Source organism: Culex pipiens, chromosome 2 (assembly GCF_016801865.2).
Source record: "Culex pipiens pallens isolate TS chromosome 2, TS_CPP_V2, whole genome shotgun sequence".
Taxonomy (NCBI): domain Eukaryota; kingdom Metazoa; phylum Arthropoda; class Insecta; order Diptera; family Culicidae; genus Culex; species Culex pipiens.
In genome coordinates, this window is record NC_068938.1 from 32,626,715 (window position 1) to 32,697,187 (window position 70,473).

Here is a 70,473-nt window from a genome sequence, read left to right on the forward strand (position 1 = left end):
CGATCCAGTATAACCTGAGTTTATCTATTTACCTGGAAACTAAAAAATATCTTCGGAACGCAAATAGCTTTCCTTCTCCTACTTCCAAGTTAAACGCGGTGTGCCTGTTTTGTTCCGACCGACGTGGTTTTTATTGCTCTTTATTGGCGAAAAAAGTTAATCACACTCACAGCAACGGGCAAACGATTGGAAACACGACATGCCTGCTGCTGGACCAAATCGGTTATTTTTAAGTTTACAGTCATCCACAAAAAAAAAAAAAGATAATGAGAGAGTTGAAGAATTGATATTCATCTCGTGCGATAAAATTTCGCATAAATTAAACGAACCTTACAAGACGATTCTATCTTTTCTTAGATGTGTTCCCTTTTTGTTAAATTTTTAAACAAGAGCTGGTACAAAACATAAATTTGCAAATTTTATTACGCAATTCACATTTATAACATTTGAATCCATGCATCTTTTCTGAGATTTAAATGAGCTGTCTGCACCTTATCAATTTCAAACGATATTGCAGTTTGTATTTTTATGATTTACTTAATGCTTATATGTATTTTATTCCTTTTAAAAAAATGTCTTTTTACAATGATATATTTTTTCAATTTCATATGAAAGTCAAAGCAAAACATAAAGTGCTTCGATTTGGCTCAAAATTTAAGTTTGGCTCAAACAATTAGTATTTTTTTGTTGGGGTGACCTACGCTGTGTAAGGGTGGCCCAAAAAATTACCTTTTTCATCTAACGTCATGATTCGAATTCCCGGACGCTTCGAATCCCGGACACCTCACCTTTTTTTTTTAATAAAATTATTTTTATTAGGTCCTTTTCGGTGCTGGGACCTGGTTAGGACCGAGTCGGCTTTTGTAATTACATTTTACTTAAAGCTAAGAGTAATTACAGAGGATCTTGTGTGTAAATGTTAGTGGGAGGGGAGCCGATTACCCGCGGCCTACTCGGGGTTAGTAAGGAAGTGATTGATGTTAAAAGACAAGGCGTGGGAAGGGAAGGGGGATAACACCTCACCTTGTTTTATCAATTATTTGGATATGAGTTTGCATAATTATTGTCAAAACTGTGTTGTTTGATGAATTCTAACATCAACTTTCATGTCAAATATGTTTGGACGCTGTAGCCAATGCCAAAACAATAAAATAAAAAAAAAATATGAGTTTACCAAAACTGTGAAACATTTCGATGAAACATTTCATAGGCGTCCGAAGCACCGGGAAGGCAACGCGAAATGTATGGTTCTGATTTCCTTAAATTCTAGCATTTTTTTTTATACAAAATATCAATTGTTTTGATGTGAACAGCTTATTTAAGACCTAAAGAATGCCATTCACTAAAATGTCAGTCCAACTTTGTGCGATTTATAAGCAAAATCGAGTGTCCGGAATTCGAATCAAAAGTGTCCGGATTTCGAATCAGCTTTTATCAGTGTCCGGGATTCGAAACACAACAAGTCAATTTAATTTTGAAATTCTGATAAAAAATGGTTAGAAAAGACATATTTTGCATGCATTCTCTTAAAATTTACTGTTTATACTACATCCTGATGATATTTCTACATATCCAACATATTCCATGATTTTTTGCCAGTTATAACAAAATTGATATACTACTAAGTGTCCGGATTTCAAATCATTACGTTATTTTGCAAAAACCAAATTTTTCAAAATATCATAACTTTGCTCTGTTTCAACCGATTTCAGCCACCACATCTTGGACGCAAGAGAAAGGTTGGCACGTTGACCCCAGATTTTATTTCCAAAAAATCATGTCTCAGACACCGTCAAAACGGCATTTGAAGTTTTTATATGACTTTTTGAAATGTTAGGCTTGATTTTTGAAACTCCAAACTATTTTTTCCATACAGAAAAAAAATCCCAAAGATCCCAAAAATCCCCCTTTTTCAAGTATTGTTTCGAAATGCATATAACAAACATACTAAAGTAATTCAAATCTGATAGTCTGGGGCTTCAAGTTATAAATGAATGTGCCTTGAACAAATTCCTGTACAGACACAGTCCATAAAAGCTTGTGTTTGGGCGTTTTTGGGAGAAATGCAACTTGTATGAAATTTTACGGAAAATATTTTTCTTTTCATAACATTCAACGCAAAAATATTTGCAGTGAACAAAAAGTGATGAATTTTCATATATTTTTTTGTGTATTAGCGTTTTTAGCATAAAACATTCGCTATGATTTCAAACCCGAAGCATATATTTTTTATACCTATTTCTATTTTGTTCGCTCAAAAACGAGATTTTTCACAATGTAACGTAAACAACAATGGCAATGCATTATACTTCTCCTTAATAATAAGTTCCGAGTACATTTTGTGGAGACGCTTCAAAATCATTCAAAAAAGTTGTATTTATGGCAATTTTTTGACAAATGCATCTATTAAAAAATTATGTTTTTTTTTAAATATAATTTCCGAGTGCTGTAAACAATATTTGGAAAGAAATTTTATAAATTATATTTAATAAATAATATTTTTTAGCAACACATTTTTCCAACTATTGATCATTTTAACTCATTTCTACCAAACATTTTTGCAATCAACCATTTCACGTGTGAAAATAAGCGCGCTCGAAACAAGTTTGCTTCCAGACTATTCTTCTAGTGGCGCAAGTCCACGCGCAAGCGACTAGCAATCGCCGGCCGGTTCGAACCAAAAACTTGCTGTTCGGAACCGATCTCGCTAGAACTGGATAGGTTGGTGTTGGTGCACACTCAAAAATGATCACGATCACAGTTTGTTGTGGTTCATTGGCTGCTTGTTTCCAAAGTCATTCAAGTGAAGTTTTGAGTGAGTAAAATTATCTAGCGAGCTACAAGTTTAAAAGTTCAAAGCATCAATAAATTTTCACAAAAAATATTCGATAAGTTTAAACAGATTGGATAACATTATCATATAACTTTGAAACCATCAAATTAACAATTGCGCCACTGTTTTGTTAAGTTATTCAATGCACAATTTAGATTGAATTAAATTTTCCACTCCAATAAACATCACTCAACAACAAAACACACAGTTCTTATGCAAATCACTCTCACTATCTCACACGCCGCGTGATTCACACTAGCTCATAACACTTAGTATCTAACTAAAACATACCCAGAGCCAAGATCAGCGCCGAACAAACGACGACCACCTTCTTCGTGGTACCCATGTTGCACTGCACTAATTGTTTTCGTTTTTTTGGGAGTGAAATCACTACAATTTACGAAATTTCTCCCAAAAAAGCAAACCGCTCGTTCATCACCAACGCGGAAACACCTCGCGCGCTGTTCGAATCTCAAACCGAACTGGAATCTCCGGTCATCGTGTCCGCGAAGAGCTGATTTTTGGATCGTGAACCGCTGAACTGATGGCTCGCGCCAATGTACAACGAGAGCACACAAAAACAAGACTCTTACTGTTATCACTTATATAATGAGCTCGAAAAAAAAGAGATTAAAGAACGTCTAGAAGTGAGTGTCTTACAATGATTGTTTTTTAGCGAATTTCCTATTTTGTGTATACAAATTTACTTGTACAATATTTCAAGATTATTCTAACATAAACATTAAACTCTTTAATTGATACTGATCTCATCAAAAATTTAATTAAAAAAAAAACATTTAACACTATGTAAATTTAATCGCACATTCTGTCAACGACTTCACTCGTGTGCAGAAAGCAGAACATTGAAATTTAAACTAGTTTAAATCACAACCCATACCAACCGGTCCTGTCAGCGACGACGGTGCCACGGAAGCAGGGCGAAGGGTTCAAAGTTGCAAACCGTGACGTCGCAAAAATCGAGCGCGTGTGGTGTGGAATACGAGACACACACACTTAGTGGCGGCTTTAAACCGGCTAAAATGTACGCCTTATGTACAAAGGTAGACTGTTTTTTTTTTGGTTTTATTTGCACATTTAAAGTTTTTGTTTATCAAGGTGGATCAGTTTTGTCACCTTTTTTGATTCGTTATGATAGGTCAGTGAACGAGGTGTTAGACGTTGAAAATGTTTAAGTTTTGTTTTATCCTTTATGCTGTTGATTAAGACAACTAAATAATTATATTTTTTAATACAATGCTTTTAAAATTTGCATTCAAACCGGCCAATTTCAGGACATTTTTTTTTGTTTTTTTTTATTTGACTAAAAACATTCCTTGGGGCTTCTCTATAACCAAAGATGCCATTTTGTATACAATTTTGTATTATTATTTTGTCCGTACATTTACATCACGAGATATCAATTGCAATATACAGTCCAGACTCGATTATCCGAAGGCCTTGGAAAAAAAATCACTTCGGATAATCGAAACACTAATTTCTTTTTTTCGATGTCTATTTTTTATTGTCGAGCTTAAACATGACGCCTAAACTACTCTAAAGTGATTTAAAATTTTTGAATGAAATTTTGATAAAATGCATTTTTTTTATTTAATAGTCAATGAACCACTCAAATTTGACTTAAATGGGTTCACAGAACTCGAATTTGATGTTAAATGTTTGTTTTGTTCATGATTCGATTATCCAAAGTCCCATAAAAACCTTCGGATAATCGAAATTCGAATAATCGAGTCTGGACTTTAGGTATCAAACGGCGTAAAATTTTGTATAGATTTTCAGTACATTTGAGCTTCGTCAGATATAATAATTTTCACAAAATACGTATTTTTAAAACACTCAAATATAGTATTTAGTAAAAAAGACTCAAAATATCTTATTTTTAGAAAAAAAATGTCAAATTCTCATTATTTCACAAAAAAACTGTTAAAATTTCATTTGTTATATAAAATTTTTTAGTGCAAAATACTAAAAAATATGGGTGTCGCGAAGACGCGAAATTTTGTTTAGATTTTCAGTAGAGGAGATTAGGGAGACTTGATCTTTTATTTGGAACGCGCATCCCGAGCAGACGGAAATAACGTGGGAATAACATTTTTTGATATTTGAAAATACTAGGTCAATAACATTTTATGTTATTTATAACAAGATTTGTTATTCGTCGCCATGAATTTTTTGTTATTGGATTGTTATTGTAATAACAGGTTAATAACACTTTTAGTTATTCTTCGAACAAATCTTTGTTATTATTTTTTGTTATCCAATAAAAGTTGGTGGTATTCTTCCATAACAAAACATGTTATTCCAAAGTTGTTTTGGCTTTCAACCAATATCAGACCAATAACAAATTTTGTTATGATAACATAAACTGTTATTAAACCCTTATGCAAAAATGGGGTTTTCAAGAAGATTCCATAACACTTTCTGTTATTTTAACAATATTTGTTATTGAAATGGCATGAATTTTGTTATTACCGTCTGGCCGGGATAGCCTTCTGAATTTATCAAAAAAAAGTATGAATCTTTCGCATAAGTTGAAAGCTTAAACATTCAGGTATGATTTTCTGACAAGGGTATTTGATCGAAAGAGTCCTATGAGTCATTCAAAGCGTTTTAAACCGGCATTTTTAAAATATTAAGTAAATCTTTCCCTGTTCTTGAGGGGAACACCCGTGAAGATTATCGGGGCCGGCTTTTACAAAGCGGATTCAGTGACAGTTTATTAACATGTTTAGGTTAATGTTAACATTCCATAGGTTGTCTTCCTAAGGTGTCTTGATAAGGTCCAGTTTGTGACGATACACTACCTTTCCTAAGCAATCGAATCCAGAAGGGAAAAGATCACCAGTTGTGTTGGTTGGTGTTTTAGCTATCGCAGTTTTGGTGAAAACTTGTTTTTTCGTCGTTTTCGCCTTAGTCTGCGGAAGGGAATTGCTGATAGAAAATTGATTTGCAAATCACTAAGTTTAAATAAATTTACAAAAACAATCGTTTTGTAACACTGTTCATGGAAAATATGTTTAAACGAAGCCAAACATGGTATAACTGATAAATCTAACCAACAAAATTTGACATGTGCACCTTGAATTTGTCAAAAATATTTAGATAGGGTTTAACGAACTAAATAGTTGGTACAAATGAATAATTAGGGGGGTTCGTGGTTCTTGAATACAACCAAGAAATTGCATGCACAGCAACTTTGTTTCATTTCAAAAATTTACTGAAATCTGCACTACTGAATCTTCAGCATGTTTTTCAGTAAATAGTAAATTGCTGAAACTTCAGTTTCCTGAAACCAATCAGGATGACAGATGGTAACTGGATTTTCAGTAAGTTTGAAAATGTCAAAAAACGTAAGAAAAGCTGAACTGAAATTTCAGTAAATGAATACTTGTCAATTAAAACTGAATTTTCAGTAATTGATAAGCTGTCAAAGTGAACTGAATTTTCAGTAAGCACAAATTGTCAAACAATACTGAAGACTGATTGATGAAACATTTGTCTTAAAAACTTTATCTGAGGAAAAATATGGAGATATTTGAGGATAGTGTTTAAAACCAAAAAAAAATATATTGACACTTAGATTATACAACACACATAAAAGCCATTTATTTTTTGGCGAATTTAAACCCAATAAACATTTTCACGCACGACCATGCAACTTGCCGAAAACAACACAGGAACAGGAGTCCACTTCCGACCATTTCAGTAATTTTCAGTAATTTCAAAAGACGAATGCTGAATTTCAATAAAAATAGGATTGCTGAAAATTTTCAGTAATCTTATTTACTGAAAACGAACATCAGAATTTGGTATGTGCAATAAGTAGAACTTGGATACGAATTCCGACCAAATAAAACGCATCGCCCTTTACTCCTGAATTGGACTTTTATTGGTTTGTTAAATTATCTCCTTACGTTTAGTGTATTCATCATTAATAGTAAACTTAGTTTAATGTAATTGGATATACTTGCAGTTGCGTTCATAATTTCCACCATTGTTTTTTTGTTTTGTTTAGATTACTTTCACTGTGTCTGAATGTGTGTGTGTGTGTATTTTGCTTCACAATTCTCCGCCGAAATAAAAAAAAACTCTGATAACTGATGATTCGTCAACACACATCAAGCCATGAAAACAAAAGAAAATGCGAAAATGAGTTGGTGTGAGTGTCTAGATGTCCTACCGCGCGATTCGGCTGCCGTTTCTATTTCCGGTTAAAATGTACCAATAAACCCGCATTTGCGTACGTTCTGTTTCTTATTTTTTGAGTGTGTATTTTGTAAGTATAAAAAAGTAGCCATAATTTGCACAATTATCAACAATTAAGAACTTTAATCAACTACCATTTTGTTTTGTTTTTTTTTTCATTTCTAAACACGATTTTTCCACTACATGCGGTGTGTGTGTAAAGCAGGACTGGTTTCTTTTTCTTTGTTGGGCCAAAACGGGAATCTCGGAAACTTAATTTGTCGCGAAGGCGAAGAAACGTTCGTCACAGGTGAAAAGAGATTGAACGACCTCCTCTTCCGCTTCCTCGCTTGTGTGTTCAGTTAGATAAGTAATGTGTGTGTGTTGTTGTTTTTTTCCTTTAAATAGCAATGGGCTTTATTTTCTTCCTTTCTTACTTAACAATGCATACAAAACTCTGTCCTGGATGATTTTAGGCGGCTGCAAATGAGAAAACCGTTGAATTAGTTTAAATTTCGCGTGATTTCACAACTCAGTCAACAAACTCACCGGCAATTCCGACCATCGCTTCCGAGGCGAAATACTTGACGTCCACGTCGGTGTCGGTGTTTAGCTTTTCCAGGATGGGCTTCACGTGCTCGTCGATCGCCGCCTGGTCCAGGAAGGGCGACAGCTTCTGCAGCGTTTTGGCGACGTTGAAGCGCACGTTTGCGACCGGATCCGTCGACAGCACCTTGATCGTGGGCAGGAACAGCCGCTTGATGATGTCGGCGCCGACCACGTCAGCTAGGGCGTTGATACAGAACAGACAGGTCATTCCTGGGGGTGGGGTGGAGAAGTTGGTTAAGAGGGTGTAACCGGGCAAGACATTGAAGCACTACTCACTGTGCAGATAGTTGCTGTTCTTGTACATGACCAAAATCTGATTAATAATGTTCGTTTCGGCCCACTGCGTGCCGAATGTCTGTACAATCTTCTTCATGTTGAGGGTGGCCGCTTCGCGGATCGCGTACACGTGGTCGTTCAGCCAGTTGAAGCACAGATCGCGCAGCTTCTGGTTGAAGTACTCCTGGCCGAGCTGGCCGGCGAGCAGGGGCATGTACTCGATGATGGCCAGCCGGACACGCCACTTGGAGTCCTCGGCGAGCTCGACGATGGCCGGCAGCAGCGACTGCGACAGCTGCTGGATTCCGATGACGTCGTTGATGCAGTCCAGGGTGGAGATGATGTTCAGCCGGACCTCGGGCCATTCGTCCTTCAGCTGCAGCAGGAACAGCTGAAGCAAATGCTCGATTGTGTTGTTCCGGCCGAGGATCGGACTCAGTCCCATGATGACGGAGGCCAGCGCAGACTTGACGTGCTGGTTCGGGTCGGCCACCAGTTCCTTGACGTACGGCAGGATCGAGGTCATGATGATCTGTTCCTGGCTGCCCTTGTCCAGATTCGAGCAGAAGTCGGTCACCTTGGTAGCGGCCGAGGCACGAACCTCCGCCTCGGTGTCCTTCAGCAGATACTGGAACGCCGGAACCAAATCGGTCTTGGTGATTTCCGGACCAACGGCCTTCTGCAGATCGGTAAACTTCTCCGCAACCATGTAACGCACGCGCCAGGACGAATCGTTGACGCACTGACGCAGAGTTGGCATAACGTTCTACAAAACAAGAATCACCATCAAATCAGCATCAAACCCCGTGTCCCCACCCGAACTCACATGCTCCACGTCGTCCTGCTGCAGCAGCTGGGCGATGCTGACGCAAGCCTCGACGGCCAACAGTCGGACCGAATCCTGATCGTCCTGCGCCATCTGCACAAACATCGGAATCAGGTCCGACTTGAGGTACTCCACCTCGACGACCTTGGCGAACTCGCCCAGCTTGCCGGCCGCAGCCCGGCGCACCATCGGCGTCTCGTCCTGGCACAGCTGCCGGAAGTTGTTGCGCAGCTCGGCCTTCACGGCGGCCGACACCCGCGGGTAGCACACCGAAAACAACCCACACGCCGACGTACGGCTGGTGAACCAATCCCCGGAGACCAACCGCTGCAGCGTCGGCACCACGTGCACCTCCAAATCTTGCGCGCTGTGCTGGGCCGCCACGATCCGGAGCGACTCGACCGCCTTGTCCCGCACCACCGTCTCCTCGACGGTGGCGAGCGACTCGAGCGGCGGAATCAAGTACATCGCAAAGTCCGGCCCGCCGACGAGGGCGGTAAAGTTGCCCAGCTGCTCGGCCAGCGCCAGCAGCACCTCATCCTCGTCGTAGATCGTCTCCGTCAGGAACGGGATCAGCTCGGTGCGGGTGCGTTCCTCGCCGAGCGCGAGCGCGATCGTGGACAGCTTTTTGATCGAGTTTAGGCGAAGCTGTTGTTGGGGGGTAAGGAGGGAGGGAAGAAACGTTCGGTTAGGTAAGGAAATAAAGTTGATAGTTTTCAATAAAGGGTCGTTTTTTACCCCAAATAAAGAAAATTTAATGGTACATTGAGTTACTTGAACAAAGTTAAAATTATTTAAATAAAGTTTAATTTTTAGGGTTAAAAACCATTCAATTTTTGCATAAGTTTTATTTTTAGGTGCAATTTTAGCAGAAATACTATTGTTCAGTGGTTTTGAATCAATATTATCAGACAGTGGCGCCGACTAGTCCAAAATGTTGGGAGGCACGGTTGTTTTCCGAAATCAATAGGTAAGAGTGGCGATTAGATGTTTAAGTTTTTTGTGTATCACGATTTTTACTAATTTGAATATTACGCTGTGATACGAATTTAATAATTTAAGAATTTAAGAATTTAAGAATTTGAGAATTTAGGAATTGAGGAAATTAAAAATTTAAGAATTTAAGAATATAAGAATTTAAGAATTTAAGAACTAAATTTCAAATTTTAGGAATAATCAAAAAGATACACAAACGGTATTCAATAAAATAAAAAAAAGCATCATGACAATTTGATACGACCAAAAATTTGCAATTTTTTAAATTGAAAAAAAAATCCTGGGGTTGCACATCTGTATCCGCTACTGTAGTTTAAAATTTGATCATTTAATTATAATTGCAAAAAAAAAACGTTGTTAAATGCATTCCCAATACTCGATAATGCTGATTTCCTGAAAAAAATTCTATTATTAGTATTATTTTCTACCTCCTGATTTTTTGGCACATTTTTGGAGGGTGCAGTAAAATTTCCAGTGCCTTATTTTTTTTTTAAATCGATATCGATGAAAATAATCGATAAATTGCACAATACACTTGTGTTTTGACATAGGACTATGTCTCTACTTACTATATTGGGGGGCCAGTTCAGAAATTCGATCCAAAGCGTCACTTTTAAGCGTTCAAAAAAAGGGGACATTTCGAACGCTTATATCTTTTTTCCCTGTGAATTAATCCAGACGGTTGAACCACCAATCGAAAGGGGAAGCCTTCAGCTATCGTTTTACTACATAGAAAGTTTGACTAAACATAGTTAAAGCACTTAAAACATGCAATCAAAATGAGTAATTTTTCAGTACAAATCGGACAGATGACCAATCAGAGCGAGCGTATGCATTCGAGGCCGCGCCCCTTTTGTGCCGTTCTCCGGCTGTGCCGCTATTTAAGCAGAAAATTTCGCAAAAGCAAGTCACTTTGGAACGAGCACTCGAACTGTGCACGTCGGGCCGGCGCGGAGCAGCAGCAGCAGCCAATAGAAGAAGAGGACCAGCAACCAGAAGGAAGAACCACCAGCAGCAGAAGGAGGAAATTCGAGCGAAGCGGACCGGTGGAAGTCGCTATGATGCTACGGTTCTCATGAAAAATGGCCATTTCGACAGTGGTGGCCAAAACCTGGAGTGGCCGCTGCCCTCAAAGAAGGTTCCCCCGGGGCCTGGGGGGACATTTATAGAACCATACGAGTTTTGGCAATATGGGTATCAAAATTCATGGTTTACGATACTGTACATGAAAATTGACATTTCGACAGTGGTGGCCACAACCTGGAGTGGCCGGTGCCCTTAAAGCAGGTACCCCCGGGGCCCGGAGGGCCTTTTACAGAACCATACGAGTTGTGGCAATATGGGTATCAAAATTCATGGTTTTTGATACTGAACATGATAATGGCCATTTCGACAGTGGTGGCCAAAACCTGGAGTGGCCGCTGCCCTCAAAGAAGGTTCCCCCGGGGCCTGGGGGACATTTACAGAACCATACGAGTTGTTGCAATATGGGTATCAAAATTCATGGTTTTTGATATTGAACCTGCAAATGGCCATTTCGACAGTAGTGGCCACAACCTGGAGATGCCGGTGCCCTCATGGAAGGTTCACCTTGGGGGAACATTTATGACAATTTTGCCGACAAATCTATGAAACAAAATAAAATAATCTTATTCCAGATTTCACTAGCAATCCAAAAACTCATTCAAATTGTTTGGTCCTATGTCTTTCGGTTATGTCTCTGACATACCATCTTGAACTTTTTTAAGATTATAATGTGGAATTGTCTCAGATTTTGTTTTAATTTGTCGGTTCCTCAGTAAAGCGGTGCGCTAGTCTTCACAAATTTACTTTTTTTTTTGACAATTGGGTACTAAAGCCCTATGTAAATTTTTATGTACAACGGTAAAAAAACACGATTATAAACCATTTCTGATCACTTTTTTTCATTTTAATGCAAAAAAAATTGACAAGACAAATTTTTTTCGATGGATTAACTATGGTGCCCTTGGAACGAGCTGTCAAGTAGGAGCTTTTCTGTCAAGAAGGACCACGAGGTTAATTTTTCAAAATTGATTTAAAACCCATTTTAGTTTAAAGGGTCATTGTACTCAGAAAAATAAGCATTATTGCTGTAAACAATAATATCAGCAATCTTAGCTTCATTTTAGGACCCAATTGTATTTTTCGGCTAAAATTGGTTTTCCTACCTAGTTAGCATAAGAGAGCACAGTGGTATAGATAAAACGTTATCGATTTTGAAAAAAAAAATGCATCTAGGGGAAATATACCCTTTCTAATCAAACACCTATCTTCGTCATATGGAGAGTTGATGCTCGATTAAAGCTCCAAAAATACTATTTAGGCTGTAAACTTACCAGCAATAGCACCGCCTTGAGTAAGCACGCAACTGGCCAAAAAGATCAAATTTAATGCACTTTTGATCATAATTTCTATTTTGCGAAACCATTTCTCATCATTTGGTGGCACACACACCCACACGCACACGTTTCAATTTCGACCATCCATTCTAATCGAAGGCTGAAGAAAACCGAGCTAGAAGCGAAGGCAAATAAAGAACAAAGGGTGGCCACCAACACCACCAGCAGCGCTTGTGGTGTTGCCAGGAAACTTTCTCTATAAATGCTACTTTTTGTGAGTGTTCGCTCAAAATTTCATCAATTTTGGCAGCACGAAGCAGACCCAAACGAGCGTTGGAAGAAAAAAAGAACTAAGCTGAAAATACAAAAAATGGGCGTGGCCCAATGCACACGACTGATTAGAATGCGTTTTTGAAATATTTTTTTTTAAATGCTTGTAAAAGGAATAGCATAACTTTTAATAAAAGTGAAAATAAACAGAAATGTTCACAAAAGTTGCTCTACTCGTTGGTGTACTTGGTTTTACTTAATTTCAAGTAACACTCCAGATTATCCAGCATCATTCAAACAAGACCGCTTATTAGGCTTAAAATGGGTTTATTTCCCCTAAATCCAGGAAATTGTAACAATTTTGTTCAAAAAAATTCACTGTTTTCGAAAACAACAAATGTTTTTTTTATCTATTTTACGGAATCGCTTACAAGAATTCTATCCGTGTGTAATTTTTAAATATTAGGTATTTTCAATTATTTCCGTGATTTTTTTTTTTGTAATATTTGAAATAAGAATATTTTTATTCCAAAATTTCTGGGGGGGCACAATGTATGGGCTGCCCCCCCGGCCCAATTTTAAGGGGGGCAAAAAGTACCGTGCCCCCCCCCCCAAAGTCGGCGCCCCTGCATCAGAAATTAAATTTATCCAATGCGTTTGTTTTTTTTTCATGCAAAAATGTATGAAAATTTCTTTTTGGGAAAACAGATGGTAAAAAATAAGAAGAAGATTAATTTCAAAAATTCATCAATGGTTAGCAAGGTAGTTGGCTAGGCTTAACACTAGTTAAATGGTTTCAAGGAATTCGTGAACCTGAAGTTTTGTAAACCTTATTTTGTAAATTTCAAATATAAGATCAAAAAGTGGCTTTACTCAATAACTTACACAAAAAAAACCCCGCGTGGACCAATTAAGACTCGTTAGTTACATGCTCGGGAAATACGGAGGAAAATGAGCATCTTTTTTATGTATTCTAAATTATTTTGAAACGTCCCTCGGTCCTAACCTGGTCACAGCACCTAAACGGACCTCGTAAAAATAAGTTAAGAATAAAAAAATAATTACACAAACTTGATTTTATTTTTGTAAACGCCTCAATATTTTAGAACCGTTATAAAGATCTTTGGTCTTTGCGTCCAACGATGGGTTGCATGAGAGATGCGGACAACGTTTTCATCAAAATATCTGAGATCCGGCCTTAAAAAGTATATAACACTCAATTGCTTATAACTTTTTAAAGGGTTGTCAGATTTTCAGTTTTGGACTCGTTGGAAAGGTCTTTTCAATACCTTTCTGAAAATGTATAACATGATAGGTTTTCTTCCAAAAACCATCCTTTTTACAATCTTCCGGACAAACGCCAAAATCGTTTTTTTGCATGACTTTTGAAGTACATAACTAAACTTGCTGATATTAAATAGAGACCTATGGGATCCCAAGACGGATCGAATGAGACTAATACGGTCAAAATCTGTTCATCGAGTGACAATTTTTTTGTCCACCCACCTACACACATCCACACAGACATTTGCTCAGAACATGATTCTGAGTCGATAGGTATACGTGAAGGTGGGTCTGCGGGGTCGAATTAAGAAGTTCATTTTTCGAGTGAATTTATAGCCTTTCCTCAGTAAGGTAAGGAAGGCAAAAATGAGAATTCTCACATACTATTTGTGTATGGACAGCTGCCAAATTGTCTGAAGACTTGTATTAACAAACTAAAAAAGCAGACAAAAAATCGATTTTGTCGAGAATTGCTCAGATGGGACAGCACAAGAGTAATAGATTGAGACAACAAATATATTTGTTTTCTAAATTTAAAGTGTTTTTTTTTAAATTTAACTATACATTATTAGGATGTAACAAAAATGACTTTTTGGCGGGCATTCAAGGGTTTGTTCCGGTGGGCATACTAAGCCCAAATCCAAAATATGAGCTTGATTGGACGTAACAGGAGCTGGCGCTCCGCCCTTCAATTTTAAATAGGATTTAACCCGTAAAAAAGATTTTTTTAAAAATGTCACTTTTTGAGGCATTTTGCCCACTGAAGCGTTTATTTTCAACATCACTGACGTGTAGGCCAGATCCTTGATATATAACATTGAAATTTGGAGCACCCTGGAGCTCGGTACAGACCTTCGAAGTTTGGCATTTTTTTGGAAAAATCGGTCCAGGCAAAAAAGATATGCGTCGCGGCTCGCGACGCCCTAGACGCCATTTGATTTTGCCGGGGCCGATTTTTCGAAAAAGTTCCAAACTTTGAAGGTCTGTACCGAGCTCCAGGGTGCTCCAAATTTCAATGTTATATATACCAAAAGATGCGTAAGGATCACATTTTGCTCAGAACATGATTTTGGCCTACACGCCAATGATGTTGAAAATAAACACTTCGGTGGCCAAAATGCCTCAAAAAGTGACATTTAAAAAAAAACTTTTTTTACGGGTTAAATCCCATTTAAAATTCAAATGCTAAGCGCCTCCTGTTACGTCCAATTAAGCTCATATTTCGGATTTGGGCTTAGTATGCCCACCGGAACAAACCCTTGAATGCCCGCCAAAAAGTCATTTTTGTTACACTCTAATACATTATCTCAATTATATCCCAGAATCGTACAAAAATACACCCATGGGACGGACATATTTCTAGTGGCAGTTTATCAGTGTAAAAGATAACTTGAAGACATGTCATTTCATGTTTTCTCATTACGGAAAAGTATGAATAGTTTCAAACATTTCCCTACGTTCGTCAAGTTAAGCCAGATTCTCGACAACCATTTCCGTCACATTTTTCCACAAGCCGCGCTCCCAGGTAAAGCCGGAGATAAACATGATTGATTAAAAACTCATCGCGCGACCCAAAGCATTAATCATCGCACTGTAATTAGCTCATGATTAGGTACTTTTAAAATGGAGTTCAGACTCAGCACTGCATCTCAAATTTCAGCTACACGACGATGCCGATGCACTTCAAGGCCGTTTCCTCGCGATAAATTCACTACAATCCGGCACGTCGCGGGTGTGTGTCTGTGTTTTGTGTTGATGCGTTTGCGTGTCGGAAGGCAATCAATTTTCGAAATCGATTCCTCAACTCAAAGTGAAGGAGGAGGAAGAAAGTGCAAAGAAATGTTATTGACGCCGTTTATATTTTATTTTCGCACTCAACATTGTGCGTTAAGCGTTAAAAATAAAACGCAGCTTCCGAATTTCGTGAGGCCGATCGATCGGAAGCACCTTGACCTGGCGTGACCTCTCCCTGAAGGAAGCATCTTCGCTCACCTGAATGTCCTCATTTTTGAGCTCGTCGATTAGGACCGCGATCGGGTAAAGTGAATCATCCGCTGCTTTATCACCGCTAGTGCTGGCAGCCATGTTTTGTTAGTTTTGTTCTGCAAAATAAAGAAGAAAAACTTGATTTTTTTTTCTCTTGCCTTTTCTCCTCCACCTCCTTCAGAACTGTTCCGACCACTGCGTCGTCCTCCTCCTCCGTTCCTCCCCCCCCTTTCACACCTCACGCAAAAACTGGGTGTACCGGATTGCGACCCGAAAACCCGCCGAAAAACACTCCCCCACCGTCGAAAGCAGCTTCCCCGCGAACCTACCTGGCCGGGACACCGTCTTCCGTAGTTTTCCACACGAATGGAGCACTTTCCGGGCTGATTTTCCGCACACTTTTTCGAATTCGCGCAACCCGCAAGATGTCTTTGACGAAGCAGAGAGACGGCCTCAGGTTGAAAATGTCACTTTTTTCCACGGGCTTGGTCAGGTTGGTAGCGCCGTGCGTCAGTTTGACAGGTTTGGGGCGAACCGGTTCGGGGTCGGTTGAAGATGGCGTAGTAGAAATATTGGAATTTTTCAAAATTACAAAATGACAAAATTACCAAATTACAAAATACAAAATTACATTACAAAATTACAAAATTAAAAAAATACAAAATTACAAAATTACCAAATTACAAAATAACAAAATTACAAAATTACAAAATTACAAAATTACAAAATTACCAAATTACAAAATTACAAAATTACAATTTAAAAAAAAATTTATAATAAATAAGACAACAACAAAATTTAAAATTGGGTGCTAAAGCCCTATGTCAATTTTTATGTACAACGGTAAAAAACACGATTAAAAACCATTTCTAATCACTTTTTTCATTTTAATGCAATTTTTTTTTTGACAGACAACATTTTTTCGATGGATCAACTATAGTCCCCTTGGAACGAGCTGTCAAGTAGGAGCTTTTCTGTCATGAAGGACCGTGAGGTTAATTTTTCAAAATTGATTTAAAAATCAATTTTAAACTTTTTATGGTCGTACAAAGGGTCATTGTACTCAGAAAATAAAGCTTTATCGCTGTAAACAATAATATCAGCAATCTAAGCTTCATTTTAGGACCCAATTATAATAAAATTAAAAATTACAAGATAACAAAATTTCAAAAAAGCAAAATGGGAATTTGGCCATTCTTTTGAAAAACCAGAGAAGCAATAGAAAGTTTGGTTACTTGCTTTAAATAATTTTGATTATTTGCTTTTTGGGTGTATTTTTGAATACGCCTGACTAAAGGTGGTTTTAAAAACACACAAAAAGCAAAATTTTAAAATTTCGTTTATAGGACCGTTTCAAAAAAAAAAAAAAACTCTGGAGTTGTACATAAAAATTTACATGGGGCTTTAGGACCCTATAACTTCGATTTTTTCTAATTTAATATTAATATTTTTTTATAATTTGTGACTACTGTCAAACTTGAACAGCGCTATGCAGAATAATATTTTTTCCAATAACATTTTTTCAGAGTTATTTACGGAGTTATTTCATTCTTTTAAATGTGAACATAAGATTGGTCGTAGAACCGGCATTTTTGGTATTTTGCATATTGGAATATGTCTCGGAATATGTTATGTTTATTTTGGTAGCATCATAAACAAATCCAGAGTTTTTTTTAAGTTTCATATCTTCCATGTCTTCCATATGGTAATAGGACCTTTTTTAAAAAAAGACTCTATATTTTTTTCGAGTTTTAAACTTCAGGATTTTTCCCCTAAATTTACGGTGATACCAGTTGTTCATTTTTCTTGAATAAAAAAATCTTTTTAACACAAAAGTGAATACTTTTACTGTTACAGTAGTTTTCCCACGAAAAAGTTCTTTAGTACCGGAAGTGCTTTTGATTTAATAGATTAAATCTTTTAAATCAAAAGTAAAGTAAATTTTAGTAGAAAGCAAAAATGTTGTACTTTTTTATGAAATTTATCAATATGTATTTTTAAATCAATCAACGAAACTTTTGACGCTGTAGCAAAAAGCATAAATTGCTCGAATGCTAGTGTTCATGGGAGTACTACCATTCGAGCAGTTTTTGCTTTTAGCTACAATGGAATACTTTCGGAAGAACTGTCATTTTTACCACTCGAATCCGGTGCTCCATTGAGGCTGATTTGCCACGGGCAGGGAAGGTATTTGCCGATGGGCCTCCAAAAAGCTTTTTTGATTTATTTCCTTCCAGTTAAGGAATTTACTATAATCATGTATGGAGCATTCGTAGATGTTTTACTAATGAACAACTTTGTAGAACATTGTTTTGTTCTAAACTGAATGCTGTTGACATTAGAGCGTAAACAAAAATCCCCTCACCATCGCGAGTGAGGGACGCCGATGGTGGCATTTTTAGACATTGTTTACGCTCTAGTGTCAACGGCATTCACTTTAGAACAAAACAATGTTCTACAAAATTGTTCGTTTGTACAAGATCTACAATTGCTTCATACATCATTATAGTGAATTCTGTAACTGGAAGGTAATAAATCAAACGAGGGCTTCGCGATGGTTTTTTGCCCTTTGCCATCCCTGGCCACGGGTATTTAAGCAAATGCGAAAATATTAACAAAATTTAGCACCTACGCCTTTTTCACAACCTTTGCACCTTCTTTACGCTGATTTTGAATCACCCCCTGTGAAAAGATGAACCGGTTCGCGAGAGAGTTTCAACCGCAAACCAATCGGAGCACCCCTCGGCACGCATGCGAGTGTTGATAACGAAACGTCAAACTTCAACCAAAACAAAAACGTGCGTGCTGATGTTTTCCTGAAAAATTAACTAATTTTTACCATAAACAGTTTGCATTTATTAGTTTTAAATATAGGTCGCCACAATATGGACGGGTGAGTTTTTGTTTGTGTTGATTTCAAAATAAAATTGGCTAATTTGCGCGCCTTTTCTTTTTGCAGAATCAGTTTTGATTCCTTGACTTACCTTCCGGACGACTCCTTCGTGAGTGAGTGCAATGACGACTTTGGGGGCATTTGCGAGGACATTGTCCGGCTGGCCAGCGCAACCCATCTGGTGGACCAGCTGGAGCAGCAGTTGGACAACAGCCCGCCGAGCAGCAGTTACTACGCGTCGGGGCGGTGCTTCGACAAGGAGATTCCGTCGCTGTTCTCGGAAATGGAATATTTGACTGAGGTTTCACCGGAAACGGAAATGGCACTGATGCCGTGCCGGGACGTTCCCGTGTCGGTTGACCCGAGTGAGTTCTCGTGGAAGCGGAAGGAACAGGCGCAGCAACCCGACGAACACCCCGGACTGATACTTAGCGAAGAGGCTTTGGTTCCGAGTGGGACTGAGGCGAAAGAGATTCCGGCGGGACCGGAAAGCCACCGACGACACCTTGGTGCCACAACGAACTACCGACTGATCCTGCAAAACTACATCCAGAAGGGCAAACGAAAGCTGGAGGAAAGCTCGTACTCCAAGATGAAGGCGACCGTCGTCAGCGTCAAGGCCGGAACCAATTCTACCTCTCTGATTGAAACCGTAACGTGCGCTTCCTACGTGAACCCGTGCCCGAGTTCCACTGCCAGCTTCGAGTCGTCCTCGTCGGCGTCTTCCTCCTCCGCCGAAGATCGTTTGCCAGAACCTGCCCCGCTTCCAAACTTCCGCTGCCACGACTGCAACTCCTGCTTCCTGTCCGTTGAGCGGCTAAAGAAACACACCTGCATCATCGCCGAACAGTACCAGTGTCAGCTTTGTCGGCGCGAGTTTCGCAAGCGGAAAACCCTCGAGCAGCACATCAAATCCCATGACAAGGTGTTCTCCACGGACGACGACCTGCGCAAGTGGTAAAACGCCACCGGCTTGGCCAGGGCAGGCAAATCATCCTTCGACAACTGCTGTATTAACTATATGCGTTGTATTTCGTATATAAGAGTATTCATGTATGTATTGTACGTATGTGTGTGTGATGTATGTGTCTATTTTGAGTGGACGTTAAACTTTCAATGTGAGGCTGAATAACTTTACTCTTTAAACCTTTTACTTTGACCCGGAAAGAAATGCCCTTTTCAAGTCTCACACAAATCCATAAATCATCGTCTTGCCACGAACACTTTCTCGGAAATCACCTTGAACGATAAGGAAATAAAAGCCCTTTTAAAATCGATCGGAACTCGGTTGGTTGCGCGCATTAGGCACTGGCACAAATGGACCATCGGTCGCAAAATAGGCGAGACTAAAAATAGAAAGCCAACCCGATTAGAAGAAAGTGCAAACTTCCGGTTGGAAAAAAATATGTGCTGAACGGAAAATGCTTTGTCACGGGGGATTTTGAGGAGGGGCGTTTTATTTTTTCGATTATGAATATTGGCAATGATAATTTGAAGGATTTTTGTCTGTTCTCTTTCAGAGTCTGATACAAAAAAGGCAAACCATAATCTTAATAATTTAAAAACTTAACTTATTGTCTAATTTTCAAAATTCCAACAATCCAAATCATCAAAATTACTAAATTTCTGGATTCCAAACTCTTAAATGTCTAGATTCCCTAATTTCTAAATATCTAAATTACTAAATTTCCAAATTCTTAAATTTATTTAATCCAAAATTTTTTAATTTCTTAATTCCCCAATTCATTAATTCCCAAATTCCTGGATTTTAAATTCCCAAATGCTCAAATTCCTAAATTCTTAAAATTCATAATTCCAAAATAATTCCAAATTTCCAAATGTTCAAATTCCTAAATTTCTGGATTTCAAAACTCTTAAATGTCTAAATTCCTTAATTCCTTAATTTCCAAATTCTTGAATTCCTAAATATCTAAATTCCTAAATTCCTAAATGTATGTATTCCAAAATTCTTGAATTTCTAAATTCCTTCATTCATCAATTCCCAAATTCCTGGATTTTAAATTCCTAAAATTCAAATTCTTTAATTCTTTAATTCCATGATTCCAAAATAATTTAAAATTTTCAAATGTTCAATATTCCTAAATTTGTGGATTCCAATTTTTATAAATTTCTAAATTCCTTAATTCAATAATTCCCAAATTCCTGGATTTGAAATTCCTGAATTTCGAATTCTTAATTTCTTAAATTCCATAATTCCAAAATAATTCTAAATTTCCAAATGTTTAAAATTCCTAAATTTCTGGATTCCAAAATTCTTAAATTTCTAAATTCGTAGATTCTTAAATTCCTGAACTTCTAAAATCTAATCTCCAAAATTCTGAAATTTCTAAATTTTTTAATGTCTAAATTCCTAAATTCCAAAATTTGAAAATTTTGAAATTTCAAAATTTTAAAATTTAAGAATTTCAAATGTTCAAAATTTCCTTAAAATTCCAATAATTCCAAAATTTCTAAATTCTCGAAATCCTAAATATCTCAATTCCCGAATTCCTAAATTCCTTTTTTTTCTCCTATTTTTTTTCCTGCATTATCTAAATTTCCTAATTCATAAATTCCCAAATTCATGAATTTCAAGTTCCTTAATTCCTAAATTTCACAATCCTATATCATTAAATTCCATAATTCCAAAAATCATAAATTTCAAAATTCCAAATGCTCAATATTCCAAAATTTCTGGATTCCAAAATTATTATATGTCAAAATCCCTAATTCCTAAATTCTTGAATTCTTAAATTCCAGAACTCCTTAATCCTAATCTCCAAAATTCAAAAATTCCAGAATTTCTAAATGCCTAATTTTCTAAATTCCGTAATTCTTAAATTTCAACATTCCTGAATTCCTAAATTCTTAAATCCTAAATTCATGAATTTCAAACTTTCAATTCCCGAAATTTCTAAATTTCTAAATTCTTATACTCCAAAATTCTTAAATTTCAAAATTCCTTGATTCCTAAATTAAAATTTCTTAATTCCTATACTCCAAAATTTCTTAATTTTAAAATCTTTAATTACTTAATACCGAAATTACTAAATTTCTAAATTCCTAAATAACAAAATTCCTAAATTTAAAAATTCCAAAATTGTAAATTACAAATTTGAAAATTTATAAATTTCAAAGGTCTAAAATAAAAAAAAAGTGTTTACTGAATTCTTAAATTTCTAAATGTAGGAACCAAAATTCCGAAATTCCTAAATTCCTAATTTCCTAAATTCCTAAATTCTTGATTATTGAAGTTCCAAAATTTTAATATCTTAAATTTTATAATTTCTAAATTTCTTAATTCCTAATTTCTTAGATTCCAAAATTTCAAATTCAAAATGTTTAAAATTCAAAAAATCCTTTTTTAATTTCTAAATTTCCAAATTCTCGAATTCCTAAATACCTAAATTCCCATATTCCTATTTTCTTAATTTTCTAAATTTCCTTTTTCCTAAATTACTAAATTCCTGAATTCCTAAATTTTAAATTCCAAAATTCTTAAATTCTATAATTCCAATATTTCAAAAATCCAACATTCTTAATGTTAAAAATTACAAAATTTCTAGATTAGGTACAAAATTCTTTAATGTGTAAATTTCCTAATATCAAAATTCCTGAATTCTTTCATTCCAGAATTACTGAATTCCTAAAACCTAATCTCTGAAATTCCAAATTTTGAAATGCTTAATTTTTTAAATTACAAAATTCTTGAATTCCAAAATTCTTTAATTTCAAAATTTCTAAACTTCTAAATTCCTTAATTCCTAAATACCGAAATTTCTAAATTTTTACATTCCTAAATTACAAATTTACAAAATTCTAAATTCGAAAGTTCCAAAATTTCAAACACCTAAAATTAAAAAAAATGTTTTCTGAATTCTTAAATTTCTAGATTCTTGGATTCCTACATTCCAAAATTGCGAAATTCCTAAATTCATAATTTCCTAAATTCCTTGATTCTTGAATAACAAAATTAAAAAATTTAAAAATGTTAAAATTCCAAAAATGTTATAAATTCCAAAATTTCCTGATTCCTAAATTCTTGAATTGCTAAATTCCCTTTTTCTTTTATTCCCAAATTCCTAAATTATTAAGCTGCTAAATCCCCTTTTTTCTAAATTCTAAATGTTCTAAATTACAAAATTTCTAGATTCCAAAATTCTTAAATGTATAAATTTCCTAATTCCGAAATTCCTGAATTCATAATTCCAGAATTCCTGAATTCCTAAAACCTAATCTCCAGAATTCAAAAATTCCTGAAAGACTAAAATTCTTAATTTCTAAATTCTTAAATTCCGAAATTCATAAATTCCAAATTTTCAAAACTCAAAAATTCTTAAATTACAAAATTCCTTAATCCCTAAATTTAAATTTCAAAATTCCTAAATTCTTAAACTTTTAAATTCCTAAATTTTTCAATTCCCATGATATAAAATTCTAAAAATCTGTGTATTTTTGTGAAAATCATCAATTTGATTCAACTCTTAATGGTCAACTGAACAACACAAAAATCAGCTAATGTAGCACCAAAGTGAGATGATCAACTAAATTCTCGCTGCGGATCAAACCCGATCTGATCTTAGACTTCACACCAAACAAGTTTAGAGGGTAGTCAACCGTCACAACTTGTGCTAATGTGCTATGCGCAGGCACTTTCCTGTTTGCAGTTCCCATCTTTGTCTGGTGACTCAATCGTTTAATTGGGGAAATACCCTATTGCTTTGCCGCGCCGATCTGCGATCTTCGCATCTCATTTGAGCCGGCAGCAGCGCTCGCTCGCCCATTCCGACCTCGACAGTGAAGGTAGAGCCTCGTACGAAGACGACGTCGATAACCTTCGCCAACGGCAAAACAAGAAAAAAAGACAAAATATTTAAAACAAAAATAATAAATACCGATCCTCGTCGATCGAGCGTCAGTTGCGTTCGCCATTCGGAGCAGCGTTGATCGTGAGTTTCAAAATGGCGCGAATCGTACTGGTGGTGGCGGCGACGATCCTGGTCTGCGGCGGGTTCGCCAACGCGGGATTCTTGGACTGGTTCCGCAGCAGTGCCAACAAGGGTCACAGCGTGTGCCGGGTCGAGTTCGAAGTGCTACATCCCAAAGGGCTGCGCGTTTGGACGGCCCGCAAGCCGGACACGAAGGGATTCGGCGTGGAGTTGTACATCAACCCGACGGGGACGGAACGGTCCGCGGCCGGAGTGGTTTGTAACGTGTGCCGGAACACGACCGAGGTCACCCACGGCAAGTTCTTCATCCAGGATGACACCGTGATCGTGAAGAAGGGCGACGTGCTGGAGTATGTCGCGATCACCGATAACGGCAAAACGGTTCAGCGACACAAGCCGAGGAAGATTGTTGTTAGTGGTGAGAGTAGCTGATAAGATTTGACGGAATTTAGGTTACTCTAAAATACGTGATTTCGCCCATTAGAATACATCATCAAGCCGCAAGGCCGCTGTGCATGTACGGGAACTCCAACCCAGACGTCCATCGTCCACGATCCCGCAAATCCCACCGCTGAAATTGAACTCCTCGAGCGCATCATAACGAACCTCTCCAACAGGTGTGCCGAAGGAATCGTCTCCAACTATCTGTTCCTGCAGGTGGAAACCCCAACCGGGCCGAGTGATCTTCTGGAGCGTGTTAAGGCCTACTTCGCCGGAAATCCGGCTCTTAAGCCGTACGCCGCTGCTGTTACTACGGCGGAGGACTACGCCGACGGGATCGCTTTCCAGGTCAAGTCGATCGTCGACAAGTTGAAGATTCTGGAGTTGAGTCACACCGGAAGTGATATTTTGGATTATGATGGGTTTACCACGGTCGATAAGTTGGACGTTAGGTTCTCGGAGACTTCTTGAGGTGATTTTAGATTAATAAAGATCAAATCATAAAACTATGAAAATGAACACCAAGTTTTGATTCGAATACTTTCTTCGAAATCAATAAGGAATACGATTTCCATCTCACAAATTCTTGTTAAACCGGGCTACTTTTTTTAAACTGGGCGCTCGATAACTGGGCTGTAGCCTACCTAAAAAGCAGATAATCGTCAAAAACAACAACTAACCACATTTATCCAGGGCATTTTTTTAGAATTAATAAATTTTCAGGTGGAGTCGCTTGTCGGCAGTTGGTCCCACAATCCAAAGGTCGTCAGTTTGAATCCCGGGGTGGATGGGAGCTAAAGTGTAAAAAGATGTTTGGAATGTCCCACCGTTTCAAGCGGCCATAAACTTCAACAAATATTTGCATTGGCCTAAAAAACTAAAAAAAAAACAGATTTAAAAACTTTCGAAAAAGTTTAAAATGTAGTCCTGACTCGATTATCGGAAGGCATTGGAAAAAATTCACTTCGGATTTACATTTTTTTTTTCTTTGTCTCATTTTTGATTGTCAAGCTTGAGTATGACCTCTAGGGGAAAGTAGGGCAAGTGTAACAAGCTAAGGAAATGCTCGTTATAACCCATCAAAACGTAAAAAAAATTGTCGGATTTTTTCATAATCATCTTATTCCAGGTCTTGACAAAGACTTTGATAGGACAAGTTTTAAAAAAAATCCTGTATTTTAATGTAAAAAATTGATTTTAAAAATTTTGATTTTCCGTACGTTCTTCTCAACTAGTGGGGCAAGACGAACAACCCTTTGGGGCAAGAGGAACAAAGCATGAAACAACATTTTGATTTGCTAACAATTGAACTGTTATCACTTAGATAAATCAGATTGGAATGTATTTGAAACGTTTCTTTCATTTTAAGATTAAATAATAATATTTTACAAAAAATTTGATCGTTTTTACAAAAAAAACATTTTTACTTAGATGATGAAAGCAAATTTTTATAATATCACTATATTTTGTAGGGAATTTTTTAAACAATTGTTTATCAGTTTTTAAGTACTTTTATATATTCATTCCCAATAAAATATGTTGTTGCAGCAATTCGTATTTTTTTCCATATTAAAAATCCATATGGTACACTTGCCCCACCTGAACAAGATTTTTTAAAAGCTCTCAACAAAAATAACCAAAAGTTAAATCATACTTTATAATAGGTGCAAGTCATTGGTAGGGACACTACTGATCTAGGAAAAATAGCATTTTGATAAAATTAGCCTCAAAACGAACCCTAAGCCTTATTTTGTACTTTCCAAATATTATAAGAAAACAAAGGTTTTGAAAAAAAACTTCATTAAATCTTATGCCCCGTGGAGTTTACGTCGTTTTGGCGGTTATGTGTTAGTAGAATCAGCTAATTGCATTGCTAGCAACAATTCCTCATACTGGAAATAATCAAAATTGTAAAAATTACGGCCGTACGAACGATTGTTCCTCTTGCCCCATGTGGTCGTCTAGCCCAACCTTCCCCTAAACTACTCTAAAGTGATTTAGAATTGTTTAATCCAAGATGGCGGTGATTTAATACTGAGAAAATGCATTTGTAATTTAACAATAAAGTTTGACTAAAACGGGGTCGCAGAACTCAAATTTGATGTTAAAAGCAAGGTTGTTAATCGATAAAATTACCGTCGATAATATTATCGTCTAAATATTAAAAAAAATCACAAAAGATCGTATTTTTTCGAAAATACTCAAATTTACAATATGCCTATCAAACGAAGCGATATTTTGTAAACTTTTTCACTTTTTATTAGAGTTTTTTAATTTGAAAAATACTAAAATTTCCACAAAATACCGTTTTTTTCGAAAATACTCAAATTTTTAAAGAAATGTGTATGCTAAATTTTAAAATTTTCGAAAAAATACGTTTTTTTGTGATAATTTTAGTTTTTAACAGAAAAATCTCTAATACAATGAAAACGCGTACAAAATTTCGCTTCGTTTAATACCCATATTGCAAGTTTTGGAAATTTTAGTTCTTTCGAAAAAATACGGTATTTTGTGAAATTGCTTGTATTAAAAAAATAATAAACTCTAATAAAGTGAAAACCATACAAATTTTTGATTCGTGTGATACCCATATAGCAAATTTTGAAAATTTGAGTATTTTGGAAAAAAATTTAGTATTTTGTGAACATTTTGATTATTTATACTTTGAAACTAACTACATTTGGGTAATTCTCTACCAACTCACACGACATCGGGAAAAGTTCCCCAGACCCCTCTTCGATTTGCGTGAAATTTTGTCCTAAGGGGAAACTTTTGTCCTTGATCATGAATCCGAGGTCCATTTTTTGATATCTCGTGACGGAGGGGTGGTACAACCCCTTTCATTTTTGAACATGCGAAAAGGAGGTATTTTTCAATATTTTGCAGCCTGAAACGGTGATGAGATAGAAATTTGATGTAAAAATACTTTTATGTAAAATTGGCCTCCCGATTTGATGGCATACTCAAAATTCCGAAAAAACGTATTTTTCATCGAAAAAAACACTAAAAAAGTTTCTGAAACTCTGCCATTTTCCGTTACTCAACTGTTAAAAAAAAATTGAAACACGTTATTTGATGGGAAATTTAATGTACTTTTCAAATCTTAATAAACCCAGAAGGGTCATTTTTTCATTTAGAACAAAATTTTTCATTTAAATTTTTTGTGTTTTTACTAACTTTGCAGGGTTCTTTTTTAGAGTGCAACAAAGTTCTACAAAGTCACTATCATGCCATATCCCGTGTGTATAACGGAGCCCGATTTTGAAATGTTGCTTTGAAAAAATAAATAAAAATATAAAAATCAAAAACTGACGATTTTTTAAATTAAAGAAAGATTTTTTTTTTATTTAGAAAATACGACTTTTGTCATGCACACGGGACTGGTTTAATGAGTCTTCACCAAAATTTTGAGCCGATTTGGTAAAAGGGACCATCCACAAACCACTTTTTTTTTCTGGAAATCTACGTTACGCAATCTATCTTTTCAGCACCCAGGTCAGAATGAGCTCAAATTTGAAATTTAGCCTAGTTATGGGCCAACTTTTGATTTCAGGGAGAGGCCCGGATTTGGACCACCCTAGTGGCCACCCTGTAAAGCAGGCCCGTAGCCAGGGGGGGGGCTTCCGGGCTGCAGCCCCCCCCCGAAATTTTTTCCAATTTTTTTTAAAATTGAACTACTTTAAAAAATCTCAAATCAATGATTGTGTGTTCTCTTCCCAGAAATAATTTGCAAGATAGAGAATCAAGAATAGATTGATCAAACTAAGTAATTTGCCTGTCCATTGCCGGGCTCAATTTTTGTAGATTATGGATCCAATATTTAAAAATTGAGCTGCAGATTTGAACATTGTTCCATTCAGTAACATCTCATTTATCTTGTAGTTTTAGCATTACATTGGTTAGGATGGTCCAAATCTGGGCTTACTTGGGGCTATCCCCTGAAATCAAAGATTTACGCATCACTAGCCTAAGTTCCAAAATTTGAGCATTTTCTGACCACTGACCACCAAGTTTGGGCAAAATCGTCAAATTGTATGGAAAAAAGCAACTGTTTCAGTTCTTGACCAATGGAAGGCGCAATAACTATCCAGTTCTTACCAATTTTCAGAACTTATATCTTCTTTAAATTTGGAAAAACTTTCCCGAAGACACCTTATTTTTTTGGGTTTTTTTGCTAAAAAGTTATTAACCTTCGAAAATAGCAATTTCCGAGCGGACTGCTCTAAGGGGCTACATAGAAATAATTACCGTCATCTGGGGCGAATCGGGACTACAGTCTGAATAGGGACAGCAAAAATTCTTAGATCTTGTTGTCTTATTTTTGATTGTAGAACTTAAGTATGACCCCTGAAGAACCATAAAATAATTTAGAATTTTTGGATTCAATGTGGCGGCCAAAATGGAGGTCAAGAAATATTTCTGGTGTTTTTTTAAAGGTCTAATAAACCAAATTTCTAGTTTTTGCTTTTTGGGTGCTTTTGAAACCGTCATGGGTATTAAAAAACACCCAAAAAGCAAAAACTGAAAATTTGGTGTATTGGACCATTAAAAAAAAAAAGATGCCGAATTTGATGTTAAAAACAAGCAAATAAAACATGCCGATTTCATTTGTTCCTGATTCGGTTATCCGAAGTCCTTCGAACTTCGGATAATCGAAACTTTGGATAATCGAGGCTTCAGCTAGTCGAATTTGGACTGTAAAATTAATAGCCCTCCTTTATGTGCATTAAAACCTTTAAACTGTTAACAAATGTTTTTTTCTACATTTTTCAAAATTTATCATAATTTCTCAAAAATATTTAGATTTTGTTTTCAAAAACGAAAGCATTTAATATGAAAAACATTTGAGTGAATTATCAGAAATACATTTCTAATTTTATCGTTGTGGTTTTAAGAATATGGTTAGTTACATATCTGAGACCTTAGAGAAAAATGCTTGAGAAATATCTGTGTGTATTTTTTTTAATTACTTTTTCGTAAACCTTTTTTCCGAATCCACTCGTCCAAAATGCTTTCTTTTGGTCACATTTTTTAGTTTCCACCGTGGCCAATCTCCAATTTTTATTTAATATATCAAAAATCGGAAGATCAACTAAGTGAATCCTTATTATCAACTAATTTTCACTTTGTGCATGAGCTTGCGATTTTTAAAGGAAGAAATAAAATGATAAAAATATTCAAAACGTTAAAAAAATTTAAGCTTGGATTCAAAAACTCTGAAATTAAATTAATTAAATATCATTTTTGCAATTCCGTCGTGAAACTACTTACTTTTCCTGTCATTCTTGAACGATGAAATAGCCTACTTTTCTGTACCAATAATAACAGAATCGAATAGCAACACTTTTCAAAATAAATGCTGAAAAGTTCTACTTTTCAGCACAGAAATGGGTGCTGAAAAGTTGAACTTTTCAGCACTTGTTTCGAAAAGTAACACTTTTCAACATTTTTTTGATTTAAACGATTTATTGACAAAATACATGAAAATTTGACTTAAAATTTCACTCAATGAGTGTTTTTCGGAATTGCAAAAAATGTTGTATGGAACTCGTTGCAAAACTTGATTTTTTCAGCACTCTTCGTATTTATCCAACTCGGTGAACCTCGTTGGATAAATGTACGACTCGTGCTGAAAAAATCCTCTTTTTGCAACTTGTTGCATAAACTACTATTTCAAATTGTATAATTTCTGATCAATAATTCATTTTCAAACTATTTAATTTCTATTTCTTGGATTTTACAGATTAGAATTTGCATTTTAAAAATTTTAAAATTTCTTTATTATTTTTTTATAATTTCTTATTTCTGAATATCAATTGTAAATATTTTCCAAAGTTTATGTTGCCACCTTTTCAAAATGGACCAAAAAACAGAGAGCAAATAAAATATTAAAAAAAAAAATAGCTTCACAATTTTAATGGAAATAACTTATTTCGATTAAGTCTTTTTAGGACCAGCGACCAGGTCGGTTCGGAAAACAAATTTGAAATGTTTTTCCTGCTTTGATAATCATATACGACATGTTTGGGCTCGTTTAAAAATATTTAGAATTTTTGTAACATGTTGCGGAACCGCGGAAAGTTTTTTTTCACGAAAAAAGCATTTCGCCATCAGCTAGATATTTTGAAAACTAATGATGCAAAACAACACTTTTAAAATAATAAAACCATAGCTTGTAGTTTTGATTTTTAACCCTCTTGACTTTGGTCAGAGTTTAGTGACATAAACTTCAAAATAATATTCGCAACGGCTAAATAAAGATTTAAAAATTTTACACTTTCAAATTTCTAAATTTTCATAATTTTTGATTTCAGATTTTTAGGTATAAGACAAAGAAATGCCAGAAATCAAAAATAAAAATAATAAAAACATAATATCAAAAAATCTGAAATTCCAAAAATTAAAAAATCTAAAACTGAAAAATTAATAAAATAATTAATACTTAAGAAATCCTAAACTAAAAAAAAAAAAAAAAAAATAAGTTATTCAAAATCCAATAAATTATGTTTTTTCAATCTCAATTTTTGGATGCTTTAAATATTTTTATGTTTGAATTCTAGTATTCCTAAATTTATTTATTTTTACCAGAAAATTAAGTGATTATTGTAATGGCTTTTCCCTTATTTCAGCATTTTAAGATTCAGCGTTTTGATAGTCAGCTTCATGAGGCAATTCTTCAATATTATTTAAGCGAATACATTATTTTCAAACGTTATTTTCAGTCGCATCCAAATAAACAAATCAAAATCTCATCAACACATATTGCACCCGAAGAAATATCAAACGACGCTTTTTGTTTCTGTTCCTTTTCAGCTGCGTACCGCTTAAGAGAAGTCTTTTCGTAAACCTTTTCTTGACCGTTTCTTGAGATTTTTTTGTATGGAGTTTTAAGAGTCTCCGTACTACAGGACATTTTTTAAAATTTTCGTTTGAATGTAAAATATAGTTCTTGTAGCAAAATTCAGACTAAGATTTGATTTACAGGAAAAATGTAATTGATTTAAGAATTCTTACATAAAGTATTCTTTACTTTTAGAACAAAAATTTAAGATAATAATTACACATGATAATTAAAAAAAAAATCAGAAATTCCAAAAATGAAACAAAATCAAAAACATAAAAAAATATAAAATAATTACAACTAAAATAATCCTTAAATTATAAAAAACATTTTTTATCATTTTTAAATAAAGATATTCAAAAAATAATATTCAATCATTTCAATAAATTATTTTTTAATAATCTTAATTTTTTGATGCTTCGAATATTGGTATGTTTGAATTCTAGTGCAGACTAAGATTAGATTTACAGGATAAAACTAATCGATTTATGAATTCTTACATAAAGTTTTCTTTATTTTTAATTTAGCAAGGTTTCGTAAATATAAAATTTCAAAACCATAAAATGTGCAGGATTTTGTTCCCAGAGTCAAGATATTGCTTGAACAAACATCGATTTTAATAAATGGTTACAATCCTAAATTATTAAACATGATTAGATCCCAGAAATAGAAAAAAAGGATTTCATTTGTGTGTTTTTTTGTTTTGCTTAGAAATATTCAGAGAGTCTTTTCTAGAACCACCACAGCCAATTTACATTATTTTTCCCCTTTATCTTGTAAAATCATATTGGTTATCAAAACTTATTTTAAAAATAATATAGTTTTGATAGTTATTTCAAAATAAATAAATAAGTGAATTGAAGATTTTAATTTGTTAATCGTGTTCGCATTTACAATTTTTATCGTACATTTTATTTTATTTCGAGAAGATGTGTCTCAGGAACTAATAGATCAATCTCCAATGGTTCTGAGTCTTTACACGATAAGAACAATAAAAGTTTTGCTTGATGTTGCTGTTATATCATTTTCATTGAAATACTTGTTAAACAGTTTGTACACTATTTTCAATAAATTGGATAATGTTAATTTTTGTGTTTTAACGAAATATGCACTTTAAAGCTTACTGTGGATTTATTTTTTTTATCGATAAAAAATGAATGATTTCTATGAATTCATAGACTTTTAAATATTTTGACTCTGGATATCTTTAATAATGTCTTTTTGATACTCTTTGGTTTAAATTTAACCGTTTATTCGATCAGAAAATTTTATTTTTAATTTAATTTTTTTTAAATTTCGAAGATAAGCAGCACTGCAACGATAGATTTAAATTTTATTAAAAAATTATCTTTAGAAAAAATTTTTTGTCATGTTTTAAAATTTTATTTTTGCTCAAATTCTGGACCAATTTTCAGAATACAATGAGTAATGAATTTAAATATGGCGTTTAGTCGGAATATTAAAGTTAAACATGAATCGTTTTAATGTTTGATGCAATCGAGGAAAATTTTAACGGTTACATATCTTGACTTTTTTTTGATAAGGTCCTATAAACAAATGTAAACATTGAGTGTATCCCTTTCACACCTTATGTCAAAGTCCATCGGAGTAAGCGGGATACACTCAATGTTTATTTTTGTTTATAGGACCTTATCAAAAAAAAGTCAAGATATGCATTTAAAAATGGTTACATATTAGGATGTAACAAAAATGACTTTTTTGCGGGCATTTAAGGGTTTGTTCCGGTGGGCATACTAAGCCCAAATCCAAAATATGAGCTTGATTGGACGTAACAGGAGCTGGCGCTCCGCTCTTCAATTTTAAATGGGATTTAACCCGTAAAAAAAGATATTTTCAAAAATGTCACTTTTTGAGGCATTTTGGCCACTGAAGCATTTATTTTCAACAACATTGGCGTGTAGGCCAACTGAAAATGTAAATCCAGACGGTTTAAAATTTCTCTCAGTATAAAATACAGAAAACATAATACTTATGGTTAGATAAATCAATATTTCTATAAAAAAAATTGTTTTGCTTTCAAAAATTTGATTCAAGTTAAGTATATTTTAAATTTAGCGACGTTTATCACGAAATTGGATTACAATTAAACAATTCAAGAAAATGTAAAAAAAAAAACACTTTCTCTACTCCTTTAACACAAACTAGCTGTTAAAATAAAGAGAAAAAAAATGACGTAGGAGTTTCTTCAATAAAGACATTGAAAACTTAATATGAAAATCTTCGAAAACTTTTTTGCATACATTACATTACAATTTTACAATTCATCTCAATAATTATACCACAAACCAAGTGATGGTATAAATGATTTGCTGATTTTTATACTCCTTGAATTTTTGCACCCAAGCCCCCCCCGAACAAAAATCCTTGCTACGGCCCTGCTGTAAAGGTTGTTTTTCGGAATTTTAAACAAATGATATATTCAACTCGTTGCAAAACTTGGTAAGCCAGTTTAGATAAATGTAAAGGCTTTTTGCTATGTTGTTATATTTCTTTGTTTTTATTAAAAACAAGCCTTACCCGACAAACTTCGTTCTGCCTTTTCGTTTGTTGACGTTTTTAACTTTTTTGCTTTTTCTGCCTCCTGTGATCTAAATTTGGTTTTACGTAATTTTTCCCATACAATCTGCTGAATTTTCGGATTCGGTTCCAGAGTGGCCAAAGTTGTAACTTTTTGGCGTAAGAACCTTCCTTGGGCTTATACGAATCCAACGCAACAAAGAGCACCTCTATCCGACGCTCCGTATTGAACTGATTCGCGTTCGAACAAACCCGTCGAATTTTTTTATATATATAGATAAGAGTTTAGCCCAATTGAAAAAACCCAAAATTTGCCCACTCTTCATAGCCACGATGGGTAGCCAAACACCAGTTGTTGGACATTTATATATTTAATTTTTCAAACCGAAAAAAAACACCATTCACGATGTTTGCGCTCGCGCTCCAATCAGGCAGTTCGCTCCAATCAGTTCAGCAAGATGCTCATGCCTCGAAGCACTGCTCGTTCCATCCGAATTCTGCGTTCGGCGATGCTTCTAATTAGTTTCGCTCTACTTCCATCGTTCTCCCAAAGTCAGGACAATGACCCAGTTCTTCCCGATTGGAACATGTTTTCCCGATCCGCCAAGGTGAACATCGAACTGCTGAAACCGCAGGGCATCCAGGTTTGGACCAAGTACAAGCCCCATCACTTTGGGTTTGGCGTTGAGCTGTACGTTAATCCAACATCGGATGACCTGCAGGGGAAGTGTGACTTGTGCAGGAATGTGACCGCGCCGATCGACGGCAAGTTCCTAATCCAGGACGATACGATCGCGGTGAAGCTGGGCGACACCATCAGGTATCGAACGGTGAAGGACAAAGTCTCCGGAACCAAGTGGTACCCGTGGAAGACGATCGTCGTCGATAGTGAGTAAATTGAGTAACTTTTCGGAGGTCGAAATTTAAATCTACGATTTTCCAGACCAATTCCTCAACCAAGCCGAGAACATTTGCGCGTTCCAGTGTGACCCTTCCGGCCATCGAGCCACCGTTAACTTCCTCGAGCAGTACATCCGCAACATGCTGGACAGCTGTGATCTGCCGGAGCAACCCTCGGACCATCTGTTCTTTCCACTTCCGAATGCCCCCGCCCTGGTTGGTGATCCGAAACGGTTCGTCAGGGCGCGCCTCTACTCGGTTGACCTGCTGAGGCCGTTGGTGGACCGCGTTGAGTCGGTGTTTGTACTGCAGGAAGGAGTTGGCTGCAAGATGCAGAGTGTGCTGGACAAACTAAAAATTCTCGAGTTGGGGCGAGATCAACTGGGAGTGGTGGACTACGACGAAGTGCTGTTTATTCCAGGGCCTAGTCCGAATCTCTGAGGAAAGCTCTAGACATGTGTTGAACAGAATTAACTTTCAGCTAGTTTAAATTTAAATTAAGTGCAAACTCGTTTCAAATATTACGTGACTTGATTTTACCGCAGTTTGTTTTAGTTTTTTTCCCTCACCATCCTTGAAGGAGAGTTCCTTTCGTATGACGTTCTCCTCTTACCATCAAGCTTAGGATGAGCTGTTCATCTCGAAGGGTGCAGGTGACTAGTAGATTAGATGAATCATGATGTAGGGTTGGTCTTGTTTTTATACTGAATGTTTTGTTGATTTCTTTTAAACTTTCTGCAACACGGATTCAAATTTCAAATTTTATCAAATTTCCGAATTAAAAAAAATAGAATAAGTATTGTAGAATATTTCTCGAATTAGTTTTCGAAAAGACATAAGAGCCAATGGTAAACAAAGCCTTTTTTGCATCGGTATTCGACCTACTTACGAAAAAAAAAACAATAATGCTTATTGTTCATTTACACGTCTTTCAAGTGCCCCAAATTAAAAATAAATGAAATTTTGCTACAATTTGGAGAAAAACGAATATTAGTGTCGGAGGTCACGGTGGCTCTTACGGCTTTTTGAAAACTCACCCGAGATTTGGATTTTAGAATAACATTTCGGAATTGGGTAATCCTCCGCCAACTCACACGAAATCGGAGGATTTAAAACTATTTTTGTATATCTTTCGATGAAAAATACTTTTTCTCGGACTTTTGAGTGCGCTATCAAATCAGGCGTCCAATTTTACATTAAAGTCCATTTGACACCAAATTTCCAAATCATCACAATTTCAGGCTGCCTAAAAAAACCCTGTCATGGAGCTCGGAACCCTGTCGAAAAATGGAGCTCGGACTCGTGATCAGTAGGCCGTCCCAAAAAAATGAAAAGTTGTCAAATCTTTGGTGCTCACCCCTAAAATGATAGATTAGGATGTCAGGAACAATGTTTTCATACAACAAAAAAATCCCAAAAATGGTTTACAACTCGCGCGCGGAGCTTGAATGAAAAAAGTGCATTTTCCGAGTATTTTTCAAAAATGCGCGTAACAATCATACTAAAGTCATTCAAATTTGGTCGCCTTGAGCTTCAAGTTATAGTTTAATGTCTCTTGAACAAATTCCTGTACAGACATAGTCCATAAAAGCTTGTGTTTGGGCATAGTAGGGCGTTTTTGGGAGAAAAAAATATATTTTTAGCCAAAAAATTTCAAAAATCACACACCAAAACGAGCCAACAAATTTTGCAACCAAAACTAATGCATTCAGCTTATAGGAAATTTTACGGAGATCATTTTGCTTTTTTAACATTCAATTTATGTCCACGCAAAGCCGAGATATTTGCATTTTAGTGAACAAAAAGTGACGAATTTTCAAAATTCTTGGTATATAAGCGTTTTTAGCATAAAACATTGGCTACTATGATTACAAACGGGAAGGCATATATTTTTGATATTTTTAGTTTGCTCAGTTGAAAACGATATTTTTTAATAAGATTTCATGAAAAAAAAGGAGATTTTTTCACATTGTGACGTAAACGACAAATAATCATAAATCAAAATTAATTTTATTAAAGTTCATATCTCCAAGCTGTGAACGTGATTTTTTTTTGTATGTACATTCGAATGAAACAAATTTATTTATAAAAAACTTATTTTTTCAAAAAAAGTTACCCATTAGAGCTTTATTTGTTCATATCGAGAAGAGCACAGAGCAGTACTTATAAATATGTCGTTTACGTCACATTGTGAGCAAATCTGATGTTTTTTCATGAAATGTTATTAAAAAATATCGTTTTTGAGCGAGCAAAATAAAAATATCAAAAATATATGCTTTCCCGTTTGTAATCATAGGATCCAATGTTTTATGCTAAAAACGCTTATATACCAAGAATTTTGAAAATTCGTCACTTTTTGTTCACTAAAATGCAAATACCTCGGCTTTGCGTGGATATAAATTGAATGTTAAAAAAAAAAAACAAAATAATCTCCGTAAAATTTTCTATAAGCTGAATGCATTAGTTTTGGCTGCAAATTTTTTTGGCTCGTTTTGGGGTGTGATTTTTGAATATTTTTGGCAAAAAAATACAAATTTTTCTCCCTAAAACGCCCTGCCATGCCCAAACACAAGCTTTTATGGACTATGTCTGTATAGGAATTTGTTCAGGGGACATTAAACTATAACTTGAAGCTCAAGGCGACCAAATTTGAATAACTTTAGTATGATTGCTACGCGCATTTTTGAAAAATCCTCGGAAAATGCACTTTTTTCATTCAAGCTCCGCGCGCGAGTTGTAAACCATTTTTGGAAATTTTTTGTTGCATGAAAACATTGTTCCTGACATCCTAATCTATCATTCTAGGGGTGAGCACCGAAGATTTGATAACTTTTCATTTTTTTGGGACGGCCTAGTGATCAGGGACCAAGTTTTTGTTTTTGTTTTTGGTTTTGGTTTTGGTTTTGGTTTTGGTTTTGGTTTTGGTTTTGGTTTTGGTTTTGGTTTTGGTTTTGGTTTTGGTTTTGGTTTTGGTTTTGGTTTTGGTTTTGGTTTTGGTTTTGCTTTTGGTTTTGGTTTTGGTTTTGGTTTTGGTTTTGGTTTTGGTTTTGGTTTTGGTTTTGGTTTTGGTTTTGGTTTTGGTTTTGGTTTTGGTTTTGGTTTTGGTTTTGGTTTTGGTTTTGGTTTTGGTTTTGGTTTTGGTTTTGGTTTTGGTTTTGGTTTTGGTTTTGGTTTTGGTTTTGGTTTTGGTTTTGGTTTTGGTTTTGGTTTTGGTTTTGGTTTTGGTTTTGGTTTTGGTTTTGGTTTTGGTTTTGGTTTTGGTTTTGGTTTTGGTTTTGGTTTTGGTTTTGGTTTTGGTTTTGGTTTTGGTTTTGGTTTTGGTTTTGGTTTTGGTTTTGGTTTTGGTTTTGGTTTTGGTTTTGGTTTTGGTTTTGGTTTTGGTTTTGGTTTTGGTTTTGGTTTTGGTTTTGGTTTTGGTTTTGGTTTTGGTTTTGGTTTTGGTTTTGGTTTTGGTTTTGGTTTTGGTTTTGGTTTTGGTTTTGGTTTTGGTTTTGGTTTTGGTTTTGGTTTTGGTTTTGGTTTTGGTTTTGGTTTTGGTTTTGGTTTTGGTTTTGGTTTTGGTTTTGGTTTTGGTTTTGGTTTTGGTTTTGGTTTTGGTTTTGGTTTTGGTTTTGGTTTTGGTTTTGGTTTTGGTTTTGGTTTTGGTTTTGGTTTTGGTTTTGGTTTTGGTTTTGGTTTTGGTTTTGGTTTTGGTTTTGGTTTTGGTTTTGGTTTTGGTTTTGGTTTTGGTTTTGGTTTTGGTTTTGGTTTTGGTTTTGGTTTTGGTTTTGGTTTTGGTTTTGGTTTTGGTTTTGGTTTTGGTTTTGGTTTTGGTTTTGGTTTTGGTTTTGGTTTTGGTTTTGGTTTTGGTTTTGGTTTTGGTTTTGGTTTTGGTTTTGGTTTTGGTTTTGGTTTTGGTTTTGGTTTTGGTTTTGGTTTTGGTTTTGGTTTTGGTTTTGGTTTTGGTTTTGGTTTTGGTTTTGGTTTTGGTTTTGGTTTTGGTTTTGGTTTTGGTTTTGGTTTTGGTTTTGGTTTTGGTTTTGGTTTTGGTTTTGGTTTTGGTTTTGGTTTTGGTTTTGGTTTTGGTTTTGGTTTTGGTTTTGGTTTTGGTTTTGGTTTTGGTTTTGGTTTTGGTTTTGGTTTTGGTTTTGGTTTTGTTTTTGTTTTTGTTTTTGTTTTTGTTTTTGTTTTTGTTTTTGTTTTTGTTTTTGTTTTTGTTTTTGTTTTTGTTTTTGTTTTTGTTTTTGTTTTTGTTTTTGTTTTTGTTTTTGTTTTTGTTTTTGTTTTTGTTTTTGTTTTTGTTTTTGTTTTTGTTTTTGTTTTTGTTTTTGTTTTTGTTTTTGTTTTTGTTTTTGTTTTTGTTTTTGTTTTTGTTTTTGTTTTTGTTTTTGTTTTTGTTTTTGTTTTTGTTTTTGTTTTTGTTTTTGTTTTTGTTTAGTCTCGTTAATCCGAAGCTTTGATTATCCGAAGATTCGATTTTTAGAAGTTTAACTTTCCAAATAGTTTTTGCGTAATGTTTTAGAGTTGAGCTGGAAAATGACACTGGTTGAGCTGTAAACGTTTATCCAATGTTTTGCCCAAATAAAAAAAAACAAAGAAATAAACATTGTTAAGTTTTAGAGATATGCCCAAATTAAGTAAAAAATTGATTATTCAAGTGAATATATAAAAAAAAAAAAAAAATCAAGCCATCCACATTAACGACCCCCGGGTCTTTTGTGGTCTCTATTGCAAGTTTCTGCTCGAACCTAGGAGTCCGAAGGCTTGAATGGGGAGAGCACCCAAACCTCTTTCTACTCCAAGGAACTTTCCACCTCAGTGTTTGAACTGACGACCTTTGGATTGCGAGTCCAACCGCCGCCAGCGATTCCACCGCAGTAGGCTTGGTTTGGTGTGTTGTTTGTACTTATGGCATGGAGACGACTCCTACACCTGGAATGACTTAACAGCCTAACAACAACCAAGGCCGGGACCGACATTTTACTTCCTCATCCGATGGAAGGTTGGACCAGATGGGAATCGAACCCAGAATCATCCGCTTACAAAGCGGACAGCGTAACCATTCGGCCAAGCACTGCCACTCAAGTGAATATAAGGGTTCTAAAATTATTTCCTTCAAAACCTCGAGCATCCCCACCGTTTCTCGACTCCCGGTGAACTCTAGGGGAGTTAGGTTGAACATGTTCCACAACCCAGCAGAATCCGAAGCTTCTGTTGCTGCTGAACGTGACGTGCGATGCAAGCTGGGAGAGCAAACAAAGAGTGTTCATTATTTATGCATTTTATATTCACAAATTTGTATCTACTTCACTGATTTTGGCCAAGTTTGCTCTTGCTCTTCTTTCCCTCACGTAACACCTGGACTGGGAGAGTTGTATTGAAAAGGTAAATCCGGTGACATACACGTGCTTTTCGGCAAGCAGCCACGTGGTGCTGAGCTGGAAAACAAAAGTCTCAGCCTGGTTTGTTGATCTTTTCAGTTTTTGGCCGAAGGGTGCGGGCTTTTGCCAGGCCAGAGATTTGCTTGATGGAATTTTAAATTAGTTTTTATCCGAGGATTTTTTTTGTGATACTCGTCAACCTAGAGTCCACGTGAGCCAGCCTGGGGGTGCAAAAAGTGGAAAGTTTCTGTTTGAAAAAAATAAAAGTTCGTGATTATACACCAAATAATGTTCAGGCCAGCTACACGAGTGGAAGCTCGAGTCCCGAAACTCCGAAAGTCAAACAATCACAGTGCGAGTAAAAAAGTGTTGTAATTATTCTGCTGAAACTGGGAGTGCTTCAGCGGAATCGAATAAATAATGCAGGGTTTCGCTTCTGACGATGAATGTTCGCCAAATTGGTAGTTGAGTATGTCAAAGGATCAGATTCCAAATTCAAATGAGCTTTTTATTTTCAGAATTCGCAAAAAAAAAGACATACACTGGTTCAATTGGTTTGGCACTTTCAAATGCTTCACTGTTATTTTTTTCAACATATTTTAATGAAAAATTTATGAAGTTGTTGGAGATTGGAGTTGGAGACAAAATTATTATTAAAGTTCAATGTATAATTAATCGTACACTGGCTTCTGATTAATTTAGTATGAAATTGTCAGGGCATCAAAATATTATTTTGATTTAAAAAAAGCTGTTTTGTATACTATTTAAAGTTGTTTTTCTTTTCAACAATTCTTTTTATTTTCTTTAACTCAAATGTTCATATTTTTTGGAATTTTTGGACTACAGATCCGAATTGAAAATCGAAAAATTCCGTTATAAAATGTTGATAATGTGCAGGTTAAACTATTCAACAAAATTGTCTCTTTTTATTATTTTTTTCAAATAAAGTCTATCCTTGTCCATATTAAAAAAAAAGTTGTAGAAGCTGAGGAAATACTCTACAATATGATTTTTTTTTGGACATTATTGATCCGACATTTGCTTTGTGAGATATGGCTCTGCAAGGAATGAAAATGACAGAAAAATGCGTGTTTTAAAAGTTCTACTCAATAAACCCTCAACTTTCAATCGATGCAATCTTGAAGTGTGAAATTTTCTCGACCCCGTGAAAAAAATATTTTCAGATTGAAAAATTGCGACTTACATTTCAATTGGGCCGATTTAAGCCGTTCAGAATGTAAGTCGTGATTTAAAAAATCGGGAAATATTTTTGTATAGAAGTTGGTAGAATTTCACACATGTTTCACTTTTTAACATGATAAAGATTTTTTTTTAACATTTCAAATCGCTCAATGGTTTGGAAGATATTATCGATTAAAAATAGAGGTTCAATTGGGTGGAATCTAAACCCACTCATTTTTGCGAATTTTCATTCTTTGCAAGGCCATATCGTAAAGAATTTTCTCAGCTTTTTGAATGTATTTTTTTTTTTCAAAAATGGACACACTATTTCTGAAAAAAAGGAAAATTTCATGAGTTTCTGATCACTCAAATTGACCGGTAAATTGTTCATTGATTGATTCTGAACGAGAGTAAAGTCTATTTGTTTGTAAATATATATCAAAAATGTTCACAAAATTCTTGTTCTAGGAACTGATAACGAATAAAAAGGGGGATTTACAAAAAGGAACATGTCTGCCATAGAAATTATAACGTGTTTGTTTTGCATAGCTCTTACAATAATTGGCTGATTGCATCTCGTTAGGAAATTCAAGGAATTGTTTACTCCAATTTCATCAACAATAATTAGTCACCACGTCAGTTTTCTAATTGGCATATCAGTTTTACTTAAAAAAATATTGCATCATTTTAAGTTTGCCTAACAACTTTCTTTATCTTGATTTCTTTTAACAGAAAGTTTAAAACAAATATTTTTTTGGATTCAAGGTTCGAACCTCGCACTTCTGTCTCAAATACGTTCACATGAATCAATAAAGTTTGCGGAAAAACCCAACGAGAGATAAGAAGCTCATCGTTTCGGTCCAAGTCTACAATATAAAGCCACTTATTCGCGGCTAGATCAGTAGTAACAGTCTGTAATTGAGTTCGATCGCACAGCAAAATGGAAGTCAAGTTGATAATCTTGCTTGGATGCCTCCTCTCGGTTGGCGTCGTATTTGGACATCGAAATCACGGATCGTACGGAGGCTGGAATCAGCACGGTGGCGGTGGCCACCACGGTCACCATGGACATCACCGGCATCACCGGGGCCATGGTTGTCCGCACGTGAACTTTGAGGTTAAGGTTCCGGAGGGGTTGGAGGTTTCGGCTATCCAGAAGAATCCCAACGTGACCATGTTCGGGATCGAGCTGTACGTGAACAGGGAACCTGCGGAAGGAAGTCAGTGCGACGTTTGCCAGAATACTACGACGGTCACGTACGGGAAGTTCATTATTGAAGATACGCAGGTTGTGATCAAGAATGGGGACGTTTTGTCTTATATCGTGCTGACCGGAGAGGGATCGAACGTTACCCGGCATCGTATGAAGAAGATGTGGGTTACTGGTAAGGGATTTGTTGAGACTTGGGCAACGCGGACAGAACACTTAAGTTTCGATTTCAGATTCCATCATCAACAAGTGCAACTGCGAAGGATCCTCCAACAACCCAGACATTGATCTGCGTTTCTCGGGCAGAAGCACTCCGGTTCCATCGAGTCCAGTTACCGAGGATTCAACCGATCCCGGCTTTGGATTCGAAGAAATCGCCAAAGCCCACCAGAACGAGTTGTTTTCCCACGAGGACACCCCGTTCGAGTGCGATCTCGACCCGGTGACGAACCTGTGCCGTCCGGGAAGCCGCGTAGAGCGTCTCTCGGAACCGTCCATGAACTGGCAGCGGGAGGCGCAGATTTTGGCCGCGATCATCGATCAAATGAAGGTTGGCTGTGGCTCGAGCAGTTCTCGGACCAACCAGCTACTGTTGAAGCAGGCTCCTTTCAAAACGAGCAGCGCTGCAGACTTGAAGAACTTTGTCCAATCGTCGCTGGCGGTTAGCGAAGAGTTGCAGGAGCTCACGAACGGTATTCGACGAGTCAGTCCGGGTAAGGGGCGACGTGGTGAAAGCACGGTTGCGTTTGAAATGGGAAGCTACGTGGACAAGCAGAAGGTTCTGTACCACGCGCGGCTGAACAATATGGCCCAGGTGGTGGACTACGATCTGCCGTGTAGACATTAGAAGATGCAATAAAAAGTTTTCGTATAACAGTTATCCTCTCTCGATCTAGATTGGAGTTGAGAAATCCCAATTGAACAGAACAATAGAGTTTTGAAGGTATTGTTCTCGATCTTCCCACCAAGACTTGATTGTGCCAGTTAATCTCCATTGGAATCTTTGTCAAGTGTCCAGAAAACCAAAATGACGCTCAAGATCTTACTCCTCTGTTTGGTAACGATCAGCTGGGTGGCTTGCCATGGACCAGGTGGACATGGTGGCCACGGCGGTGGTGGCTATCACGGAGGACACGGCAGAAGACCATGGGGTCACGGACACTGGGGTGATCGCAGAGATCCAGGATGGCGACCGGACGGACATCACGGTCACCATGACCATCGCGAGCCGAAGCCTGACGAGCCTCGACCGGATCCCAAGAGTCCCGATCCATCACGTCCGCAGGTCAACTTTATCGTGCACGAGCCGCAAGGGCTTGAGGTTTGGATCGTTCAACAGCCGGAGATAACCTCGTTTGGGATCGAGCTGTACGTGAATAAGGATTCGAGGGAGACGGGCGCGTATTGCGACCTTTGTGCCAATACCACGGAGGTTACGTACGGGAAGTTGTTCATCGATAATCAGGACGTGCTGGTCAAGAAGGGGGACACCTTGAGCTACTATGCTTGGATTGGTCGGGGTGGTCAATTTACGCGTTCGGGCTTGCAGACTTTGGTGGTTACAGGTTGGTATTGCCGTCATGATCATTAGAGGATCAGTCTAACCTCTCTTCCTGCAGAATCGATCGTCACCCAGTGCGATTGTGGCACATCCAACATCGAGGACATCGATATTCGAATCAACGACGATTCGGACAAGCGCACTGGGCGCGAGGCGATCTTCACGCGTAAGGCCGGCCAATCTCCACGAGTTGGTTTTACGACCACTGAAGCCACCGATCCGGACAAGATTCGCAAGGAATACCGCGAGGACATGATCAGCGAGTGTGGCATCGATCCGGAGCAGTGTCAAACTTCGAAGGCGGAAGCCAAAACGGATCGCGCGATCCAGGATCCTTACCGGGAGATCGTGATCTTGGAGGACATTGTTGAGCACATGAAGGGAGGTAGCTGCTCGCCGAAGGTCTCCAACCAGCTGGTTCTACTGCGACAGGCTCCGTTTGCCGCTAATGGGGACGGAGATCTGATGAACTTTGTGCGATCGTACGTCGGGATCAGCGCTGAGCTGCAGAGTCTGGGTGAGGGGATTGTTCGGGTGATTCCGGCCAATCCCGGAGTTGGACAGGGCGTTGTGTTTGAGATGGGCAGCTACGCGGACAAGCAGCGGATTTTGTACCATGTTAGAGATAACGAGTTGAAGCATATTGTGGACTACGATCTGACGGAGAATAGCTATTGAAGATTGTAATTGTTTATTTTAAAGTGTGATTTTTTGTTATTTGTAATGATGAAATAGACGTGGTTCTTCGAAATCCCCCTCAACGATTGATCGCTGTTTATTATTTATTCTAGATAGAGAATGACCTCTGACGATGTTTACCCTCTCTCAAGATCTATAACAAGACTTGAGCACACTCTTCCCCACAGAGAGTTCAGTTGATCGCGTGATCTCCTCTCGAGTGGTTGTGTTTTTAAAGCGATGAAGCTGTTTCTGTTGATCTCTCTGTGCTGTGTAACTGGCTCGCTGGCCGGAATCTGCCAAGATGCGTTCAAGCACTCGAGTGATCTTTCGCGGCCCTTCTTCCAGGTCGTCGAAGGGCAGGCCATCGAGATCTACTATCAAAAGCGGGCCAACCAGGAGATGTTCGGTATCAAAATCTACAAGAATCAAGATATGCGCAAGAAAGATCTTCACTGTGACCTGTGTGTGAACGCGACCCAGGTCGAGGACGGGTGCTTCAAGATCAAGAGCACTGCGCTCCCCGTTGGACCGAGGGATGTTCTGAAGTACATTACGATGTCCAAATACACCGGAAAGCCCGAGGTCAAGGTTGCTCCAACGCGGACAGCGGAATTCACCGGTAATCCTTCTCACTTTTTATTATCGCTCCAAGGCATAAATCGTCTTATCGAGCTTCACTGAACTTTGCTTATGTTGATTTTATTTGTTCGTTTCACCCCAACCCAACAAAAACAGATTACGTAATCCCCGCATCTTGCGTCTGCAAGAGCCCACCCGGGCCCGGCTACTGCGGGAAGGCGTCCGACAAAATCACCGATTACCGGCCGCTGTTTGTGTTCCACGAGGGTGCCACCTCGGCTGCGTACCTCCCGAAAGCACCCTCAACCGCGGAGGTTGGCCTTCAGGCGCTGAAGAATGCCAATTTCCTGCCCGCGAAGCAGCAAAAGGTTCCCCAGAAACTGGATTTCAACGTTGAGAAGCTGAGCGAGCGCGACGGGTGCTACGCGCTGGACTTGAACGAGCCGCGCTTTGCCCTCGGGGATCACATCAACTTTGTTGTGACCGGAAAGAAAACCGACGGCAAGAAGATTCGGACCGACCCGCGGAAGGCGTATCTGAACAGTGAGTAGAAATGGGGATTTGATGGATTTTTCGAATATTATAAACTGAACTACGTGTACAACATTTGGTAGTTGATCAAATTAATTTTCTTCTTTTCAAAAACTGTCCACTTCTTTGGAACATCACCACAAAAAAAATCGATTTGGTTGAAGTCTTGCTGCAAATAGTGTAATTAAAACGAATATAAATACATCTGGGCGGATGCTATCAATCAAGCGATCTAAAATACAATCAAGAGATGAGTAGGAACATTTTGCATCTCTCATAAAGAGTGTTTTGCCTTCATGGCCTTTGATAATTTATTTATGAACGAGGCAAGACAGGGGTTCTATAGTTTATTATGGGAGTAATCTTGATAATTTTTCAAAGTTATTTTTTTTCATTTTGATGGGTTAATTTTTTGAATTTTGTATTTAATTATTTTTCGGAAAATATTTGTCAAAGTTGATTTTGCCTGCCACCATAAAAAATGACTCTGGGCAAAAATGTGTTTTCTCTAATAGTCTTGGTCATAGTCCAGGGAAAAAAACTTATTTTTTGAAGGGTGCACGCAACCGCGGAGGTTGATGTATTCTTCTTCCAAAATTGTTACTTTTACGGACCCAATCCTGAAATAATTTGAATGTAATCATAGTCATAACTTACTGTAAATCCGTTAGTAGATAATACTTCAGGAGATGAATAAAAAATAACACCGATAGCTCCCGTAGTTTTGCAGATACAAAAAAAAAAATGCATTGCATTCGATGCATTTGGCGCTGGTTGATGTGCATCGATAAAAGTCCTATTTTCGGCAGTATTTATTTTTGGCAAATTTCCGTTTTTGTGGAAAAGTAATGTAAAATAGCTCGAAAGTTTTTTTTACAGTGTATCTATTTTTTACAGACTTGTACTTACCATTAACTCGTCCCGCCCGTGTGGATCAATCGGACCGCGCACTGGACTCACAATCCAGAGGTTGCTGGTTCGAATCCCGCGGCGGGCGCTCTAAAATTCTTTGTGTAAATATGGGTATCCGGCGCCGTCGCTCCGTGCCGTACTCAAACACATAGGAGCCCAGGGCGGCGAAGTCCTTGTAGATAAAAAAGGAAGACACTAGTGATTGGTTCTAGCAATAGTGGCCGACAGCTATAAAGTCAACTTCGTTTCACTTACCATTACCTACAACATTGCTGAAGATACCAAATTGATCAGAAAGTTCCTTCCTAAGATAAAAGTTTTTGATTTTTTAAATACCATTTTTGTATGGGCAACTGTAATTTTTTTTTATTGAAAGTTGTTTGGACCATCCAATGATACAAAATTGATTTTTTGAGAACAATGCAATTGCGTCGGGAAAGTTGTAGAGAATCTTCTGGAGCAGCTTAATAAGAATACGGCAACTTAATTTTCTGACCGATTTGGTGTCTTTGGCAAAGTTGTAGGTATTGTGTAGGACTTCTCAGTAAATAATAGTTACACTTTAAAAAATATATTTTTTAATTTATAATTTGTAATTTCATTGTTTTTTTTTGCGACGAGCGCCTGTTAGTTTACAACTTTTTATCAGGTTAAGGTTAAATTCAACTTTTCACACACAAAAATGGATTGCAAATCATATTTTTTTTTGAAAGATCTCATTTTTGGGTATGTTATTTAGATGACAAAAAAACCATCTTTTGAGCTATGGCACAAGTTGAACAAAATTCAATTGAAAAACGTTGAAAAGTAGAAAAAATATGTTGTCTTTATTTTTCGAAATAAAATAAAATTTGCAATCGAAAAGTACTTTAACATATGTTTTTGTTGTTTAAAACATAGCCAAAAATGAGATTTGAAAATCGATTTTTTTTTCAATACGTGCCTTTTGGCGCCTTTTGTATGCCCAAGAAAGCCATTTTGGATCATTAGTTTGTCCAAGAAATTTTCCATACAAAGCAGCTGTCCATACAAAAATGATGTATGAAAATTCAAAAATCTGTGTCTTTTAAAGCAATTTTTTATCGATTTGGTGTCTTCGGCAATGGATTAGGACTACACTAAAAAAATTATGCACGGTAAATTTTTTTTGGTGATTTTAAATTTCATTTTTTGTGACTAAAATTTTATTTGCAAAAAAACACTGCTTTCATTTTTTTTCTGATATCTTTTAGGGGACATCAAATGCCAACTTTTCAGAAATTTCCAGACTGTGCCAAAAATCTATGAGTGAGTTATACATTTTTAAATCAATACTGATTTTTTCAAAAAATCGAAATACGGGTCGCAAAAAATTTTCAACTTCATTTTTCGATGTAAAATCTAATTTGCAGTTAAATTTGGATAAAGTGCAACGTTTTCAAGTTATAGGCAATTTTATGTAACTTTTTTGAAATTAGTCGCCGTTATTGATTTTTTTTAATTAATGCAATTAGTGAAAAAATATAATTTTGAAAAGCTGAGAAAATTCTCTATATTTTGCCGTTTTGAACTTTTTTTTTCATAAAATTATTTTTACTAGGTCCTTTTCGGTACTGGGAGTTTTGAACTTTGTTGATACGACCTTTAGTTGCTGAGATATTGCCATGCAAAGATTTAAAAACAGGAAAATTGATGTTTGCTAAGTCTCATCCAAACATCCCACCTTTTTCTAATGTCGATATCTCAGCAACGAATGGTCCGATTTTCAATGTTGAAATATGACAAATTTGTGGAATTTTCCGATCTTTTCGAAAACAATATTTTCATTTTTTTAAATCAAGATTAACATTTCAAAAGGGTCAAACATTCAATTTTTCATCCTTTTGAAAGGTTAGTCCTGATTTAAAATAAAATAGAATATTGTTTTCGAAAAGATCGGAAAATTACACAAATTTCATATATATCATTTATCATTTCATTTTATATTTCCACTAATTCTGTTTATCTATCTACAAAAAATTCTATTAAATATCAACTTTTCACCCTTCTTCCAGATTACTTCATCCCATCAACCTGCACCTGCCAGCAGCTGCCTCAACAGAACCTGGTCAAACCGACACCGGCACCGGCACCGGCAAAGCTGCCCAAAAACTAAACGCAACTCAACAGTTGGCCAACGTCGGATTAAACTCACTTTTTTTTATCAGTTTGCTTTTAAAGAGTTGACTTTGCATTCTTAGTGAGGTGCGGTCTGGTTTAATGTTCAACAGTGAGAAGAAAACAATAAATTCCTTCGTCCTTCAAGTTGGTCAGATAAGCGGATTAATATGTTTTTCTCGACTTTTCTCCATCATCCACCGCGCTGGACTGCTTTACTGTTTTAGTTTGCAGAAAGTCCCCCGCTTTCTAGGAATGGGGTTATTTTCCAGCGTTTTTTTTCTCTTCATCTTCATTTTTTCTGAACTTTAAGACGAGTTTGGCCCCAACAAACTGTCAACTCATTTATCGGACTTCAAACATCTGCTGATGAACGACCCCATTTCGCCAAAGAAAAAGAAATATTCGCAAAATCATTGTCTCTCCCCAGCTCGTCGTAAAGCATAAAGACTAGAGCTTAGTGGTAGCTTTTAAGAGCGTCCCTTGCCTGTTTCGGGTGCTGCGAAATTTGCGTATAATCACTGGGACTGGTTGCAACTTTTGGTAAGCTTGGGGGGAGGTAGGAGAAAATCCTTTCATCAAACCGAACTCCGAGTTAATCTTTAATTAAATCTGAAAATCAATGCGAAACAAAAGTTTCCCAGGGTAACAAAAAGCGAATCTGAGGGGGGAACTGTCGGGTGATAATGAATGGGGTGTCGATGGGAGGAGTCAAATGAATGGAAAAGTTTGATGAACCTTGGCTGGGTGGAACGAATTTCAAATGAGATTACCGGGAATAAATGCTCCTGTCGATCGGCACACTGCAGTAGTGTGGTTTAGTAGTGGGTGGGTGGTTGTGAGCGGGGATGGAGATGATTTTGAGCTGATATCGATTGTATGACAAAGTCAAAGGATTGTGATTCGACAGTTGAATTGTGTGATAAGGGGGATACTGTTCCTTGTGATTGGAATAGCTAAAAACTGTCTGGTTGAATAATAATGGATATTATTTATGTTGTAAATCATTACAAATTATAACCACACATATTTTCTTATACTGTAATTTGAAAATAAATTAAATTGTTTAGAATTTCAGCAAAAAAAAAACAAGGCCATCACAAATTGTATCATTTATTTTACTCATAAACAATTGTATGACAATCATAAGTACCGTAAACCGGGGTGACATTGATAGGATTTCAATTTAAGTTAGGAATAATTTCCAACTGGTAAGGTTTGTCTCAAGATTATCATTTTAAAATATGTACTGGGGTAGGCCACACAAGGATTAAAAAAAGGTTAAATTTTGAATAGAGTTAATAAAAATAGTTGCTTTAAAATATCTTTTATTGAATTCCGGGGTGACTTTGACAGTCATATTTTTTGTTGTTAAAATAATATTTAAGGTGTTCAAATTTCATTTTTACGTCAAATGTACCTTCGCTAAGACTGCTGATATAGATTTTTTCAAGAAAAATAATCAATGTTCATACGTAGTTTGCTATGTCTATAAGCTTTAAAACAAAGTATAAAATTCAGGTAAAATTGTTAAAAAGTCAGAACTTTGCCTGAAATTCGTCAAAACTAGTTTTGAAGTTGAAAAATTATCCATTCATATTGCTTTTTAAACTGAATTTGAAGCACGAATCAAAAGTTTCACAATTTCAATGAAATTTGTTTAACTGAAAATGCTAATAAATCTGGAGATTTATCAAATTATGTTTCAAAAACACAACACAACTTATTAACCTTCTCTCAATGAAAAAATTTCCAAAGAATTCGAAAATGCATTCCTTATTCCGATTCGAAATCATGCTCAATGGGAAAAGCATGAAACTTTGAGAATATTAAAATAATGCTATTCATCAACAAGTCTTAATGAAAGTTTATTTTCAAAATTTTATTAAAACTTCTTCTTGAAGCAATTTGAACACTTCTCTATCACAGCCAGTATGACTCCATACCATTTCGTACGTATTTTATTGTATTCTTTATTTTATGGTATAAACTGAAACCTGTCAATATCACTCCGTTTTACGGTATAATCAAACAAAAAAACACTTATACAAATTATCTTGCGAATAGAACCATAGAAGGATCTAGAGTAAAATTTGTAATATTGATATTACCAAGCATCGCAAAAACAATTTGGTACTGTTGGATGAGAATGAATATTTATTTAAATTTATTTATATTGAAAAAATATCACAAAGCTACTTTTATTGTATTTTATTGTCACAATATTTGCATATTATGCTTAAAAGTTTTCGTTTTGCAATTCACATAAGAATTAAGTCTCATTTTGTCAAAATGCGTTATATTACAAAAAATTTCTTCAGCATTCTTAATTATTTTTACTCAAAATTCCAAATGAAAAAAGACATCTTTTGAACCATAGTGCATGATCGGAAAATCCGGCTTCAGAGATATACATATATTTTTTTTAATTTTCGAAATATATCGATAATGTGGTCAAAACATATCAAAATTTTTGTTAAAAGCTAAATCTAATTTGCAATTCAAAAGTACTCTGAAGATGTTTTGATAATCTGCATTGTTTTGAAGTTATAGACACTTTTAGGTAATTATTTTTCGAAATTTAAACATTTTTCATTTATTAAAAATACTTCACGAGGGAAAGCCATCCCCGAAAAAAATATGTTTGAAAAGCTGAGAACAATTTTCTCTCTGAAATTTTGATAAATTTTAAAATTGTTTTCTCAGATACAGCCTTACAAAGAATTCGAATCTATGAAAAAGAGTTATTTCTAAGTGTCACCTAATTCGCGTGTAATTTTCAAATGACGATATCTTGGAAACTATTGGTTCAATTTTAAATGTTAAAAAATTAGAGTTTTTTTTATGGAAAATTTTCTTAGCCTGCAATTTTTTTTCCAGATGTGGATTTTCTTCATGAAGTAAGAAATTCTATCGGGTACCTAATGTTGGCATATTAGCACTTTGGATTTCGATTACAGCTTTTTAAAAGCGTTTTCAACCCGTATCAAGTATAAAATAGCTTAATGAGAATTAAGCAAGCAAGTTTCTATTAGCAGCTTTGCAAATGAAATTTTGATAAAAATTTACCTAAAGTTGGATTTTTAGACTCCATTTTCAATATTAAAAAAAAAACATTTTTTTAAATAATATGTCTCTGAAACCAGTTTATGCACCATCATGCACTATGGCTAAAAAACTGTAATTTTGAGCTCATGAATCATATCAAAACATTTCCAAAATTGAAAAATAGGTACTTTGGGAAGCCAACTATCAGTGAAAAATAGTAAAATAAAAGAAATAGGATTTTGTCTTATTTACTACAAATACACAAAAAAAAAAAATGAAAGTTTGATTAATAAGATAACAGAGGCTAATATCTTCTATTCTTCTTTTATTTTCCTGGTTACTTAGCGTTTTTAATGTTTCAAAGTTTTAAATATTGATTTTAAAGTAAAAAATGATCTTTTGCGATTAGACGATTTTTTTTAACGGATCGCTCACAGTATCATAGAATTTAATCATCAATCATATTGCTCTTCTCTTTGGGGCTTTGACACAAAATGTCCTCCACTATACAACCCATATAAAACAACGACAAAACTGTTGAATTTTACGCCCCATCGATGAACACGTTCCCAATATCGGTTAAAACAGCTCCGCACCCTGCATGGATTCCACCCCTAAAACACTGGTTAAAGTCGTAAAAACATACATGTTGAAGGTTAAAGTACCCAGAACCAGGTCGCGCAGTTTCCAGTTTCCATGCAATGATGCTCGGCACCGGCAGCAGCAGCATCATCATCATCGTCGTCATGGTGAACAGGCGACATTTTCCCTCCCTTCCAAAAGTCAACCGTCACCCTGGAAGTTCTACCGAGGCCCAGGCGTCAAGTGGAGCGAGTTTATCAGAAAAGTGCTCCCAATTTATTTTGATGACACGATTCAATCATCCCTGACATGTCGTGGTTGAAAGGATAATGGAAAATTGAACACAATCCTTTTTCCATCCTCACCATGTCCATCACACCCCACTCCACCAGAACAGAACAGAGGCGGGGAGCATGAAAATCGTGTCAAGTTTTACGCGTGTTCGAGAAGAGGCCTCTCATGGATGGGACATAGGACACCCCCGACCTGAGGGGTAACTCTGCTGAGGGGGCGATGTTTTGCAGAACTGCGTCATCAGAGATAAGAGGGTTTTTCAAATTTCCCATCCCTCGCCCCGCAAACATCACCATGCGGCCCAGGACTCCTCCTCTGTCACTCTGACGTGATGATTTATCAGCTTTCAATCCTTGCCAGGCAAACCACAAAAGCACTGAACTGACTGACTGGCTGGCAGCAGGCTGGCTGGTTGTTGATAGAAGTGCAATTTTCAAGGTGGTTGCATTTGGAAATTAATATCCTGTTCATTTCCCCAGCTGAGCGAATCCTAAACCAGATCGTAGGAATAGTTGTTCTATTTGTGACATAGGGGACATAGACCTAATTTCGTCACTATAAACTAAGCACTATAAACTAAGCAACCTTTTTACATAAACTTTATGCTTCTAAATAACTTTTACGAACATTTTGAGACCTGCACGAGAGAAAATCAGTTCACAAAATTATAAACAAATGTTTATGAAATGGATAATCAAGAAGAAATTAAGGAAACTTGAATGGTTTTTTTTTCTGTGTACTCATAGGCCGGAAAAATATAAATGTGATTAGAATAGACATACTTCGCCTGACACATGGGCTTACTGCTCGGTTTACTGAGCAATTGTGAATTAATCCTTACGAAGCGTTTTGCGGTTTCTCTGACAAGTTGTAGGGATTAGGAGAGGGATTTAAAATGCTGACATTTTGGAATGATTTTTTTTCAATTAATGCTTTTTTTTTTTGAATAAATGTATCAAACTGTTGCGTTTTTTTGGTAAAAATTGAAACATGACCAAATTCTCTTTTAAAAACAAATTTAAAAGGAAGCCTTTTTGACGTCATTACAGTAATGAAAAAATTCCAATTATCCTATGAAAAAAGTTACAATAGCTTTCTGAAACATAACATTGTGAGGCTCTTTTAAAAAAAATAACCATACATTTTTTGTCCCTTGATTCTGCCTGGAGAAAAAAAAAGGCTGATATTAAAAAGATAATAAAATGTTTTAATATTTTATAAGGCCGATGCAAATATTTTTCAAAGCTTTTGTCCCTCGGCTCTGGCTGGGGTATAGAGGGGGAGGGGGAAAAATTGAAATAACAAGCCATTGTGTCAGCATTTGAATGAAAAAAGTTTTATAAACACTAGTTTAGTTGTTTTGCAATCATTAGTTTTCAATAATTAGGAGCAGCTGTGGCTGAATGGTCACGATGTTCGCTTTGTAAGCGAATGGTTCTGGGTTCGATTCCCATCTGCTCCCATCGAGAAAGTTAAGGACATAGAAATACTTGAAATGCTGAATATGAACGAAAAATCAAAGTCGCTGGAGGCGGGGTTCGAACCCCCGTCCTTTGGATTGGTAAGCAAAAATGCTAACCACTAGGCCATGGCGACTTGGTGAGCATAGACTGGAATTAGGAATACTGTTACAACCAACCCGCAACGCCTTTCGAGGTGTATCCTAGGGTTTATACCTCTCCAACTAACATTGAGTCCAAAACCTCCCTACAAACATCTATACCACTAAGGTGACGTAGGGGTCCTTGCGCACTTTAGATAGGTGTTTACTAACGATCCTTCCCATCCCTGAGGATAGCTTGGACCCGGCCTGGACCCCCTTATGCCCTGGGTAGTATTACACACTCATCAAAAGATGAAGACATGGTATCTCCCGTGTTGGATTATTGTTCCGGATGAGGGTCTAATACAACCACACCAAACAGTGGGATAAGCGTTGTGGAGCCTTCCGGTGGTGGGGCGTCCTCCAAATGCTAATGCTAATGCTAATGCTAATGCTAATTAGTTTTCAATAATTTTACGAAAACAAAAATTTAGCAAAATATACTTTTTGTGGTACTGTATATAGAAAAGTTTTAAAAATTCAAATGAGTTCAGAATAATTCAGAATTCATTGATTCCAATCAAATCGTGGAAAGATATGTTTTCACTAAGTTTAAGCTTTAAATAAATTAAAATTAAGCTTATAATTAATATTTACTGCAATATAGTACATCAAACTCATGTTGGAGTTCTGTTTCGAAAATAAAAGCATTGTGACAAAATGAAACAAAACAATAACTTTAAGCTTGTCATAATTGTTGAAATTTATCTTTATTTTCAGAATAATCATTCGAAAGCTTACACTTACTTTATTATTTTGATTAATTTAGTGAACAGTAAAACGAAATCTCTTGCTTATAAAAAATATCACGAAGATTTGTTTCATTTTTTAAGTCAAAAGCTATGCATAAAATTATTTGAATTTTGAATGCCTCTTTTTTAAATACCTAGTTTGAATTAGAAAAAGCAATCTGAAAATTTTATTTAGGTGTTCAACACAAATTGAACAGATTTAAACTAAAAATTGTACCAAACATTGCAAAAAAATCAATCAAAAAAAAATAATTCTTAAAATTCCAAACATTTTCGACATTTCTGATTTCCCGACTTGAGTGAATATTGATTAAAAACAGCATTGTCATTTGCGGCAGATTTTTAAATAATGGTAACTCAGTAACTATTTGCCAGGATTAAAATGTGTTAATGTTATGCCTTTGTGAATTATTTTGATGCATCGATTTAATTTGGACCTTTGTTTATAATTGGCAACACTGTCAAATAAAATTTTGCTTTATTTTGCCATGGATCAATAGATTACAACATTAGATATAGGAGATTAGATTAAGATCAGACAGTTTTTTTTTGAAAATGTGTTGCAATAAATAATCTTATATAATCTAAGTATGTATTGACAAAAAAAGTTTTTTTTTGTATTGTACATAATAGTATAACATTTAGTAAACCTATACCTTTCATTAGCTAGAAAGGCAAATAGATTTTTATATGAGTGCAATTATACTTTAAATTTAAATTAATTCTGTGAAATATATCATGAATTGTTTTCGGGTCATCCATCTTTTTTCATAAAAAAATATGCCCGTGGGAGTCGCTCAACCTGCATTCCTGTCACACATGAGGTCTGCACAGCTGATTCCACGTAGATTTTTCCCGCCAGTAATGACAGGAAACGCTGACAAACGGAATATGTGCCAAAATCATAAGTGGTTTTTAACATATGAAGGGAAATCATCGTGAACTGGAACTGCCGGTCGTTAGCCCGGGTAAAGTGGAAACGTTGAGATGATTGTTGTCCTCTGCTCTCATCTCGCAAAAAGCCATACAGAGAACCACTTCCCATTCAACCGGCTCCGTGGCTTAATGGTTACGGCTTCTGTCTCCCAATCAGAAGGTTTAGGGATCTAATCCCGGTCGGTACCTTTGAAATTTGGAATCAGGAATTTGAATATGAATAAAAACTAAAATGCATCAGGTGGGATTCGAACTCACACCTTTGGATTGGTGGTGGTCCGGGACGCTAAGCAGTCGGCCATCAGAAGGTTTACACTCTAGCAGTGAATTGATCCGTAGTGTTGAAACATGTTATCTTCTCATATTAAATACGCGCTGATCCCTGATTTGCCTGAGGGGATTGGAAGTCTAAATATAGATCGAGTTTCCTTCAGATGCTTGCTTCTATGTTTAGGCGGGGCCTAACAATGCCCAGCGACCTCGGAATTGGACCGCAAGGAGCTCTGTCATTCTGAAATGGGTCGTTGGAAGCAGCGCGAGGGCTATCACCACCTAATACCCGGGACTGAGATAAGCTGTATCAGCATTCGGCATGTACACAGTCTGATACAAATTATACTTTCCCATAATTTCGCTACCGGTTAGCGGGTATTGGATTGGACCACACACACACACACATCCATCTTTTTTCATAAAAAAATATTTATTTTCAAATATTTATTAACCTCCTTATGTTTTTTTTTATATAGACATCACACCGTCTTTTCAGACTGAATTTACTAACTAACGGGACAAACACAGAACACCCAGAGGAGATGGTCGGGAATCGAACCCGGGCCCCTTAGCACACATGAGGGATCGGCAGCCGAAGCCGCTAACCACCGCGCCACGGGGTCCTCAGGATGTTAAAGGATAATTTCGAAGGGAGAGAGAGGAGGATGTCGACTATACAAATATTTGAATTAGCCTTACAAAAATGCCGTTTTGAAAATGTTGCATAGTATTCAAAAATATGCTTTAGTGGTGAGTTAGACAAAGTATTGTCCCGCCCGTGTGGATCAATCGGACCGCGCACTGGACTCACAATCCAGAGGTCGCCTGTTCGAATCCCGCGGCGGGCGCTCTAAAATTCTTTGTGTAAATATGGGTATTCGGCGCCGTCGCTCCGTGCCATACTTTCATACACTTAGGAGCCCAGGGCGGCGAAGTCCTTGTAGATAAAAAGGAAGACACTAGTGGTTGGTACTAGCAATGGTGGCCGACAGCTATAAAGTCAACTTCGTTTTTAGACAAAGTATTCTTGTCATATGATTTTTTAGGACTAACAATTTTTTTTTGATTTTTTATGAAGATCGCAGCAATCCTTGGTCGCGGTTGGTTGACAAGAATTTGCGCTCCGTGTTTTTTTTGGTTTCTCCTCGTTTCGAATTTTTCATCGTGACGTTTTACGGTTCGCGATTTTTAGACTTTCCGGTGGGACAGTTCCGTGAGAAGTTCTTTCGGTAGTGTAGTGGTTTTGAGTGGTACAAGAATTCAGACGGATTTTTGCAGGTTTTCATGTGATTTGGGTGTTGTGAAGAAGTGACACTTTGATGAGAAATCTCGGTCACCGAACGGAGTTTTTTGAAGCCATTTGTTAAATTTTGGTCAGAAATTTCTGCCGATACAGGAGGTGGCCTTCAAGAGAAAAATGGGTGGATTTTCCAAGTTTTTATTGTTGTAAAGTTGTGAAAATTGCTGAGGAAAATGTTGAAGGATTTGAGTAGTAAGTGAAGCGGGCGGGAGTAGGCAACGATTGCTGGGATTGGCGGCTCGATTTCTGAGTGGCTCAAAATGCAGGCGGCTCGAGAAGTCGCCGGATTCGTGACGAAATAGTGAACGCAATCGCTGCCGGTTTGACGGATGATGCTGCTTTTCGGGTGAGAAACTTCCAATTGGAAATATGGAGCAGCCGTGACTGACTGGTTACGGTGTTCGCTTTGTAGGCGAATGATCCTGGGTTCGATTCCCATCTGCTCCAAACGAGAAAGATCAGGAAATATGAATTTTTGAAACTCTAAACATGAACGAAACATCAAAGTCGCTCGAACCGGGGTTCGATCCCCCGTCTTTTGGATTGGTAGAATTAGGAATACTACTACTACAAACTATATAAGTGCTGGGTCTTTGTCCATTTAACAAGGACTCGGAAGTGCTAAATAACGTTTGAATCCGATTGATGCTAACGTTCTTTAGGGCGGGGCTTGTCGATTCAAGCTGAAGTACCTCGCGCACGGCTAGCCTGCGTAGAAATGGGTCACCGAAGCTCGGCAGAGCTAACACCTGCCAAATGCCTATGCGAGTTATTTGCATGTATAGGATTTAAAATCTAAAATACATGGAAACAACTCAATTTGTAAGAAGCGACCGCGTGGTCCCGTTTGGTTGGTTGCACACACACACACACAATTTTTTTTTGATTTTTTATTATTTTTTTTTTGATTTTTTGATTTTTAACAAATTTTATGTACCGTCATTTTCCTAAAATCAAAGTGATTTGAAAGTTATTCACAAAATACGCTTTAAATTTGTTAGATCTTCCATATAAATTTTGAAATAATAATTTGTAATATGTATAATAGTCTGTATTACAAGTATAAATTTTCATTAGTTCTAACTTAAAAAAAAACTCACAGGCTAGAAGCATAAAAATTTAATGCAATTTATCAATTACAAAACCACAGGTCAAAAGTTCTCTCAAATCCAAAAACAAAACCTCAAACCTCACCTTCCTCAAGCATGAAAAATCGTACCTAATGCCGAGTTCATGTTAGCCAAAGGGGGCTCTTCACTTGTTTCACCTCTCTCCCGTTACCCAAACTCCTGTGTGACAAGTTTCACATTTAGGAAAACGCATTTTCCGGCCTGGAGGCAATATCTCAACCGGCAGATAAGATAGACCAGGAAAGGAGACGATATGAGGTGGTGAACACATCTTCATAAAATTGTTTCGTTCTGTTCGACTTGTCACACTATAGCTTGGGTTGTTCTGGTGCACATGTGGCCCCCCTTCAGGAGTGTCCCGAGAAGAAGTTGTGGGTTAAAGAAATCTGAATTTTTATTTTTTTGGTTTAAAACTTTTTATAAAAAATTGAAAAAAATATTGCTAAAGATGGTTCAAATTAAATTTAAAATGTTTTAATACTTTCGTCAAATCGGGTTTCAAAAACACCAGAAAGTCGGTGGTACTCAAAAATACCGACAATCATGAGAACCATTTTCACACACACACACAAGTCTGCATCGTGTGCTGCATTGACTGGGGGTTATAAAGTACTTCTCGTCTCTACACTGCGACACATCTTCACCGAATAAATTTATTATCAAAGTTTCTCAAACCACTATCTTTTCCTCCCACTTTTTACTCGTTGCCCTTGTAGGTTTGTACACAGAAATGTTGCATACCAAGTTGCGGTTATTTAACACGATGCTACAAGATTCGTTTCATATTTCATAAATATGATGATGCATTATGTGAGTTTGTGTGTGTATGTGGTGTGGGTGTGGGGCTCAAATGTGGCTTTTCTGCTACATTCCAGTATGGTGCCAAACTAAGATGCACAATCTGTGAATGTCGATTCTTTTTTGGAACCTCCCACACCCACACCAACAAGGCTTGAGCAACACACATTTCGTATGCATAGGGCATGTTTTGGGGCATATTTCCGGCTCATAGAACTCCGCCCTGTTGGTTCGACTTGGGGTTGTGAGTTGATTCGTGACATGCAACGTTTTGCTTTTCAGTTTGTTTTATTTTTGTGGGATCTTGTATGCATTTTTTTCGTTTTAAGAAAATTAAAGGTAATTTTATCAATTTCCCTAATTCAATTTAATCTTGATCAAGTTTCAATTTGTCATTTCAGCAATCTAAAAGCATTCTCGTGACATTCCTCCCTCTCATCATTTAAACAAGGACTGCGCGAAATAAGTGTAATAAGCGATACGATTGCCACACCATACGCAAACGGTGGTGCGAGAAAAACACTCTTAAAATGCAAATTAGATGCCTCATTAATATTCAAATGAATTTTCTTGCACGCCGCCCACCACCCCCGCCGCAAGTTGCAGACGGTGGGTTCGTCAAATTCTCATTTCAACTTCTCAGTTGCAGCTGCTTGTGCACAGCTCTTGACACTAATTTGGTATTTGTTGGCGAAAGGAATTGAGGAACAGTGTAGTTTACTCGGCTTGTTTTCAATTGAATTTTGGAGTTTTTCTGTACAATTTTGCAATACGAAATTACATTGTATTTTTTTAACTCGAGGGGAAGCATGAAGTTTGGGGTTCTAAAAAACACGAGCATTTTGAATTTTGCAAAAATATTTAGACAGGGCCGAAAAGTTTTGACGATGCTGCTTATAACTCTTTTAGATAAATTTTGATTAGCTTACAAAGATAACTTTGGTATCAGAGTGCTCATGACTTGGACGTTTAAAAATATTCACAAAAAAAACCTTGATTTGCTGAATCAAATCTGTTCTTCCTTTTTTTGTTAAAAGAAAAAAAAAATCTGGGGTTTCGGTCATTCGTTTTTTTTTGTATTTTTAATCCGGAATATTTGGCCCATTTGAAATGTTAGTCTTGATTAAAAAAAAATGAAAATATTGTGTTCGAAAAGATTGAAAAATTTCACGAATGATTCATATTTTAACATTAAAAATCGAACCATTAGTTGCTGAGATATCCTCATTAGAGAATGATGGGTTGTGCGTGGCCAAATGGTTACGCTGTCCGCTTTGTAAGCGGATGATTCTGGGTTCGATTCCCATCTGCTCCAACCTTCTATGGGGTCGTGCATAAACCACGTGGCTTTTTTTTGGAGAATTTTTGACCCCCCCCTCCCCCCTCATGGTTTTTCGTGGTTTCACGCCAACCCCCCCCCCCCCCCTATATGGCCACGTGGCTTTTTCCTCCCAGGTGAAAAATCTTTAAAAAAAAAAGACAAAATAAGTATAGATGTCAAAAATGTTTATCCACAAATGATGTACCGTCAGTGGTGGTGACTTTTGGTCAAAAAACGATATTACTGTTGTTATTTTAACACAATAAAAACATTTCAAATTATATCGAAATAAATAATGTTGGGGAATGCTCCTGAATTTACCAACATTTTCCCAGAATATGGCTAGTATAATCACACCGTTCATAAATGCCAATCGTTTTAAAATTAACTCAAACTCATCCTTTAGAGGGGGTGACATTGGGTCAAATAGAAAACATTTTAATTTGTGTAGGTGCTGTAACACCATTAAAACCAATTTAATAATATATAAAAAAAAAACAGAAATTCACTTAAAAGTGTGAAAAAAGTATGATATCACAAAGTTTAAGGTACCATCAGTGGGGGTGACATTGGGTCTTGGGGGAGATTGGGTCAAAGTGATTATTTACGAATTTTACTATTTCTCAGGTTATTCTCAATGAAACTGAATTCTGTTAAAGGGGTTGTGTAGGGGACATCTTAAAAAGACTTCGCTGAAAAACTCTCGTTCCTAGAACAAATCCTGTTATTTTGGCAGATGTCTAAAGTTGGGGTACGTTTTTGGCCAAAAATGACCTCTCGAAAAATCATTTTTCTAATATTTTTGTTAGAATTGCTCGAAAACTACCCAAATGTTTGAAAATCTCCACTTCAAACATTGTAGCGTGTCAATACGATTCCCTCGAACAAGAAACGCTGTTGGATGACTTGTTTTTACCATATCTTTGAATTTCAGCATCATTTTAGTTTCATTTGACCCAATGTCACCCCCTCTAAGGGGTGAGATTGGGTCAATTTTCAAACTATTGGCATTGAAGGCAGTGTTCATCAAAATCCACCATATTTTGGGAAAATGTTAGTAAACTATCTAAGAACAAATGTACGTTGAAAGATTTTCGATGTTAATTAAATTGTTTTTGTTATTAAGAAATTTCGAGAGGTGTTTCGTTTTTTGACCCATAGTCACCCCCACTGACGGTAAATAATAACAGTATAACAATTCATTGGAATGGTACAAATAGTAAAAAATACTCTCAACAAAACAAGCAACTTAGTAAAACATATGTATTCAAAATAATGGAATTGCAGTGCAATTAATTGCATCCAGAATAAATATGCTTTAAGAATTAAAGCTATTTTGATATATAAACAGCATTCATGATTTAATTTAAATGCGCTTTTAAATATTTTCTTAAAATCGAAATTTATTAAATAGAAAAGTTTTGTTTCAGGAAAAAAATATTTTCATTTTATTTTAAGGAAAATATCTAGTTATGAAAGCTCCTAGTTAATATTTATTTAATTCCAAACATTCATAAAAATCCAAACTAAAGCAACTTTTCTTATTAATTAAGCATGATTGATTCCAATGATTCAGTGTGTCCAAAAAAGTCGAGCTGTTTAATTTTTTTCTCCATACAAGAATCAGAGACAGGGACAAACATTCAATATTACGACCTTTTGAAATGTTAGTCTTAATTTTTTTTGTTGAAAATATTGATTTCGAAAAGATCGGAAAATTTCACGAAAGTTTTATTTATAAACATTGAAAATCGCACCATTAGTTGCTGAGATATCGACATAAGCAAATTATGGGTTGTTTGGGTAGTAAACATCCATTTTTCTGTTTTAAAATCTTTGCATGGCAATATCTCAGCAACAAAGCAACAAAAAAATTTCTCAGCATTTCAAAAAAAAAAATTTTTTTCAAAGTTGGGCAAACATGGGCACTTATTTTTTTAAATTAATAACTGCAACTATTTTTAAAAAAAAGTTACCTAAAAATAGCTATAACTTGAAAACGGTGCACTTTATGAAAATTTCACTAATGTACTTTTAGATTGCAAATTCGATTTTACACCAAATCGACCAAAAATTTCTTCAAAAGATACAGATTTTTTAATTTTCATTGCTGCCAAATTTGTATGGAAAACTATATGGACAAACTAATGATGCAAAATGGCTTGGGCACCAAAAAAGGTTTCAGACGGATTAAAAAAATCAAAAATTAAAATTTAAGAATAAAGACCGATTTTGTATAGAATTGCTCGAAAATCAATTTCGTGTCTTTGGAAAAGTTGTAGACAACGCGCTAAAAATCATTATTTTAGTCATGGACATCCAATTTGTTTAAGTCTTACTCTTACTTTAAATTGATTTTGCTATCGACTACGTGTTTTGAAAAAAATTAAAAAAAGATTGAGCTAAAATTTGGAATTTATTTTACATTTTTTTCAGTTGTTTAAATAGGCAATTATCTATGATTCAGTTGCAAAGTAACCGCCGACAATACAAGTCGCATTCTCAACACCAGTCCGCAGTTTGTGTGCGCGTCGCCGCTTTTTCAAAATGTGCACCGTAGACAAAAACAGTGTGGTTCTGGATTTTTGTCAACTCCAAAACCAACCAAGCCCAAAGCTTGTAAAAAAACTTCTCGCTGACCTTCAAATAAACCAAGAAAACTTGCGAGCATTGCAATTATGCAATAGAAGAAGAATAGCCGTGCTGCAGTTCGCCGATTCAGCAATGGCCTCGTCCATCATCGACAAACCTCTTGTATATCAAAGTTGCAAAATCCCGATTTACTTGGACAACAACGCTACGGAAGTTCGTGTGCTTGACCTACCTCTAGGCATAAGCAATGATGATGTAGTCAAAGTGATGAGTAAATACGGCGAAATTTTAACCATCACCAACGACCGCTGGATTAACTTCTTCCCAGGGATCCCAAATGGAGTTCGGACCCTGCGGATGTTGCTGAAACAGCCAACGCCGAAATCAATCACTGTAAACAACGCTGCTGCAGCAGTGACGATTATAGGCAAAAAATCGCTTTGCAAACTCAAAGCAAAGAACAAAAAATGTGGGAATTCGAGTAAAAAGGTGAACCAAAAAAGCAGTACACCACCGACTGAACCTGAGCCAAGCAGCAGCAGCAGCAGAAAAAGCAACAACAGTAAACCAGACCAAAATGCAATGGAAACAAGTGAAATTGCCGAAGAATCTAACGATGGATTCGAGACCGTGCTTTCTAAGCACACTCGCAAATCCCGGAAGCGCTTGCAAGCATATTTGGACGCGGATTACGACTTAAGAACAAAACGAAGAGAGATGGCTAAAGAAGAAACAACAGATGAAGAAGATGAAGATGCCATACAAGCAAAATATTATTACAATAAGTGTTATGAGTTAACGGTTAAATCCTCGAAGGAAGAGGACGAAGAAAAAAGTAAAGAACTTGATAATTTAAGATCCAAATTTGCCCGTAAATATTTGAAACTAAGACAGAAATCGTTAGAAAAAAGGCATGGTATCAATTATTGAAATATAGCCAGACAAGTGATCAAAAACTTTGTAAACTTTCCTCTTCTACTATCCACCTTGAAGAGACGAATGCACAATGGTGTAAAATCTCTATAATAAATCAAAAAAAAAAAAAAATTATCTATGATTTAAGATTTTTGATCCAACTTTTGGTTGCTGAGATAGTGAGATATTACCTCAAAATAAATACAAAAAAAAATTGAATAAGTTAATTTTTCAATCTTTTAAATATCTTTGAAATTATTAACACTGGGACGCCCAACGCATGTCCAATATACACGGATGCCAAATGTCCCGGTTGGTTGAGTTATGCCCGAGAACCAGCGAGTTGAAAATACCGTTCCATCTTTTTTAAGGAGTTTTATTTATGTTGATTTTTAACGGCATTGTATTGAAATTTGTTTCACAAATTGATATCGGCATTTAAAAATTAAGTGAATCTTTAAAACTTAAATTATTTTAATGTGTCTATATATTTGAGTGGTTTTATCTCAAATATGAAGTTGAGGGTATAGTATATTTTCTCAGCTTAAAGAAAAACTAATATTTTCAGGAAAGGGCACCTTTGGCCCCTATTTTTTTATTCTTTTAAATAATTGAGAACAAAAACAATGTTTGCTTGAAGCTCGTTTTTTTTCTCTAAAAATCTAAAATGTTTGCCCATGTTTCTCTTTGGCTCAAGAAATGAAAAACTAAAAAAAAATACCTACAACTTTAACGATGGATAGTAAACGTGTATTTTATGAATTGTTATGTAATATAACAATCCGAATGGTGTAACCCATAAAATAAGGAATATATTTTAGACCAAAATATTCATCAAATTTTTTGGTGAATCTTAAAGTATGTATCGTTAGACGTTTCACTTGCAAATGAGGTAGTGAAACTGAAATTTTGCGCGATGATCCTGAAATTGGGGTTTTTAGTTTCTTTGAACTTAAAAAAATATTGCATGAGAGAGAAGATACAAGATATCTTGAGTTTGTTTTAAGTGTCAAAAGGAAATCTTTCGATTCAGATTCTTCGATCACTTATAGGACCAGCTACAGTAATTAGCTAAGATCTGAGATTTTGAAAATAATTTTTTTCTTCGCAGAGAATCATTTTTAGATACTTCATTTATAATACATATTTAGTTTTTTGCCTTGTTACGAAAATCTTATAAAATTGTCAGCAATATTTATTTTTTAAGTTGTTCCAAAATAGAACTATCGAAGACTACATCTACTTTCAATGCAAATTTGCAAGCACATTTTTAACTACTTGATACCATCAACAAAAAAAAAGAAATTGTGTTTGCATTTTGGTACGCATTTTTTAGGGTATATTAACTTTGGATACTGTCACTTTATTTTTTAACAGCTTTTAAACTTTTGCAAGACGTAGTTACATGAGTATTAAAAAGTGTACATTCAATAACAGGCTCAAAGTATTGATATGAATCTGCCGAAATATATAATTCAATATTGAATTGGAAAATATTATGACATTGAAATATAAGTAATAATTTTAAACACAATAATTGTATGGTTTTGAAGTGTAACAAAAAATGTATGCATATAAGTAAATTCAAAGCGCGTATTTTTTTGTTTTTTTTTTTTAAGAAAAGATTTTTTTTAAAGGCCACGTGGTCAACCGTCGACCCCCCCCCCTCCCCCCCATGGCTTTTCATGGTTTTTTTCGGTCGGATTTCGGACCCCCTCCCCCCCCCCCCTAAGTAGACCACGTGGTTTATGCACGACCCCCTATCGGATGAGGAAGTAAAACGTCGGTCCCGGCCTTGGTTGTTGTTAGGCCGTTAAGTCATTCCAGGTGTAGGAGTCGTCTCCATGCCATAAGTACAAACAACACACCAAACCAAGCCTACTCCGGTGGAATCGCTGGTGGCGGTTGGACTCGCAATCCAAAGGTCGTCAGTTCAAACACTGGGGTGGAAGGTTCCTTGGAGTAGAAAGAGGTTTGGGTGCTCTCCCCATTCAAGCCTTCGGACTCCTAGGTTCGAGCAGAAACTTGCAATAGAGACCACAAAAGACCCGGGGGTCGTTAATGTGGATGGTTTGATTGATTGGGTTGTTTGGGTGAGACTTAGAAAATATCAATTTTCCTGTTTTTAAATCATTGTACGGCAACATCTCAGCAACTAAGGGTCGTATCAACAATGTTCAAAAAGGCAAAATACACTAAATCCCTTAAATACGCTCCCCCCTCGGCTCCCCTCCCACTAACATTTACACACAAGATCCTCTGTAATTACTCTTAGCTTTAAGAAAAATGTAATTACAAAAGCCGACTCGGTCCTAACCAGGTCCCAGTACCGAAAAGGACCTAATAAAAATAATTTTATGAAAAAAAATAAGCTCCGCCCGATTGCGCCTCCCCCGTTTTGCGCCCCCCGAATTGTGCTCAAACCCCGAAATAACGCTCCCCCAAATAACGCTCTAATTGGCGCAAATCGGGGGAGGGTTATTGCGGGATTTTGGCGTAAAATGGGGTTTTCTTTTTTAATGTACTTTATTTATATATATTATGGGTCAAAACACGGATAAGGGGCCATCCACAAATCTTGGTATCCAAAAACTCCCGGAAGTCATGCCCTAGATATCCTCTTGATCAACGGGGGTCTATATGGGTGAACTAACCATCGGTTTAGCTTCAGGTAGCTTCAGTAAACCACGATGGATACCCTTCGCCATGTTGGCTTGTTATGGGTCCTCCAGGAACTCCCGGAAGTTATGACCTGATGATCTACCTGATCAACGGGGGTCTATATGGGTGTATTAACCATCGGTATAGCTTCAGGTAGCTTCAGTGAACCACGATGGATATTCTGGGGTACGTTGGATTATTATGGGTCCTCCAGGAACTCCTGGGAGTTATGACCTGTTGATCTACCTGATCAACGGGGGTCTATATTGGTATATTAACCAGCGGTATAGCTTCAGGTAGCTTCAGTGAACCACGATGGATACCCTTCGCCATGTTGGATTGTTATGGGTCCTCCAGGAACTCCCGGAAGTTATGACCTGATGATCTACCTGATCAACGGGGGTCTATATTGGTATATTAACCATCGGTATAGCTTCAGGTAGCTTCAGTGAACCACGATGGATATTCTGGGGTACGTTGGATTGTTATGGGTCCTCCAGGAACTCCCGGGAGTTATGACCTGTTGATCTACCTGATCAACGGGGTTCTATATGGGTGTATTAACCATCGGTATAGCTTCAGATAGCTTCAGTGAACCACGGTGGATACCCTTCACCATGTTGGATTGTTATGGGTCCTCCAGGAACTTGCGGAAGTTATGACCTAATGATCTACCTGATCAACGGGGGTCTATATGGGTGTATTAACCATCGGTATAGCTTCAGATAGCTTCAGTGAACCACGGTGGATACCCTTCACCATGTTGGATTGTTATGGGTCCTCCAGGAACTCGCGGAAGTTATGACCTAATGATCTACCTGATCAACGGGGGTCTATATGGGTGTATTAACCATCGGTATAGCTTCAGGTAGCTTCAGTGAACCACGATGGATATTCTGGGGTACGTTGGATTGTTATGGGTCCTCCAGGAACTCCCGGGAGTTATGACCTGATGATCTACCTGATCAACGGGGGTCTATATGGGTGTATTAACCATCGGTATAGCTTCAGATAGCTTCAGTGAACCACGGTGGATACCCTTCACCATGTTGGATTGTTATGGGTCCTCCAGGAACTTGCGGAAGTTATGACCTAATGATCTACCTGATCAACGGGGGTCTATATGGGTGTATTAACCATCGGTATAGCTTCAGATAGCTTCAGTGAACCACGGTGGATACCCTTCACCATGTTGGATTGTTATGGGTCCTCCAGGAACTTGCGGAAGTTATGACCTAATGATCTACCTGATCAACGGGGGTCTATATGGGTGTATTAACCATCGGTATAGCTTCAGATAGCTTCAGTGAACCACGGTGGATACCCTTCACCATGTTGGATTGTTATGGGTCCTCCAGGAACTTGCGGAAGTTATGACCTAATGATCTACCTGATCAACGGGGGTCTATATGGGTGTATTAACCATCGGTATAGCTTCAGGTAGCTTCAGTGAATCACGATGGATATTCTGGGGTACGTTGGATTGTTATGGGTCCTCCAGGAACTCCCGGGAGTTATGACCTGATGATCTACCTGATCGACGGGGGTCTCCAAATCGATCAGAAATTCCTTCAAAAGATACAGTTTTTTGAATTTTTATACTTTATTTTTGAATGGACAGCTGCCAAATAACAAATAACAAAACATGATCGAAATAACATAAAATAGTATTAGATTTTATTAAAAAATTCAATCAATAACATACTTTGTTATGATAACACCATTTGTTATTATCGAATCAACGGGACAAGAAGATTTAATAACAAGCTATGATAACATAACTTGTTATTAAACTATTATTCATGGATCGATTCCATAAGAAAATTCAATAACAGTTTTCGGGATAATTGCCGATTAGTTATTGAAATGGTATTTTCCCTGTTGTTCCCACCTGCCCGATAAGGAATACTTTTTAATATTTTTAATTTTTTTTCTTTTTTTATTGCTGTATAAATGAGATAAATGTATTTATGTAATTTTTTGTCTCATTTTGCGTTTTAAAATTAAACAGCATATCTTCTATGTTGCATCACATTGGGCTGAAACCTAGTCCGCCACGTGTAGACACTTATCTGCACGACTCGTGCGACCTCATAGGACGAGGTACAACTTTGTAACGTCATGATTCGAAATCCGGACACTTAGTAGCATATTATTTTTGTTATAGCTGGCAAAAAATCATGTAATAAGTTGGAAATGTAGAAATATCATCAGGATTTAGCCGAGCTTCTCTTGTGGGTGTACGCATTGTTCTCTTGTGGGTGTACGCATGGAAACCGATCTGCTGCTTATGGCCTAAGGTTCTTGTACCTGCAAATATGTAAAAAGATAAGTATTTCAGTATGTCAATAAATGAAACAAATAAATATAATCTGCTGTTGAAGTAGCCAAAAATCATTTTTTAGGACATGCCATTATTTGCATCAAGGGAAAACAATAAAACTAGATGCTATCACACATGCTGTTGATTCATTCTTCACATCATTGTATAGTCCTTTGTTCACTCCAACCAACTGAGGTTCTGCTTTGTTCGTACATTGTATTACACTCTAAGCCACAGCCAGTGCTGACTGATGAAAGCGTGTTCGTGCTGAAGTGTTAAAATTTCTCCTTCCATATTAATTCGTTAGTTTATATGTACATATAAATTACTACTCTCTCTCTTGTTGCATCTTGGCTGAAAATTTGCAGTTTGTACACTGGCCCACCCACACACACACACCAACACACCCCCGGTGTGTGTCAAATTCGGACTATAATTTGTGTTTCCTTTGCTGTGAGCGCCACCGCTATTGTGTACTCTCACTTCACTCATTGTGGTCGAAGCGTTATTATAACGAGAGTTTGCACTCTAAAAGCTGACCACCGACTCGGCCCGGATGACTGGCAAGTACACGCTGGCTGGATTGGGTTGGGTTGGGTTAGGTTGAACTCACATTGTCTTCATCATCCAACAGATGGCGCCTGGGGGGAGGTTTCCCGCAGAAATTCCATACAATGTTGAGTTGCAGTTTCAAATATTTTTTAACCTTTTTTTTAATGAAATGAAATGATTGTATTTATTTATTTTTTATTTATTTTTTTTTATATTCGAGTGACTAATCAACAAATTTAGTGTTTCGCTATGGAATCTCCCGTAAAGACCGTGACACAATGGGGTTTTGGATGACCAACTTTCCAGAGGGGTTGCCTTGTATTGTGTGTTGTTCATGCCAATTACAAATCCAGGTGGCCTGCATGCTCGGATATGTGGCAGCACATACAATTGACCATGGTCGTTCCGAGCTCAGGTGTTTTGTAATGGTATCGTTCGCAAAAGTAGCATTATTGTGTTGTATAATTTTAATAATGTGTCGTAGAAGTGTTTCGATATTGGTCTGCCCTTGCACTCTGAGGAGGTCCTTCACACTGCACACGTGTACAACTCATCGTCACAATTGTTTGTCCTCAATGTGCAGGTAATTGGAGCACTCTACTGGGACTAGTCTGTAATTTGTCTTAAGGATTTCTTGGTAATTTTGAAGAAACCAAAGTGCTTGGCAGCCTCGTTCCACATGTCGAACGACCTTTGATTAATCTAATTGCCAGTTGAAACCAGCCCTGTCGTACAATCTCTAGAAGATTTTCCATTTCTGAAGCCAGAAACCCATAAAGAGATTCGCTTTGGAGAGCAATCCGAGTAATGTATGGCGTAAACATCCAGCATCCATTTCGGTTGATTCACGGCCCGCCAGGGTGTCATGGAAGCGTGGAACTTCCAACTCCACGCTGCTGGGCATGACAAATAGCTCATCCGTCTTGTGTGAGTCTTGCGAGTATATTGTCGCCTGGGTGATGCTCTCTTGCCGTAGTTGAATGTCATGTCATTTTTCCAGAGATATCTTAAAACGTGACCGCAACAACATCTTTTG

The 70,473-nt window shown here is 36.6% G+C and overlaps 8 protein-coding genes across 9 annotated transcripts in view; 6 read left to right on the forward strand and 2 right to left on the reverse strand.

Annotated features, from left to right (window-relative positions):
- Positions 1-3,431, reverse strand: part of LOC128092289 (vitellogenin-1) — a 26,090-nt gene extending 22,659 nt beyond the window's left edge. The window contains exon 1 of one of the 2 annotated variants that reach the window (XM_052707151.1): positions 3,125-3,431. In XM_052707151.1, coding sequence (XP_052563111.1) covers positions 3,125-3,179 — 55 coding nt within the window. In that variant the 5' untranslated portion in view covers positions 3,180-3,431. The remainder of the gene's footprint in view (positions 1-3,124) is intronic. The other variant, XM_052707160.1, reaches the window with a different exon arrangement.
- Positions 3,432-6,717: 3,286 nt separating this feature from the next.
- Positions 6,718-16,131, reverse strand: LOC120423094 (serine/threonine-protein phosphatase PP2A 65 kDa regulatory subunit). Its single transcript, XM_039586770.2, has 6 exons — positions 15,973-16,131; positions 15,650-15,759; positions 8,748-9,395; positions 7,922-8,687; positions 7,586-7,855; positions 6,718-7,516 (listed from the first exon to the last, which is right to left on the reverse strand). Exons 2-6 carry the CDS (start codon positions 15,740-15,742, stop codon positions 7,509-7,511), a joined length of 1,785 nt encoding a protein of 594 aa, XP_039442704.1. The 5' UTR covers positions 15,743-15,759; positions 15,973-16,131; the 3' UTR covers positions 6,718-7,508.
- A 2,246-nt stretch (positions 16,132-18,377) lies between these two features.
- LOC120423120 (uncharacterized) lies at positions 18,378-19,673 on the forward strand. Its single transcript, XM_039586799.2, has 2 exons — positions 18,378-18,536; positions 18,603-19,673. The coding sequence occupies exons 1-2, from the start codon at positions 18,529-18,531 to the stop codon at positions 19,495-19,497; spliced, it is 903 nt and encodes a 300-aa protein (XP_039442733.1). The 5' UTR covers positions 18,378-18,528; the 3' UTR covers positions 19,498-19,673.
- Positions 19,674-23,330: 3,657 nt separating this feature from the next.
- LOC120423102 (uncharacterized) lies at positions 23,331-24,405 on the forward strand. Its single transcript, XM_039586780.2, has 2 exons — positions 23,331-23,903; positions 23,970-24,405. Exons 1-2 carry the CDS (start codon positions 23,498-23,500, stop codon positions 24,395-24,397), a joined length of 834 nt encoding a protein of 277 aa, XP_039442714.1. The 5' UTR covers positions 23,331-23,497; the 3' UTR covers positions 24,398-24,405.
- Positions 24,406-33,705: 9,300 nt separating this feature from the next.
- Positions 33,706-34,749, forward strand: LOC120423113 (uncharacterized). The gene is made up of 2 exons (XM_039586791.2): positions 33,706-34,193; positions 34,249-34,749. Exons 1-2 carry the CDS (start codon positions 33,764-33,766, stop codon positions 34,644-34,646), a joined length of 828 nt encoding a protein of 275 aa, XP_039442725.1. The 5' UTR covers positions 33,706-33,763; the 3' UTR covers positions 34,647-34,749.
- Positions 34,750-41,662: 6,913 nt separating this feature from the next.
- On the forward strand, positions 41,663-42,833 carry LOC120423104 (uncharacterized). The gene is made up of 2 exons (XM_039586783.1): positions 41,663-42,132; positions 42,191-42,833. The coding sequence occupies exons 1-2, from the start codon at positions 41,688-41,690 to the stop codon at positions 42,802-42,804; spliced, it is 1,059 nt and encodes a 352-aa protein (XP_039442717.1). The 5' UTR covers positions 41,663-41,687; the 3' UTR covers positions 42,805-42,833.
- A 3-nt stretch (positions 42,834-42,836) lies between these two features.
- Positions 42,837-44,286, forward strand: LOC120423103 (uncharacterized). The gene is made up of 2 exons (XM_039586781.2): positions 42,837-43,522; positions 43,577-44,286. Exons 1-2 carry the CDS (start codon positions 42,985-42,987, stop codon positions 44,194-44,196), a joined length of 1,158 nt encoding a protein of 385 aa, XP_039442715.1. The 5' UTR covers positions 42,837-42,984; the 3' UTR covers positions 44,197-44,286.
- A 91-nt stretch (positions 44,287-44,377) lies between these two features.
- Positions 44,378-48,522, forward strand: LOC120423105 (uncharacterized). Its single transcript, XM_039586784.2, has 3 exons — positions 44,378-44,818; positions 44,935-45,321; positions 48,255-48,522. The coding sequence occupies exons 1-3, from the start codon at positions 44,437-44,439 to the stop codon at positions 48,353-48,355; spliced, it is 870 nt and encodes a 289-aa protein (XP_039442718.1). The 5' UTR covers positions 44,378-44,436; the 3' UTR covers positions 48,356-48,522.
- Positions 48,523-70,473: the final 21,951 nt, after the last annotated feature.

What these genes read in the sequence shown, in the direction of transcription:
- LOC120423094 (XM_039586770.2), bottom strand. Translation starts at nt 15,742, where the DNA reads ATGGCTGCCAGCACTAGCGGTGATAAAGCAGCGGATGATTCACTTTAC. An exon ending in AGCAGGACGACGTGGAGCAT is followed by an intron (nt 8,688 to 8,747) that starts GTGAGTTCGGGT and finishes CTTGTTTTGTAG; the next exon opens with AACGTTATGCCAACTCTGCG. An exon ending in GAACAGCAACTATCTGCACA is followed by an intron (nt 7,856 to 7,921) that starts GTGAGTAGTGCT and finishes CCCCACCCCCAG; the next exon opens with GAATGACCTGTCTGTTCTGT.
- LOC120423102 (XM_039586780.2), top strand. Translation starts at nt 23,498, where the DNA reads ATGGCGCGAATCGTACTGGTGGTGGCGGCGACGATCCTGGTCTGCGGC. An exon ending in GAGGAAGATTGTTGTTAGTG is followed by an intron (nt 23,904 to 23,969) that starts GTGAGAGTAGCT and finishes TTCGCCCATTAG; the next exon opens with AATACATCATCAAGCCGCAA.
- LOC120423113 (XM_039586791.2), top strand. Translation starts at nt 33,764, where the DNA reads ATGCTCATGCCTCGAAGCACTGCTCGTTCCATCCGAATTCTGCGTTCG. An exon ending in GAAGACGATCGTCGTCGATA is followed by an intron (nt 34,194 to 34,248) that starts GTGAGTAAATTG and finishes ACGATTTTCCAG; the next exon opens with ACCAATTCCTCAACCAAGCC.
- LOC120423104 (XM_039586783.1), top strand. Translation starts at nt 41,688, where the DNA reads ATGGAAGTCAAGTTGATAATCTTGCTTGGATGCCTCCTCTCGGTTGGC. An exon ending in GAAGAAGATGTGGGTTACTG is followed by an intron (nt 42,133 to 42,190) that starts GTAAGGGATTTG and finishes TTTCGATTTCAG; the next exon opens with ATTCCATCATCAACAAGTGC.
- LOC120423103 (XM_039586781.2), top strand. Translation starts at nt 42,985, where the DNA reads ATGACGCTCAAGATCTTACTCCTCTGTTTGGTAACGATCAGCTGGGTG. An exon ending in GCAGACTTTGGTGGTTACAG is followed by an intron (nt 43,523 to 43,576) that starts GTTGGTATTGCC and finishes CTCTTCCTGCAG; the next exon opens with AATCGATCGTCACCCAGTGC.
- LOC120423105 (XM_039586784.2), top strand. Translation starts at nt 44,437, where the DNA reads ATGAAGCTGTTTCTGTTGATCTCTCTGTGCTGTGTAACTGGCTCGCTG. An exon ending in GCGGACAGCGGAATTCACCG is followed by an intron (nt 44,819 to 44,934) that starts GTAATCCTTCTC and finishes CAACAAAAACAG; the next exon opens with ATTACGTAATCCCCGCATCT. An exon ending in GCGGAAGGCGTATCTGAACA is followed by an intron (nt 45,322 to 48,254) that starts GTGAGTAGAAAT and finishes CCCTTCTTCCAG; the next exon opens with ATTACTTCATCCCATCAACC.